At 42.4% G+C, this 72,089-nt stretch overlaps 1 non-coding gene and 1 pseudogene across 1 annotated transcript; one reads left to right on the top strand and one right to left on the bottom strand.

The window, feature by feature from the left end:
* Positions 1–13,615: 13,615 nt before the first annotated feature.
* On the top strand, positions 13,616–13,696 carry TRNAL-AAG (transfer RNA leucine (anticodon AAG)). Its single transcript has one exon. It is a non-coding gene; the product is annotated as a tRNA-Leu (tRNA).
* A 7,437-nt stretch (positions 13,697–21,133) lies between these two features.
* Positions 21,134–38,812, bottom strand: LOC147901747 (pumilio homolog 2-like; annotated as a pseudogene).
* Between the last annotated feature and the right edge of the window lie 33,277 nt (positions 38,813–72,089).

Raw genomic sequence — 72,089 nt, 5'->3', positions numbered from 1 at the left:
AGAGGCAGGTAGAATGCAACCCATCTATTATGCTAGCCGATAGCTTACACAGGTGGAAACGAAGTATGAAGAAATGGAGCAGCAAGCCCTCTCTTTGGTGTTTTCAATCCAAAAATTTCGTTCCTATTTATTACCTCGGCCATTTTTCTTCCTTACCTCTCAGTCTGTATTAGCATATCTAGTTCGCAAGCCTAATCCTGGGGGGAGATTTGCAAAATGGTTGCCAGAGCTTCAAGAGTTCTCTTTCTCTTTTGTCACTGAAAATACCACTAGGTCCACTATGGCAGATTTGCTCACAGGACGGAAGGATCTAGGAGAAGAAAAGAAACGTAAGGAGAACATTAAAGATGAAAGGGATACACCACCAACAGCTTTTGTTTTGTATTTTGATGGGGCTTTTAGTCCTTCACGCCAACAAGGAGCCAGGGGGATAGTCTTGATGAATTCTAAAGGTCAAGAGGTGTGGGCAAGAGGATAAGAGCTTCCAGGTATCACAACTAATAATGCAGCTGAGTATAATGCTTTGATTCTTGGTTTGGAGGGTTGTCTTCAAAGTCAAGTTAAAGAATTGGAAGTAAGAGGAGATTCTCAGCTCATTATAAAGCAAATGCAAGGGCATTACAAGATAAGAAGTCCTCATTTGGAGGAGCTTAATCAAAAGGCTATGGCACTATGTAGTCAGTTTGATTTTTGCAAGTTTGTTCATATAAACAGAAAAGAAAATCAAAAGGCAGATGAGTTGGCTACTCAAGCCATTGTAGTACAAGACAGGGGAGTGGTTTCTTAGGTAGACACTGGATGGCCAGAACTGCAAGATGTTCAGCAATATGTGAAAGAAGGCATGTTTCCTCGAGGGTTAACTCCACAATAGAAGCAAAGATTGGTTACTTTTGGCCACGCCTCCATAAGGATGTATATGAATGTCACGAATGGAACCTATCAGCTTGAGGATGTTGATGGTATGGTGATACTTGGACGCACCAATGAGTATCGCCTTAAATTTTTCCGTGATCGACCACCTTGAGGGCCAGCAGACCCTCTCTGTTACTAGAGAGGATCTGCTGGGGGGGGAAAGATGTGACGCCAAAAATTGATATTTTTTATTTGGCATTGGTATTGTTTTCTTCTATGTTTGATAAGAGTTTGAGTAGCAAGTGATCACCTAGCGGCTCTCTCTTATTTCTATTTTCTAAGATATTGTATGGGATTGAGAGGATGAGTGGAATGGATCATTGTAAATACCATAGGTATGAATTATAAATACCTTGGTATGGGGTGAGAGTTATTTGTGTATGGGATATTATGGGGTTTTTAGAAAATAGGAAGAGTGAGTCATATAAAGAGGTGGGCTCATGTCCACGTGTTTCAATAATATAAGAGAGGCCACATGCCAAGCATGTGGAAGGCATGTGGAGGAGTGTGGAGTCAAGAGGAAACCTTCTAAAATTCCTATGTGGAATAAGGAGGATGTGGACATATGGAAAAGAGAGGGTCCCTATGGGCTCCATGTGGGAAGACTCTTGACTTTCTCAATATTTTAAGAGTTTTGAGCCTCTTTTGATGGGACACATGGCAAGAGTAGCCAAAAAGGACATGGATGGTGACATACGGGCTTATGTGATTGATGGGGAAAGGAATCTACATGCAGCAATTGTAAATGGGTGAAGGAGGGTGAGAAAATCTCTATAAAAGGAGCCCTCCTCTCCCTTGTTCATCAATCTCTTCCACCATTAGGCCTCATGTTGCTATAGCTCTAGTCTCCTCAAGCCTCTTCCATGAGCCTTCTCTCCCTCTTGTAGATATTCTCTTATGTAGACTCTTGAGTCCATCTCTCTCTAGTTCGTTCTCTCTCTATGAGTAGTCTTGGACCCTCTTGTACGTATGAAACCTCTTCTTCTCCCTTGTGTTTATAGTGTTTTGAGTTGCATTAGAGTGGAGTCTCACTCTATTGGTAATGAAGGTCACTTCAGGTTCTCCCTCATGAGTGTCTCTTCCCTTTTCTTTCTTTCAAAGCCTTAAAAGTTCTTTCTATTCAGCCGCTCATTGCACACACATGGTCCATACATTTCCTGAGCCACCAACTTCTAGGAGAAATCTATGAGTGGTGGATCGTTAATGAAGGTGGAGTCTTGAGGGAGCATCCTGCTCAGGCGAAATTAGCATGGGTGGAGGGCAATTTTTATGACAGTTTGATCCCCTGTTAGTATTTTGCTCATAACTTTCTACTCCGCAGTTGAATTTTGATGAAACTTATATCAACGCGAAGCTCTCTTCAAGACGCATGTCTTTTTATTCTTAGATCTTGAATCAGATACTGCTCCAAAAAGTTATGAGTGTCTGTGTTTGACAGTCTATTTTCATGACAGTTTTTACCCCCGTCTAGTAAACTGCCCATAACTTTCTGGCCAGTTCTTTGTTTCTTATGAAACATATATCAACGCAAAGCTCTCTTCAAGGCACATGTTTGTATGTTCTTAGATCTTGAATCAAATACTGCTGTAAAAAGTTATGAGTCTCTGTGTTTGACAGTCTATTTTCATGACAGTTTTTACCCCCGTCTAGTAAACTACCCATAACTTTTTAGCCGCTTCTTTGTTTCTTACGAAATGTATATCAGCGCAAAGCCTATCTCAAGGCGCATCTCTTTATGTGTTTGAATCTTTGTTATCATGTCTCTACTAAAAGTTATAGGCCTCTATGTCTAATGACAGTTTGTAGAGTGTTTTGAGCTGTGTGTAAAGGTGTCTATGAAGGAGGTGCAATGTTTCCTCAGAACCTACCCATCTGACCCAATCAACCCCTTCAAACTCCTCGATATATATTAGTTCATGTCATGTTGAGCCGCAAGATCTTCTTTCAACAACGTATCACTCCTCTTTGGCGCAGACCGGCTCGCTGAGATTATGGCCTCTACTGAAAGTTATAGGCCTCTGTGTCTAATGACAGTTTGTAGAGTGTTTTGAGGTAAGTGTAAAGGTGTCTATAAAGGAGGTGCAATGTTTCCTCAGAACCTACCCATCTGACCCAATCAGCCCCTTCAAACTCCTCGATATATATTAGTTCATGTCATGTTGAGCCGCAAGATCTTCTTTCAACAACGTATCACTCTTCTCTTTGGTGCAGACCGGCTCGCTGAGATTATGGCCTCTGCTGATCCTTTCCTTCTCCCTATGCTTGAGTACAACATCACTTGGGATGTTACCATCTTCATTCTCATCTGAGGGAGGAAAGTATGGTGTGGTATCTTGGCATAAAAGCTTCCTTTTAATGTCCCTTTCTCAATGATAAATATCTTTGTCAGTCAGTTCGAAAGCAGCAGAAAGTGAAGAGCTGCGTGAAGTTTATTACCCCCAACTTCATGTCACAGTGTCAACCACCAAGAACCATGCACGTTTTTCAAAACTTGGTGAGGAAGGGGAGAGGGATGAGCAAGGGCACATGTTTTAAACGTTTCAAAAAGGGGGTCTTCTTGAAAACTCTTTGCCATCCTTAAAACTTGCACTCTCCTCATCCCTGTCCTAAAATTTTGAGGAGGGATATAATTCCATTGTCCTATTTTTCCCCACCGGATAGAGTTTTGGAAGAGCAAAGATGGCAACAGGGAACTATCATTAGGCAAGTTGCTAAGATCTCTACCTTTCCCTTCTTAATTCTTTAAGAAGCTAAATCTACTTAATCAAGTTACAAGGTGATGACTTTGATTTTGCAAGTATGAGGTTCCTTATAGTGAACAATACAGCTGCTTTCACGAACTACCAGTATGAGATTTCGCTCGCAAATATCCCATATTCTAGGCTAATTATGACAATTAATCATCACATTCGTGCGAGCTTGTAATTAAAACGAGCATGGTGGCCTACATCCTCCATTGCTCGTGGTGGGGATATTCCTTGGACAAGGTAGACCAAGTCCTCCACCACCTCAACCACAATGATATTCCATCTCAGTTGGCCATCTTCCAAGTCTTGCTTTTTCAATTGTGCCTAGCTATAGTTTTCATCATCACATTAGTGTAAGCATGCAATTATAATCAGCATCATGCGCTCTCAAGTCCTTCGTGAATAGAATTTCTCCAAGCCAATTGCTAATTAATTAATGTTTGATTCATCATCAAATTCATGTGAGCATGTAATTAAAACTAGCACAGTCTCAGCACAGTGGCCCAATCAGGCATCGTGGTGGTTGGAATTTTATTCCAATATGGCAAGCTAAATAATTGGAGTTTGATTTTCATGATTTTCAAACAACACATTGTCCGCATCCTCCACTGTAGTGGTTAGTCCTCCACTATGGTGATTGGTGGTCCTCCACCAAATCCTCCATTACAATGGCCCACCTTATATATTGCCGTGTCCAAAATGAGATTTGATCATGGCATGCCCACATCCTCCATTGTGGTGGCTAGTCCTCCACCAAATCCTCCACCATAGTGGTTGGTCCTCTACCATGATGGCCCACCTCAACCACCACGGTGTCTAAAATTGGATGGTTTAATCGTTATCTTCCTTGCAAGCTATGCAGGTATGCATAGTGGTTGATTTCCTAAACCTCTGCTGCTGCGACCTGTTATTAGAGCTTGTTCTCGCTAGACGCTGTGGAAGGATAGCGTAGCGTTTGTCAGCATTTTTTGGCATTTAAGAAAACATATTTCCACGAACTGCAAAGCTCCACCCAGTCAGAAAAACTTGCAATTGACAAAACTTGCAGCGAAAAACTTGGGTTGGCCGCAAGACATTAGAAGCTTGGCCCCGAAACGCTCGGGTGGAGATCCCTTTTCTTTGTCTGCCCTGAGGCGTAAAGATGCCAAGGTTTGGCCCCTACATTTACGAGACAGCGAGTCAGAAGAAGGCCAACCTTGGCCTTTCATGGCATTCCCGCTCAGCAAAAGCGCTGAGCGAGAACGACCTCTAAGACCCCCTAGGGCGTCATATCCTTTGCATGTTGCATTTGTTGTAGCCCTTAGCCTATGTTGCGATGGTGTTTTGTGTTGTGCCTATCTTATCAGGCTCTCTTTCTTCCCTTTTTTCCTATGCTTACCTTTCCCTTTAATCTCGCTTGTCATAAACCTCTTTTACTTGTTGTTTTTGCATCCCTCGTCTCTTGTTCATAAAGCCTTTTTGCTTCTAGCTATGACTACAAAATTTCAAAGTGTTCGTCTCAAGATGGTTGACCGTGAGTTTGACAAGACTTACAAACAGAGATAGAACTCCACAAAAGAAAAAGCAAGCACTGCTTGTTTTTGGTGTGATGCATGAGGGTTTTGAAGACACAAAAAAAGAATGTAAGGTGAGAATCATGGTTAAGGCTGATGAAATAGTGCATCGAGTCAGAGAATATGCTAAGAATGCCGCTATTTTTTTCTCGAGTAAGATTGTTGCAAGAAATGGAGGCAATGGGTTGGGACATGGATGTCCTTGCCCCATAATCTTATTCTGTAACAATTAATAATGTTGATGTGGGGATTGCCTTTTATAAGTTGAATATAGAAAATTTGGGCATTCTGGGCTCACAATGCCCCTTGGTTTGCATAAGCTGCTTTTGGATGCTATGCCTTCCCTAGTGTGAAATAAGGATGCCCAAGGGGTTGAAAATAAAAGCAATAAACCAGCTATTGCAATTCAAGATAAAGGAATGGCCAAGGTCATTTCTACTACTAATCATAGTGGCTCAATGCCTTCTGCAGCTCAAAGCCAAGGAAATAAATTCCAATGAAGTTTGGCAAACTCCGACGGAATAGTCTCGGCTAGGAGAGCCCTTTCACGTTGCACGTGGATTGGTGCATCCTCTAATGAGCATACGCCTCCAAAAAATTCAAGAATTGGCATCACTTGGGCCATAGTGACTGTGAGCCGCACACTTTTTCAGAAGATGAAGTTTCCTTCTCAACAAGCTATAGTGTCACCTCAGGCTTGGGTCCCAAACCTTGAGGTGGATATGCACTCTTCATGTACTACTTTGCGTGATTGAGTGTGTAAATAGCAGTAAAAACAATGCCACAAATAAAATGTTTGACCTACAATGAGGGGTTATGTGGCATGCACAAATGAAAAATACTATGGGCATATATCAACGATTGCAACCTCATATAATGGCCTTACAGGAGCATAATCGTCATTGATATGCAAGTTAGTTAGGTCATTTTGCTAAATCTAATTTTATGGATGTGGATGACTCTCTGGTGTGGTAGTGCTTGTGAAGCATTCAGCCAATTGTATTGTGATCTATAATGACTAAGAAGGTCTATCAATTGTTGTGCAATGTCTTCTTCAAGGAGAGAGATATGATTTTGCTTTAGTCTATGTCCCACCATCGTCAGATTGTAAAGCATTAATCTTGCAGGCTATGCTGCAATACCCATGGAGGGAAAATTGTTCTTTGTATGGAGACTTCAATACTGCTTCGTAGCTTGGAGATAATACTTCTGGTCATATGCACATCTTGCTTTGGAGTGGATGCATTGGGCTCAACTTCTCCAATTTGGTCTTAGAACATGGGCTTTGGTTCTTAGGTGGACTTTTCATAATGCATGCTCATCGTATCAGACTTGTTTGGATCCTTTCTCTATGTGCGCTGATTGTGCTTTCCTAAATTCAGATCATGCCCCTCTCTGGTTGAAGCTCTCCTTTTATGAAATGCAAACCGACAGGCTGTTGAATAACAGGCTACTTATTATAAACAATAGTTATTGCAGCATCAGGCATTCGAGAACTTAGCGCATGATGCCATTGCTCCTCTTTGGGCACATTGTTGCATAGATGTTGATTATGCATGGTCTACTTTTGTCACCCATATGCAGCATATTATATGTGACTAGGGTTAGAAATATATGCATATGCTTAGGGAGGATGTTGCAAAGGCTAAATGCAATTGTCAAGACTTGACATAACTCAGCCAAATTCAGGAAATGGTTGATGTTGAGGCTTATTGTTTATGTCGGGCTAGATTTCTCCTTTAAGACTTGCATTATAAGAGGCAAAGTGATAATATCCATCGGGTCAAATATGTGGATGGTAGTTGGACATCCTCATGTGCACAACTTGCTCAGGCTTGGTTTAGCCACTTTGCTACGCAAGTTGGGAATGTCCTTTCTCCGTCACAAACTCTGATGCCGGCATGATAGATAGTTCTTCAACATATCAGCCCCCTATCTCGACTCCTCATCAAACCATCCAAATTGTGGACCCCCCTTTGATGATAAAGAATTGGAAGAGGCTATTAAATATTATAGCAAATGGAAATCTCTAGGATGGAATGGCCTTGTTATGGAGTTTTCTTGCAATACTGGGATGCCATTTCACCTGCACTATTATATATAATGAATCATGCTTGCAAATTCCATCATATGCTAGCCACTTGGAAAAAGGGACTCATGAAATTATTTCCTAAGAAGCACTTATGTGAATCCTTTGGAGATTGGAGGGTCATTTATAAGTTGGTTGCTAAATTGACAATGAGTCGTATTAAAGGTATCTTGCATTAGGGTTTACAACTTGCTCAGTATGGGCTTATTCCTCGTAGACATATTACAGATAATATTGCCAATGCATACATTGAGTAGAATGTATTGTTGTTGCAAGCGGATATTGCTAAGGCCTTTGATACCATACAATGTGACTTCATTTCACAAACTATACAGGCATTTAGATTTGGCAAAAAAATGCAGCTTATCATTTATCGGTTTTATCAAGATAGTAAAGATGTGGGCATTCAAACTAGTGATATTACAAATGAATGGACTCTCTCTTGTTCAGTTCGTCAAGGTTTCCCTCTCAGTGGATTGCTATGTGTGATAGCTTCCGATGCAATGCTTCTATATATGGATTATTTAGTAACTATTGGTGCATTGCATGGGTTAGAGATATGTGGAAGAAGGTAACTAAGGTTAGAGATATGTGGAAGAAGGTAACTAATTGCACAAGCTTATGTTGACGGCTCCTCCTTCAGTCCTCAGAACATTGAAAGAGAGATTTCATGCCTCATGTGTGCTCTATCCTTATAACATCTGGTAGTTGGGTTACATGATGTTAATTTCCAAAAGTCCAAGCTTCTTTCCTTGCATGAAAAAGATTGGCCTCACATCTTGTGGCCAGGGGAAATATTCTTACTTGCGCATCTTGTGCGTCATCCTAGTTACCCTTTGGGGTCAACGGTTACACACCGTCAGCAAATAGATTGGGTGCTTGCTAAGCTAAACAAGAAATTAGAATATTTTAAGTTGGCTACTTAGCCTTTATGTCATGTCCATTTTCACACTTTTTCGCATTATCCAATCGATTTTGGTTGCCTACATGTAGTTTCTTTTGCCTTGATGATGTTCACTAAGTAAGATATTGCTTCTTTCATGTCCATTATCATAGAGCTTTTTTGGCAATCTCATCATGGGATGTGACTACTCTACTCACTATGAGAGGTGGTGGTTATAGTACTGCTTTGGTGAGAGACTCGGTGACGCATGATGCAAATACCTTGGCCATTATTATTGGCACCACTATGCATGCAGTATCATATGGTAGACACTACCTTTGCCACGTGGACCACACTGAGGGATATTCATGACGTGAACAATGACGTGAGGATTCCCGACCTCAAGACGGTGCTATACAACATGACCATGGATGAGGAGATCCAGCAGACGCACATCACTAAGATGAAGGTTGTGCAGGATCAACTCGCAGTAGTTGGCTAGAGGATGGATTCGGCAAGCATGGCTAGGCTTTTGCTTTCGAGGAGCTGGTGCCGTTGCTTCTGCAATAAGAGGCTGGGGAAAATAAGTACAATGGATCCGGTGATGGTAAGGCCTTCTATGCCTAGGAAATTTAAAGGCAAAGGCGAGGGCAAGCTTGACGATGGCAAGCACAAAAATAAGGATGATGAGTCTTAGAATGACGGGGATGATTCTGATGTAGAGAATAAGAAGCAGTGAATACACCAGAAGAAGTGCTTCTGTTGTGATTTTCTAGGACACTTTGTGAAGGATTGCAGAAAGAAAAAGGCACGGACCAATAGGAGTCCAATTAGGGCTCAGATCAATCACCTCCAAAAGCAAATGTGGTAATCTCAGAAGAGCTTTTCTTGGTGACATCTCTATGTCTTATTGAGGTAAGGTATGCAGAGATTGATGTTATAATTAGGATATCTGACATTGAGATGTGATCTAGAGAGAATTCAGAAACCTTTGTGAAGGTGAAGGACAACAATAAGTGCTTAGATTGTTTTGGGTGCTTGGCTGGCATCACTGACATGAGGGAGGTCTTTGGAAGGACTTGGGTCAGATGGGAGTTGTGAGATTGGAGGAGCCAGTACAGGACTACACACGGAAGTTGAGTGTGCCTCCATGAGGTGCATGGTTTGCTTTTAGAGTAAGCAAACAAGCAGATGGATAATCTGGTATCTGCATTCATTGCTTACTCAACCTTGATAGCATGTATTGGGCAGATTCTGTGTTTTGCATTTCTACATGTTGAGAGACTGGGAGGAGCATGCCTTCTTGGAAGTCAGAGGGGGAAGTTATGCAGAGTGCTGGAAGGTGGAAAGTGTGGACTTGCTGAAACCCTAGTGGTGGAGGCAAGGAGAATTAGGAGGACAGTGTTTGTTTAAGAGCTTATTGGGAGCTCATGGTCCATATATTTTGGACTGTTACTTAGGTTGGACCTGTGTACCAGACTGGTTCTCTTGTGTAGGACTGGACCGGGTGGAGCAAGAGCCACTAGTTGAAAGACCAAAGGATTCCAGAGGGCTTCATCATGGGGGCCGATGGAGCATTTGCATCGTCTTGTTGGGATTGGCCCACGATGTGTTGGTGAGAGGGGTGTTGTAGTATAGATGGTCACCTCCCCATCTATGAGCCCCCAAATGACAAGTGCAAGGGGGATATGGACCAGGGTAGGTTGGTTGACATGTGGGCAATGTTATGAGACTGTCATCGGTATTACTGACAGAGAATGCAATGCTGCCACATGGACGGCACATGGGATGACATGTGGGCAGCCAGTAAACTAAGAATACAAGATGGACAAAAATCTGCCTGCCTAGACAAATCTCGGACAGAATCAGAGGTGCAACGAGGCATGGAGATCCACCTGGAATAGGTGTGATGCCATGTGACAAGCTCTGGAGAATGCTCAGCAGGTGTATGGCCTAGAACAGGAGCTAGAACTGACTCGGAATGCATATGACAGTCTCCTTGGACCTTTTGGAGCAGTTGAGAATGAGTTGGCAGCACGGGGTGACCAAAAGAAGGCCGAGAGAGGTTGCGCCTGTATGGATAGTTGTACAAATGCTTGGACAAGAGCCTTAGCAGGTGCAGTAAGGCTGGAATTGAGCCACAGTGGCAGATAGCAGACAGTCTAGAGCAAAAAGATGATTGGCTAAAGTAAAGAAAAGACAAGGAACAGACATAGAAAATAGCCGAGGCAAAGTAACAAATGCCTAGGCTAGTGGCAGGCTACCATGTCGCTAGGTGGGTCAACAAATGGCCGACCAGGTGGGGTTTTACAAATCTGAGGATTGGCTGGTAGGTGGGCCGACTAGGTTGGCTAGTAGGATAGATCATCAGGCTAGTTTTGAGTCCCATTGTGGCCTATAAAAGGGAGCCATTTTAGGGCTCCCTTTATCTATTCAGTGAACACTTTGTGGAGCAGGGTTGCCTGAAAGGTCCAATCGAGGAGGTTCTAGTGCAGCAAGGAAGGTGGCTGACTACAGGAGACAAAGAGCTCAAGAGTCTTTACCATTGACAGCCCTTCACAACAGCAAGTAACACAGGTCAAGAGAGGACCTTGTGTCTCATCATTGGCTGTCAACGGAGCAGCCAGGAGGTCAAGCATTCACAGCAAAGCAATGCCTTAGAGAGGCTGCCCTGGAGGATTATTCACAAAGCGTGAATGCGGGACACACATACCAGGACCACACAAGTCGGAACTGGTCCACGGGTGTTGGAGTATAGAATGGCACCTCCCCGTGTGTGACCCCCAAATGGGGAGTGCAAGGGGGAGGGCAGGCCAGGGTAGGTTGGTTGCCATGTGGGCAGAGTTTGAGCCTGCCACCTGGGTAGGACTAACAGAGAATGCAAGGCTGCCACATGGACAGCACATCGGCTGCCATGACAGCAAGCAAACAAAATACAAGGTGGAGAAGTGTGTGGCGACCTAGACAGATCTAGGACAGAATTAGAGGTGCAACAAGGCATGGAGATACACCTGGAATAGGCGCAACGCCCTTTGGTAAGATCTGGAAAATGCTAAGCAGGTGTAAGGCCTGGAACAGGAGCTGGAACAGACCTGGATGCATATGACAGTGTTCTAGAGCAGATGAGCATGAGTTGGCATGGCAGCACGGGTGACCAGAAGAAGGTCGACACAAGTGGCGCCTATATGGGGAGCTGTACAAATGCCTTGATCAGAGCCTTAGCAGGTGCAGCAAGCTAGAACACAACCACCAGACAGGTGGACAGTTTGGAGCAAAAAGGCGAATGGTTGGAGTAAAGAAAAGACCAAGGATAGACCTAGAAAACAGCCAAGCCCAGGTGAGCAAATGGTTGACCAAGGCGGGTTTTACAAACCTAAGGGTTGGCTGGTAGGTGGGCCAACCAGGTCGGACATATCAGTCAGCTAGTTTTGGGTCCCATTGGGGCATATAAAAGGGATCCCATTCAAGGCACTCACTAGCCATTTAGTGAGCAATTTGTGGAGTATCTCAGCCAACCTCAAAGGTCCAATCTATGAGATTGTGGTGCAGCAAGGGAAGAAGTCGACTGCAGGAGACAAAGAGCTCAAATATTTTGACCATTGGCAGCCCTTCATAGCAGGAAGGAAGACGGGATCAAGGGAGGAACTTATGCCTCGCCATTGACTATCCACAGAGCAGAAAGGAGGTCAACATCCACAGCAAGCACCTCCTTACGAGAGGCTTCCTAGGAGGATCAGTCGGAAGGTGTGATACACATATGAGGCCCACATAAGCTCTAGGAGAGCACTGCAGGCCAAGTGTTTTGGAATTGCCAAGGAGGTAGGAGAATAGCCTTTTCTATGTACAGGGGTCCACATCTTGTCAGCACTCAGCTAATAAGGCAGGCACATTAGACCGTATGGTGTCCAAATTGGTCGGAAATATATAATGCTAGTTCTATATCTCGTGTATTGTCTATCAACTTCCTGCAATTACAGATTAAGGAAATGACTTTGAGATTCCAAGTATACCACTGTGTGAGTTCTTGGGTTCTATAACCTTAAATCTGGGTTTAGCTTTTACTGTACGTGCCCTCTATTGTTCTTCTGACAAATGCCCAGTACTTGCCATTTGGTTTTTCTTTGGTTGTGCCATCTGTCCCACAAGGGACGCTTCCATAAAAGCCCTCTCATGGGCTTCCCTTTGCACCTCTTCATTAATGCCTAAGCCTAGGAATAACCTTAGACCCCAACCCTCTAAGCCCCAATAATGCAACCACTGGCAAGCCCTCATGGTTCCCCACGTTACCATAGCTGATCGTTAGGAGTCCATCATTATGGTCGACATAAGTAGACATCTCCACAAACACAAGAGCTTGCCTTTGTTTATCCATATTTAGGATCTGATGGAGACGTTTTTTGTGTTTTCTTTAGTACTATAAAAAAGCCCTTGCTTGGTTGAAGTTAGTATAGTCATTCCTTCAAGGCGACCTCAATGCATGAGTCCTCTCGAATTTCAAGTACTAAACTATGTTTACTTAGTATTACTTCCTTTGGAATCTTCTTCTCCCTACTTTTAGAGGTGGGCATAGTGTTTTTCAATAGTGCTTGATTGACAATTCTATTATTCTACATCAGAAGGAGGCGAAGGAGTTGGCCCAGGCTTGTTTTATTGGATCATCCACCCTCATGTTGAAACGCTTCCTCAACTGTCCTTCCTCTCATCTATGTATTTTGTCTTCTTCATTTTCGTCCGAGTGATGTAGAGAGACCTTGTCCATGAACTTATCATCGAGGGAGTCAAATACTCTCCCATTGGCCTTCTCAATAACCTTTTCTCCAAGCATCCCTAAATTTCACATTCATTGTCACCCAACAAGTCTTCTTCTCTTTTCCTGCACGCTTTTCAAGGAGCTTGCCAGGCAAGTCAATCCAACTACATTCCATTGGAAAACAAGTTGAGCACTTTATTGCTAGCTCGTTGCTAGAGGCTTTGAGTGACCCCTTGTCTTTCAATTACCTTTCTTAGAAGCCCTAAACGTGGGACTTGCTGTTTCTGCATCGTCGCTCGCCCTTGCTATTATTGCCAGGCAGCAATCCTTTGTTTGCATCATCATGCAATGCTTAAGCAAGTCATACCATTTCGAAAGGGAGGAAGGGCTTGATAAATCTTCAAAAGCCCACGAAAAGAGTTACTGAGCAAAGCAAGTACCTAGATCGTTGGACCACCATCTAGATGAAAGATATCGATTCGACCACGTGGCTTCATGAGAGAAATGTTAAACAGTTGGCCGCTCCTTGACTGCATAACTGCATTTCTCAGGGAAATCTTTTCGGTTTTATCACTAGAGTGTGGCATTATCGCACGAGTGGACGTAGAAATTTGAAATAGACATACAGAATCCTTCTTAGAATAACAATATAATTTAAAAAACATGAAGTAAATCCATGAAGTCGGGATGGCCGAGTTGGTCTAAGGCGCCAGATTAAGGTTCTGGTCCGAAAGGGCGTGGGTTCAAATCCCACTCCCGACAATCTCTACAATACTTATATGAGAGTGAATGATTCTTCTCTTTCTTTTGCGAGTTGGCTTACGCTCTATCAATTAAGGTTCTATCAAAAAGAAATTTAAGGATAATTTTTGCATCCATGTAGTTCAACAAATGCAAGTTTAACCTTGAGAGAGCCGCTTATTGTCACTATAGCTCTCCATATTTCAAAGTAAAATACTTATTTGAGAGTAAAGGATTTCTCTTTTCTTTCTTTTGCGAGTGAAATAGTTCTCCTTTCCTTTTTATGTTAGCACTTGCCTCCGAGGCTACTTACACTTTCATAAAAAAAGAGTGCATGTATGCACTAAAGCACTGGCTTCGGCTTATGAGGCTCTATCAATTAAGGTTCTATCAAAAAGAAATTTAAGGATAATTTTTGCATCCATGTAGTTCAAAAAATGCAAGGTTAATTTTGAGAGAGCCGCTTATTGTCACTGATAGCTCTCCATATTTCAAAGTTCCTTTTATTGTCATGGAGCACATAACTACAATCTTAAACTAAAACTTGGACCTACCTTTTAATGAAAATATCATAAAGAGGAAAAAAAACTCAAGGGGTCCATCTGGGAAATATAAGTATACTATGAGAGTTCAAAATGAGGGGTATTTTAATTCTCAAGACTTACAGAAATATAATTATAGTAGGGGGTAATTTTATACACCGTTTTTAAATTAACAGGTAGGGTGTGTTTATTCTCATATCTAAATTAAAAGTTATTTTTTAAATATTGTCTCATCTAGAATGATGTGTAAGAGCAGTCACAATTTGTTGATGGGTAGCTCAAAGTTTTAATGTGTTGACCAGCCCTCGCAGTCATGATAAGTAGATATTGGTGTTGGATTTAGCCACCTGTGGTCTCTCAAGTTCTCCTCAAGTTCTAGACATCCACGGATCGTCTTGCATGGTGATCAAGATCTTACTGACACCAACCATAAGAAATTCCTCGACCAAAAATATCAACCAAACCCACATGAAGATCATCATGAAGTCATTGGTAGTGTGGAAGGTGGGGCCCTCCATGCCACCCCATCGGCTAAAAACTTCATGAAGAGAATCAAAGAAGTTGCTAGGTCCATTGGGTCAAGGATGGAGAAAAGATTTAATTTTTTTAGATTTTCCTATAAAGTCTTTGCTCACTAATCGAGGTGAAGAGAGGAGCAAGGGTTTCAGTAGGAAAACACAAAGGTTTTATCATTGTAGTGAAGAATCAGAGACCTTAAGCTCTGTGGCTTCAAGAATTGAATTATAGCCCCGATGAGAATTCCTACATGCATCGTGAATAAGCTATTTCTACTCATATCAGAATACTCTTGGATCGATAGACAATTCGATGTTATTGTTAATATTACATGGAAAGTTGATATAGGTAGAAAGACCTAGTAGGCTATTTCTACGGTTGGACCTAGCAGGCACCAGGTTGCTTTATGTAAATCTCATGTAAATACTTTAAGCTATATTCCTATGTTTATGTATGCCTATGTGAATTCCTATGTCTATGCTTCTATGTTTCTCTATGCCTCTACATATATATGCCTATGTCCATGCTTCTGCGTTTCTATATGCATTATGATGTATGTTTATGCTATATGTGAATGCTAGCATATGCTTTATGCCGATTTAATGAATGCCTATCCTTCTATGTGCCTATGTGAATGCATCTCCTTCACATCTGTGACCTATAGAGTTTAGATAAATAATTATTATTCTGTAATATGGTCATCTTGCAACAATCCATCATCCTTCTATGGACCATATCATACGACTTCACACAAATGCAAATATATCTTGTCATCCATGGTTTGATCATGTAGACAATGCAACTCATGCAAAGGTCTCATTAAACCCATCATGGATTTTTTTTTTTTTGCAAAAGAGAAAAAAAATTATTAAAAGAAAATATTTACATTGCAAAAGTTTTGATCATGTAGGCATTGGATAGGCATTGCAACTCATGCAAAGGTCTCAATAATTGCTCAATAATTGTAAATCAAATTTAATAATTTGATAATAAAGCATTACATATTGTATTATCAATACCACTTGTACGTAATTTAATCTTTAATATATGTAAACTAAAAAACATGAGCTATATGACTAAAATTTCTTAGTTCCTTTTTAAGCAACGTGCATAAGCTATCCCACTACCTTGCATATAAGAAATATCCTATGTTGAATTAATTCATGAAGAATGAAATACAATAGAAGATGAAATGAATGCCATGCCACTATAAAATCAAGCATTTAGTTGCAATTCATCACATTAATCTCTTGGCAGTCATCACATTAATCTCTTGCAACGACAATCAATCAATTCAGTGTGAGTTAAGAGGGTGAAAATTAAAGAAGGGAGGTTAAGGGGAGGGGGGGCACAAAAATGGGCAGCCAAAGCGATCATCGAATAGTGGCTGTAGGTCTCGTTGAAGTCTGACTGAGCATAGCCTTTCATAGGCATTTGGGGAAAAAATATCCCCCCCTGCTTCTCAAATGGCAGCTAAGAATGTTGAGTGGAATGGTCAAGCTTTTGGAGTACGTGAGAATGCTATGGGAGATCCTCCACAAAGGGAGATACTTCATGATGTTGATCTTGAGGGAAGGTATTAAGAAACCATGCTTAACATCATGTGAACACTGAAGGACGATGGTCTATTTCACAAGTTTTCTTCTTTTTGTTTAACCCTACGAGTAAAGGAGTCACGAAGATTTTACGCATATGGAGTTTTGTGTATTGTTGATAAGTGTATTAAAGCATTATTGTAGGGTGCTTTGAGTCCTACATGGCCCCCTCAGTGTGAGCAGGGTGATTGAACTTGCTAGCTCATTTGGTGATTAACTAGTTGTCGTGATGGGGTTCTTAACATCCTCCCTCCTTAAGCTATTGTGAAGATAACAAGTTGCACTAGGAGTGAGGCTTGTTGTACCTATTGATGGTAGCTCAAAATCTTGTGATTTAGATTACTTCTGATCATTGCTATAAGGATGGTGACTCAATTTCCCAAGAAGACCAAAACTAAGGTAGACTTGTTCTTGGAATCAACAATGAAGGTGGCCAAGACTCCTTGTGTGGTGGTCGGATTCATTTCAATTAGCATGCATTACAGATAAGCATGCACTTGAAAATTTGTTAACAAACCTTCTATAGTGAAATTTTGTATTCTTTTAATAAGTCAATTTCTTCATCCAATTGTACCCTATCTAGGTGTTCTCTTAAATTAGTATTTTCAAAAGTTTTCTTAATCTAACTATTGTCAACAACATGCGAATTTGAAATGAGACTGACCCCAATAGAGGAGGGCATAAATGACACATACATGACTTAGTGAGGTGGACAAAGTGGTGCTGAGGTGGCAAGGAATACCTCAATCAGGTATCCACATGGGGTTGCCACAATGTAAACAAGAGGCACGGGGTGCCGAGAGCACTGCCCCTAGAGGAAAGAGCAGAACCTAAGTTTTTATAAACTTTTTAAGACTGTCTCCTATTTTTGCAAGATCGGTTCATGGTTCTTGGGGTTTAATACTTGTCCACCTTTTTGCCGAGCAATATGAAAATTTTCAAATACTTGCCCTTGCATTTTATCTAGCAAATGTTTGGTAGCTGTAATAGCTCTAAGCTCCTCATTGCTTAGCTTTACAACATGTTGGATTGAAAACTCATGGATCAGCATTTGAATTTCTAACTTCAGCTCTCTTCTTTCTCTCTGTTGAGTTTCCATGATGAACGATTGTATGGTGATCTAAACATATCAACAATCATTATATGAGTACTCGAGCAAATAATATGAACAATAAAATATTATAGCTGCGCAATGATGGAAGAAAGAGTATGCACAACAAAACCATTGGAGTTAAAAATAATATATAAGGTCAGTATTAACACCATTCAACAAAATTGATACCCTTGAACATGAAATTAGTAGAAGCTTATAATTTCGTAGTATAATGGCAGATCCTACTGGTTGTCCTTGGCATGGACTGGCTACCTTGAACCAATCCTGCAAGATGCTTTGGGCAAACAACCCTAGTTGCTGCCTTAGAATGCCGTCAATAGCATGCTTAGAGAACGTTCCTGCTCATCACTATGTGAGCGGGAATGCTACACATTGAGTGGGCATGGGCATTGGGTGGGAATGTCCAAGGCATTGGCATGCCAGGAAATCGTCAACAACAATGTGATGCACATCGTGTGAGCAGAAGATCTCATTCGCCCTGCAAGGGCAATCCCCGTAATGCCTGCTAGGAGAGTGAAATTTTCACTCTCTCACCAGGCGGTGCAGTGCCAAGTTTTGGCCTGACAGGGAAAGTAGCTGTTAGTGGGAATATGTACGACGTTCAGCTTTTCTGGCATTTATGTTGGCATGGTATCCTGGGGGAACGTCCTCTTAGACCTTCCTAGATCCGTTGCCTGGAACCGTATTAGACAACCCCTATAAGCCACCTAGGAGAACTGTTGTAATCATCCTCAAACAAGCTACTCGAATTGCACCTCAGTGGAGGCCACCTATAGGAACTAATAGCCGACCCTGTTGTGCTAGCTATAGATCACCCTAGTGCTCGGAACTGCAGCCTCAAGTCAGGTTGGGCATACTACTCCAAATCACTGAGGATGTGGGCATTAGCTTGGTGTGAACTAGCCCCACTAGTAGCAAGCAGCCCTTTGAGGAATATCGAATCCGGAGATTTTACAAGATTGCAACGGCAAGCATTTGAGAGCAAATCCTTTGCATCAGGAAGCTCAATTGAAGAAGCTATTGGAGTAGTGGCACTTTCATGGATTCTGCTAGTGGATCCGGGATGTGCATGATTGTACTGAACCAGAAGCCGTGGAAATGATGTACAAGGTAAGTCATTCACTAATAGTCAAGCATACAAAGTTTTTGAATAGGAATTGGCATTGTATCTAGCTAGCAATCTTGACTACATGAGACCATTTGCATGAAATCTTGAATAGATCTTTGAGCTTGGTGAGGGGATTAATGATGATACATGGCTAACATATAAGAAAAGGTCATAATCCAGCCAAAAGTCATCATATAATGCGATTTAGGCAGCAACAAGAAAAAAACTGGAACTACCACAAACACGAATAGCGAAAGAACACACAGTACAAATCAATCAACAAAAGGAACTCTTTGGAAAACTTGGAAATGCACTAGCTAGTTGCTTGTTCTTGCTCCCTCGCTCTCGTGCTTCCTCTGTGTTGGTATTATGTCTCTAGAAATTGTTTTCTTAGGGCAACATCATGATCGTTATCCTTTCAGAAGTTTCCATCTTATCTATTGGACTAACGATTTCTCTGTTGGGAGATAGGCGAATTTTGTTAAAGGAAGTTCTAAAAATATATTGCTGTAGTTTTTTTAACTCTTTGTCTTCGACCCGATGCATCTTGTCTGAAATGTGATGTAAAATATGCATGTGTACGATTACATAACTGTATCTTGATTTATATTTCGTTTTAGTAGTGGTGTCGAATTAATTACAGCAATCATTGAAATGAATCTATAGATTTTGGAAAGCAATCCACCTCCTCAAGAGTTTTACAACTATGTTGACGGCATCGGAGTGTCGAAGCCAAGCTTTGCGCCAGATACATTTTTACTCGTGCTGAGAGTGAGAAGCAAACTCTCGTACTCAAAAGAGGACTATGCTCACATACTCAAAGTATGATAAGAGAGAGGGATTTATCCTAGCTAAGGGAAGAAACTCAAAGATGATGCGTTCGCGACTCCTGTGAGCTGCGGCGGGCCGAGAATATGTATCGACAATTGCAAACTATATTTATTCATAAAGTTGAAGAGAAGACAAGAAACTGTGTGACTTCAACACAAGTAATCTGTAAGCCAAATGATGCTTTTATTTGCAAAGATGCGTTAAATGCAAAATCTATGAGCCCAATGAAGCTAGTCTGGAGCATTTCAAAAGCATAGTCAAAGCCAAATCTGGTGCTGTAATCACAAAATCACAGATTACATTGCTACAGAAGCTGCAATCACAAAACTCGTAGCCCACATGGCTATAGAAGCTGATGAAGCTCTGCAAAAGTTGAAAATACAATTGGAATTCATATAAATTCATGGCAAAGGTGGGCAATTCATGTGAAGCTGGGTGAAATTCCAAAAAGCCAAATGGAAGTCCGTGAGGATGCAAATATTCCACAAGAAAAGAGTAGGAAGAATCGATCGATCCTTTAGCCGAAAACCAAAAAATGAACGTTAAAATTTCTCCACAGCGGCAAACAAACACCTGTAAGGGGTTGAACGGTCAAACGTCTTAGAGACGATAGATGCTTACACCAGTTTGGCCATCACTCTCGAAGATAGGAAGCCTATTGCAAAAAAGTTTGTGAATAGGGCTGTTTGGCTCCTCACAGCAGCGACCTTGACATTATGGTCAATGAAGATTGTTGTATAGGAACTATGAATAAAGACGAAAAACCTGCAATAACGTAAATCAAGATTCCTTTCTTCCACAATCGCAGTACACCGAGATTTCTTTACAAATCTATCGATCTGTTCTCATAGAAAAAGTACGCTAAAAGAGGGAAAGGCTCATAGAAATAGGTGATCGCATCTCACCCATACAGTGTGCATATATGAAAGTATTCGCAGCCTGATCAGTGGACAACCTGTGTGGAACAAGAGGCCGCGTTCTTGGTACTACCTCTAGCAAGCTAGATGCCTCGATAATAAACATGCCCTCTTCAGCTTGAAAAACTCATCAACAGTTCTCTAGAGCATATACTGCTTCTTGAGATGGAAACCTCGACGAATGCAGATACCACCACAACGACTTACACCAACCCAGCATCCACACATAGGCAAACAGAGAGAGAAAGAGAGAGAGAGTGAGAGAGAGAAACTCTATACACAAGCCGAAAATCCACAAGCAAAGCTCTTCAAATCCGCCATAAAACAAACTTCAAAAACGCTATTGGAGAATGAAAAAGAACGATGAAGAAGGTAGAAATTAGAAATTTCTTTAATGAAATAAAGAGGGGAGATGGTATCCCCACTTTAGACTGGAAGGATTCCCTTTGCTATGGGCAGTGCTAACAAACCAACCAACAAAAAAGAAATATTTTGAAAAAAAAAACAATTTTTTTGAAGACTAGATTTTCCCTCCTCTTTCCACCTTGAGCTTGTGCCATCTCCCCTCCTTGTCTATTATGTAGGGCAATGCTGGCAATGGTCCTTCCAGCAGCTCCTCAAGATGTTCTTCTCCACTTCCTGCAAGTTTTTTGCATAGACGGATGTTCCAGATATCCTATCGAATCTGCAAGTTTTTTGCATAGATCTAGATATCCTGTCGAATGTTGCTCAGCTCCTCCTGCGTCCTCTGGAACCTCTCCTCGTTTCTTGCATCCAACCATCTGATTAGTTCTTTTGTTCGGAGCCGCCCCAAGTCTCTCCCATCAGCTGGCTCCTACCCAAAGAAGGTAGGAGAAATCTCTTCGGGAGTCGAAGATGAGGATGCACCATCGACACCAACTTGGAATTCCTTCGCTACTTCTTGCACCGCGAGCAGATCCTGCTTCGCCAGCTGCTGCAGTTCCGACGCTAGAAGCAGATCCACCACTGGGGTGCTACTGCCATCTATCCAAGGATAGGCATCGGACTTGATTCTGTACTCCTTCCCCATCGCCATCTCTCCCTCCCTCCTAGTGCTTCTACCCTGAGATCGCTAGCAACAAGCTCCCAATATATGTGAGATCTTGCACTCTCCCTTCTCCCGCTCTCTTCCACAACCATGGAACCTTGGAACTCGAGCTCATTTGCAAGCCAAAAGGAAGAGAAAAACCAAAGAAGACAAACATAAGGGACTAGGGAGTTGATAGTAAGGAAAAGAGGCAAAGAAGGGCGATAGAGACAATGCCATGAAAGAACACGTCTGCGAGCGTTGCCATGAGAGGCACTTCTTTCAGCAAGATCCATTTTGATCCAAGCCACGGGCGGAGAAGAAAACGGCGAGCAAAGCTACGACATATTCTCTTATCTCTCTTATATGTAATCAGCTGTGAATCCCAAGCTCTACCACTATGGATCGCCTACACTGCCGAGGTCTAGCAAAACCATGGGCTACAGGAAAAGGGAGTGCAAATTGATGAGATAAAAGAAGATCAAGATCGCCGACGTGTATGCATTTCCTTACCTTCCTTCAGCTGAGGCATTCTCTTATGGATAGCATCTCTATCATTGCGAGCACCGAAGACTGCAACCAATTTCAACTACACAAAGATACAGTGTCAGACGAATCTTCAATCTTTGGACATAGAGAAGCTGTGAAGGCATGGACACAAGGTAGAGTGGGCGACAAAATGTCAGTCGTAGAAAGTAAGCATGAGCTTGTGCTTGAGTTTCCAAGAAATGGAGATAAGGAAAAGTACCAGAATCCAGAGGTGCCAAAGCAATGAGCTGCACCAAAGGTAGAAGCAAAGAATTCACGCACGACCTCAAGGATGTCAAAGTTTCTGGTAGCGCTTCTCCTCCTCCATTTGTGCCTTCCTTCTGATCTAGCCTTGGATTCCCTTCTAAAAGCGTCTTTGCTATGCTTTTTGCTTGCAGGAAAGTAATACTCCTTTTCCATCATCTCGATTTCTTACAAAAAACTGTAGAACTGGACTATCCATGTTAAGATATAGATTATAAGAATGTAGGCTTGTCACTTTGTGCCTTTGCGTCAATCTTGCCTTTGTATATCTAGATGGAGGGAAGAGTTTGTCTAGAATCAGAGCTTCCTGTTTGAGATTCCATAGCTCAAAGTCACTATTTTCATCAAGGAGAAGCACGGTGCAGATGAGGCAATTGGGACCGTTATGTAAGTATTTCCATTCTTTGATCTTAGTCTTCATGGAAGTGATGGTTTTGAGACGTAGATAAATATCCTGCACAGCTATGAATTTTGGGCCTCCTATCAATTGTAGAGTGAACCCTTGTCGTTCGCTACACATAGGACTCACTAGTTTCCTATTGAGATAGCATACGCTCATGCCCTCGCCACTGGTGAGCTCTCCAAGTAGGGGCTTGTTAGCTCTGTGCAGAGCAACTATGAGACCCAACTCTAAAGTTATTCTCGGTCCCCAGGTCAAGATAGATATATTGGGTTTGTCGATTGTCAAGGAGGCTAGGTAGGATGATGGGGTGGAGCAATTGTAGATTTGCCGGGGCATGGGTGGGAGAATCTCTAACAATAAATGAAGGTAGAGCCAGAGCGATAGGAATGAGACTCGAGAGGGAGAGAGGAGCATCAAAGAGAGAGACAGGATTGAGACTCGAGAGGGACAGTGAGACGAGCTACTGGAGAGCAAGAGAACAAAGAGAGAGAGAGAGAGAGAGAGAGAGAGAGAGAGAGAGGGAGAGATTCTCTCTCTAAGAGTACTTCTAATGCTTAAGCTCTACCCTTGCTTCTATTGGCACATAAACGATTGCATAAGTTGACAACAATTCACAACTTATATATGTTGTTACATAATTCCTTGTCTGTGTATACTGTAGTGCTCATATAATTGAATGGTGGAGAAATTTCTTACTACAAGAAGAGGTTTTCTATAACTCTGATGTGAACAAAAGGTTTACCCTCCACTGCCATTGAACCTTGTGTATGCATGATGCCGTTGATGTTTCTAAGTTGAGCATGTGACAATCATCGAACTAAGTGTTGAAGGTTATTTTTGGCATATTATGAGATTAATTTAGACATGAATATTTTATTTTATTTTAGTTTATGGATAGAAAATGAATATATAAGGATACGCTTTAACATCTTTGTAATTTTGTTGATTAATCTAGAATCTTTTAATCATACTTTGTATTAATCTAGGCACCATAAAAGATGTCAACTTTGATCATCTAGCTCCATGTGCTCATAGAAACTTGATTGAATCAGACTCTGGGGTTTTAAGTTATTATGCAAGAAGATTTAAATGCATGTAAATTTTTACAAACCTTCGATTTTCTAACATGGATGGGGAAGGGGAATTGAATGCAAAAGATTTGGGGAGTTTGTTAGGTTGTTTTGACAAGTACAACCTGATTGGAGTTATACTTTCAGTGTGGAGTTTTAATGTTATTATGCAAGGAGATTTAAATGTATGTATGCATTCACTTGAAGAGTATCCCTAATCTTGCTTAGTATGTATTTGGCATTACCAAATTATAAATATTGTAGAAAAAATTTATCAATTGGGGGAAAATTTTATCAATTGGGACTACGTCTAACTTGGAAAGAAACATAGTTATGCTAACTTTGGCCAAAGGGCATCCCGAGTGGTGCAGTTACTAGTCTTACTTCTCTATGGAAATTAGTTTTGGTCTCGTTGACTTTTCATAACTAATTGATTAGGATATTATCATGTCCAATGGTGTCCATATGTATGTCTATGTTTATGATTCATGCCTATATATGCCTATATGCCTATAATTTATGTTTATGATTCTATGTTTATGCCTATAAATACACCTATTTATACTTATGATTCTATGTTTATGCCTATATATGTATTCTAGTTTGTGATAGCATGGCTTTTTGTAGTCTCTCTCCCTCTCTCTCTCTCTCTCTCTCTCTCTCTCACACACACACACACACACACACACACACACACAACATTAAAATTTTAATTTATGATTCTATGTCATTATGCTTATGTTAATGCTATGTTTGCCTATGTTTATTCTTCTATGCCATTATGCTTCTACATTTTTGTATCTCTATGCCTATCTTTTTATATGCTTCTATGTCATTATGCTTCTTCTATATTCTTCTTTATGTTTTGCTACATGGACATGTAGCTAGCATGTTCCTTCCCATCATTAATTATTCTATTTGAGTCTTTCGGTTTTATTCTTGGGTGTGATGTGTGTTGCTTTTCATGAGAATGACTTGGATGTCTCTTCTCTAGAGGTGTTTTCCCAGTGCTTTTGGCTTTTTAGAATAGTCTTTTCTTGAGACTATTCTCATTTTAAAAACTTTTTTCTAATCTAAATTTTGTGGTTTCACTTTTAAAAAAATGTGTGTGTGTATACACACACACACATACACCCAAATATAATATTTTTATTGTTTAAGAGGATTTGACCTTTCTATTGAAAATGATAAGTTTGGCCTTATAGATCAAAATTTAAGAGTTAAGTTGAGTCGGTTTAAGTCCTCGAAGGTCTTTCTAGTCAAATATTTATTGAATGATATAACTTGTTTGTGGAGTGTTTTGGTTTTTAATTGGAAAGTCATTATTTAAATGAGAAGGCCTTAGTTTATATTTACTTTATGATTATGCATATTCATTATGTTTGAAATTGTATTTGAATTTAAATCCTTTGTTGTCTTAGCTCATAACTTTGAAATCCATTAGTTTGAGAATCCAGTCTTAGTAGCTAAGCAATCTAGCCTTAGGAGCATTCTAGTCTCTTAACACGGTCTATAATTCCGCTCGCAAAATGCTTAGACAATCAAGTTATGTATGTAACAAATTTAACCTCAGGAGCACTCTGATCTCTTGATACGGTCTGCAATTCCCTTAACAGAATGCTTAGAGAGTCAGGTCATGCAATGTATAGTACGTAAGTAATCTAGTCTCGGGAGCACTTCAGTCTCTTGACACGATCTGCAATTCCCCTCGTAGAATGCTTAGAGAATCAAGTCATGCAATGTATAGTATGTAAGCAATCTAGCCTCGGGAGCACTCCGGTCTCATGACATGGTCTACAATTCCCTTGACAGAATGCTAACAGAATCAAGTTGTGCAATGTATAATATGGAAGCAATCTAGCCTCGGGAGCACTCGAGTCTCTTGACACGGTCTGCAATTCCCTTAGCAAAATGCTTACAACATCAAGTCGTGCAATGTATATTATGTAAGCCATCTAGCCTCGAGAGCACTCTGGTTTCTTGATATGGTCTGTAATTCCCCTAGTAGAATGCTTACATAATCAAGTCATGCAATGTATAGTATGTAAGCAATTTAGCCTCAGGAGCACTCTGGTCTCTTGACATGGTTTGCAATTCCCTTGGCAGAATGCTTAGAGAATCAAGTCATTCAATGCATAGTATGTAAGCAATCTAGCCTCGGGAGCACTCCGGTTTCTTGACATAATTTGCACTTCCCTTGGTAGAATGCTTATAGAATCAAGTTGTGTGATTTAAGTATATCTATTTCTATTTCTTCAATAAATTTCAAGCTCACTAATGTGTGTATATCTAATGTATATGTGCTCAATAGATTTTTAGTAATGATAATGGCTTTGTATTGTCTGGTGTGAATCCAAGAAGTGTCCAATGGGAGATTAATTAAACCACCTCTATGCTATCCTTATTGGTGTGCATGTCTCTCATGATGATCGAACAAAAATTTAGATCTAGGGATTTGCCTTCATTCCTCTAATCTTGCACGTTAGTCAATGATTGGAAACACATCTACATGCTCATAAGAATCAAATCATATAGTTGAGAGAGAGAGAGAGAGAGAGAGACAAAATCTTACAAAAGCAACTAATTTTGTTTAATGTGCAAAAGGTAACATGGAACCTTTATGATGAGATGATAAACACTACCTTTTCCTAATAGGAAAAGTGGCATATAAGCAACATGGTGCTAGTGCATGCATCATATTGAATATAAACACTTGCACTAAATCAATATAATGCTACTACATGCATCATATTTAATATAAAAACTCCTATTAGATCAACATAAGGTTAAAGTTTGGGCCAGCCATCTTCTTATAAGTTTGTTCTATTTTATTCATGATTCAATTCAAGTTACTTCATGCAAAACTCTAGTAGCTAGTGACAATTTGGGAGCATGCAAGGGAAACAAAATTAGAAAAGGTGGAGCAAATACATGAGATTCTGGGAATTGAAAAGATCAAAAGTTGGAAATGCGTTCTATTAGGTACTAGTATGGGTGTAAAGCATGCATCTCCGTGACATACAAATTAAAGTGTTTTATTTAATTATACAATACAATTTCTCATAAGCAGCGTCTGTCTCAGCTTACGCTGAGATGTACAAGAGGAGGGCAAAAAATATAGGCTTCTCAAATTTCACATTTATTGAAGGGATATAATTATTGATCAAAAAATTCATAATAGGGGTATATAAATTAGATAAAAAGTGGTTACAGAGGAGTTTTTTAAATAACTTTCGAACACACATTGTATAGCTAGCTTATATAAGGTGGACCCTCTGAGTTTAAAAAAATGAAAAAAATTATAAACACGAGACAAAACACAGGGTCCATCAAGACCTGATCCTCCCTGCAAATGTCAAGGGTAGTGTTTTAATATTGCCTTAGTGATGTGCAAAGATGTGTGCCTTTTAGAAATTGAAGCCCAACGAATACATGAATAAGACCGCTCACAAGAGCTCATAACACATCCTTGGTTGCAACCTAAATAATATTGTGTCATGAACTACAACCATATGAAATATCATCCTTTGATCTTGCATCCATTGATTTCGAAACTTATTTGCATCGAGAACATGCATCAAAGGAGACAAATGTTGTAAGAATTCAGGTTGAAGCAACATCGATAATATTAGAGTCCAATAGTATTGACTAAGTACTTTATTGTATTGAATAAAAAATCACCGGGGCTATGTTGATAATGCAAGACATCGTGAATTGAGTGCTGGTTTTCAACACTAGGTGCAAGATCTGGGTCTATAGTTACTACAAGAATTACAACTTCATCATCAGATCTAGGTCTGTAGTTAGTGCGAGATCTGGGTTTGTAGTTACTACGAGAATTACAACTTCATCATCAAATTAATTGAGTTGTCGTTTCGATAAGGGTGTATAGAATTGTCATCATACAATATCCATATTGGGGTCGATACGTTTTCATACCCACACTACATACATATCTTTCTGGTAGCAGATGACCACACTTGAATTGGTCTTTGAAAGGACTTTGAAAGCCATGCAATGGAAAATCTATCTCCCCACAGACCACCATGTTATTTCGGAACACTGATTCATGTAAGCTATTCGTCGTGCATTTTAAAATCCAAATATGTGTTGAAATAGTTTACTACGTGCTGATCATTATTGTGCACATTCAAAACAAAATTTTGGATTGTTATAGTTTATAGTTGTTCAGGGGTCATCCCGTTTTTCCTTTAGAGCAAACGGCTTTTTTTTTCAGGCGAACCAACTTTTCTAATGATTAGTTTTTTGGATTGCAATTTTTTTTCTTTTTTCCAGGCAACGGCTTCAGTAGCATACTTGTCCTTCTCTCTGGTACACAAAGCCCTAAAATTTTCTTCAGTTGGAGGAACTACATCGGCAAATAGCTCAACAACTAGCCTTCCTTCCAACTTGACACCAACGCTAATGTCCAAAAAGCACCTAGGATTCACAATCTTGTAGAGACACTCCAAGCCTACTATCAATTTAATATGATAGTAAATAAAGTACTGTTGTTAAACTTCATCCACAAATAGCACAGACCACTGCAGTAAGATTGTATAACCAAGCAACACAGTGCACACATCGTTATAGTGAGCTTCTTGTAGTCCACCAAAAACTCCAGTCGAAATCCCAAGACAAAACAACTGAGCAACAACATACCAAATTGAACATCTTTCTTGGAAACTTCAGCCTGCAGATTAAAAGAAGGTAAGAAAGGCACACAATCTTAATAATATTTCCCAAGGGACATTATGCAAGAAGCTTTTGAACAAAGATAATGACACAACTAAAAAATGTAAAAGAATGAAAGTGCAGAAGTGAGGTTAGCAACCAAAGATAATGAATACTAGTGTGAATACAAAATTTGCACCAACCCACCCACCAGACAAACAAAAGGAAGAACAACCTAAAACATAGAAAGAATCTGCTTGTATGTGAGTGCAAGTGTTATTAACTAGAAAAGAATTTGAGGCATGATGCTAGACGCAAGGCATGGCGACGCTCGAGAGCCATAGAGGAAAAGGGAACGTGAGGGAAGAAGCATTAACATAGGTGGGGAAAAAGGATTAAGAGGGGTGGGAATGAAGAGAGAGACTATGCCACAAGGGGGAAGGAAGAGGGGGAAGAGGAGCATGTACATGATGGGAGGTGGAATGTAGAGATGGAGACATCAAGGGAAGAGAGTCATGCTTTATTTGAAAGGAAGGATTGGGGGGGGGAAATCAAAGTACTAGCTAGGTGGCTTTACAAGAATGAGGATGTTACATCAAGGAATAGCCCCCTCTTTTTATAGCCAAGAGAGAGGGTCTCTCCCAATGCATCCTCCCACATGCATGGTGTGTGTGTGAAAAGTCTCCCATGTAGGTTAGGTGGGTACTCACTCTCAATTGTGTGCAATAACCCTTTGTCTCATTTTTCCACATAAATCAAACCCCATATCCCAAGTCTGAGATACTCCCTTGGTCTCCTCCCAATTTTATAATTCGTTCAAACATCTACGAGGACAAGTGGAGGGTTGGCACAAGAAGTCTTGCCACCTCATCCTACTTTCCCAATTATTTAACTTGCATTATGACTATCTACACCCCCCCCACATGGGCCTGTCCTACATGGAGGGAATAATCCAATATAATATCCATCTCCACCTATTTTATATTATTTCTCCCATGGTCCTTGGGCCATGGCTCACTAAATGCAGGCATGGGGCCACCTAGGTTGAGGGGTGGCACATGGAGGAACCATGCCACCTTACCATTTTATAATATAACTACCATGGATTATGTATAAGACACCTTATGGGTCCTCTTACATGGAAGGGTGGCACATGGTCATGCCGTGCCACCTCAACACTGGGCCCTATGCACACCATATTTTATTATATTATTTCCACACATACAAGCACACACATGTATTTATGCCTTTTACCTTGGTTAAATTTATCCATAATAGTTCCCCCCCCAGGCAGGGAATGCATAGCATTTCCATGCCTAGGACCATCACGAACAAAGAGGGACTTGAGATAACACTTGTTGATCACGTTCTTGCCATATGGCTCATGCAGCTTCTATACTTGTACAGATCCCATTGCTACGTTCCTTGATGACTTTGTATGGACCGGATCCACAGTGGAAGGAACTTTTTATCCATCTGGTGGTCCAATCTATTATCAAAGCATAGCACAACATCCCCCTTAGCAAAGTGTCTTTCCCATCCCTTGCGAATCTTAGCATCCATGCGGGCCTTTTGTCGGTTCTTTTGGATCTCTGTTTGATGGAGTCCAAGGCATCGGGTTTCATCTAGCTTTTCAAGTTGTACCAACTTGGCCTCTACATGTTCATCTTCTGTCATCCTCTATTCTTGCGCCAATCTCAAGGCCGGAATTTCTATCTCTAGTGGTAAAATTGCCTCAGTACCGTATACCAACTCAAAAGGAGTGTGACCTATAAAGGTTTTATGGGTGATGTTGTAAGCCCACATGGCTTCGGTGACCTTTTGATCCCACTGGCTCCTGTTTCCTGTGGCCATTTTCCCAATGGTTTTATAAAGGAGGCCGTTGGTCCACTCCGTTTGTCCCATGGACACTAGATGATAGATGCTAGAAGTGTGGTAATTAATACCCATGCGATCCATGAGCAATTCCACTGCTTCATTTAAGAATGGACTCCCATGGTCAGATACTATTCCATGGGTGTTCCAAACCTTATGCAGATACGTTCAAATATGAAATTTGAAACTGCCTTACCATTTGCAATGGGGAGGGCGATAGCTTCAGCCCACTTAGTGACAACTGAGTGGCTACCAAAAGATACTTCTTTTTGCAGGCAGTCATGGACAGGAGCCCAACAAAATCTATTCCCCACTTTTGAAATTGATGGATGGACATCACTGGGTGATGTTGCCCAGGACACAAATCCTTCCTACCAAAGAATTGGCATGGTTCACAAGTTTTGCAATACATAGTGACATCCTTGAACAAGGTCGGCCAATAGTACCCAGCATGTAAAATCTTCTTAGCTGTATAGTCACTGGCATAGTGGCCTCCACAAAATCCATCATGATAATGCTTCAATACCTTAGGTACATCTGCATTAATGGCCCGTCTTAGTACCCCATTCATGCCTTGATGGAACAACACCCCATCAAAGAGAGTGTAGCGCCTAGTATCTCTGTGGATCTTCTTTCTCTCATAGCTAGTACTTTCTAGAGAAAAGGAGAAAGTGGTCAGAAATCTATAGATTCCACCATACCATGGATCCCCAACTTCTATGGCCGCTACAAGGGTTACATCGAGGCACTCCTCTAGATCAATCAAAGCATTCTTCAAGTTGGAACAACCCCCCTTTACAATTTTGAAAGAAAAATCATATTCTTGTAGAATTGCCAACCATTTCACCAACCGGCCCATGGGATTTGGTGATTGAAGAACTTGCTTTGCAAGACCATTGCTAGAGATTATAATGAAGGACTTTCCAACCACATAATGCTTAAATTTCTCAATGCAGAAAGGCATGCTTGTCAGCCTCAGAGTAGCGATGTTTAGTTTCGAGCAATTGTCAAGAAGCAAATCAAACGGGTTACATGAATCGATCCTCCCCTTGCTGGAGAAGAAGACCCACCAGATTGTGCTCACTAAACCCAGGATTGATATAGAAAGTCTTTGACCAATCAGGATTGCATAGAATGGGTTCTGAAGCCAGAGCACTCTTGATTTGTACAAACCCGTGATCACAATCCTCATCCCAAGAGAAATCAACTCCATCTTTTAATAGCATAGTCATGGGTCGCATCAAAGCAGCATATTGATCAATGAAGTGGCGATAGTATCCTGCTAGATTGACAAATGAGCGTACCTAACAATTGGTTGTTGGCAGGGAGAGCTTAAGGATAGCTTCTACCTTCTCGGGGTTAGGCTTGATGCCCTCAGACGAGAAATATGTCCCAGTAACCTCCCTTGAGTGGCTCCAATGATGCATTTATCAGGGTTGAGGCTGCCATTCGCATCATTGACCCTTTGGAAGGCCAACCTGACCTTCATGACGTGCTCCTTACGTGCCGAGAATATACATAAATCATCTAAAAACACCTCCAAGAAAACCCCCAAATATGGAGCAAACACCATCTCAGCATAAATCTTTGAAAGGTAGCAGGAGCATTGGTGAGGCCAAATAGCATTACTTTGAATGCAAATGTCCCCCAAGGTGTGGCAAATGTGGTTTTAAGCACATCCTCCTCAGCAATTCTGATTTGATAAAACCCGGAGTAACCATCACAGAAAGTACACATCTCATGACCACTTACCTTCTCAAGAATGAGGTCTGGAAAGGGAAGAGGATGATGGTCCCTCTTGGTGGCTGCATTGAGTTTCTTATAGTTGATGCAGACCCGCCACTTGTTGTTTTTATTTGGGGTGACTACCACTAGTGAAACCAATTTAGTATTGTGAGCCGAAACAATAAACCCAACTTTTACAAGTTTCTACAACTCTAAGCGCAAAGCATCGGTTTGTAGGGGCCCTAATCTCTGATACTTCTGAGCCACTGGCTTCGCATCAGAGGCTTCATCTCTATCTTGTGCTCTATGGCAGTCACATGATGAAGGTGGTGGTAGCTAGTTGCGAAGAGGTCAGGGAAATCTTTGAACATTTCTAGGAACTCATCTTTCTCACTTGGAGTGAGGTCTGGGGAAAGCATAGATTAAAGCTGTTGAGGACTAGCTGTTACCTTTTCTGTAGGTGGCGGGGTCGGAGACACCCCCATCATGTAAACTTTTTCCTCTGAGAACTCCTCCCCCTGTCTAATTTGTCCATTGATTCAGACACCGAGGATGAGAGAGTATCACTATCTTGCTCCTCTTCTTCTTCTGGTTCAATGGCACCTAGTTGCACCAAGATCTTCTCCTTAGAAGTACCAAAAGACATGTCCTGTCTTCCAATAGCTGACTGCATCACTCTTTCTCAACCATGGTCTCCCGAGTATGACTGGGTAACTCCTGCCTGTATCTTCGATGTCCACTACATAGAAATTGACGGTGGTGGTCAACCCATTGACAATGATAGGCAAATCCTCAATGACTCCCAGGGTGGCGAGTCGTTGACCATCTGCTACATTAATTCGAGTGGAGGAACGCCTTGTGCATTTCAATTTCAATTTCTTCATGATACGGGACACCATGATATTACATGCAGCTCCCCCATCGACACACACACTTTTGACACGGTAATTATCTATGATGACATCTACTATATGCGGGTGCCGATCAATTTCTTCAGAGATAGAAGAAACCTCTCGTACCTTTCCCTTTTTCTTACTCCTCCTTGTTGAGAGCCCTTGTTGCAGCTCATGTCTCACCTTAGGGCTTAATGCTATTAGTTGAGGAAGCATGATGCTCAAAGATTGATGAGCAAGGTCTTGAATGACCGAATAGTCCTCTTGCTCTGAGCCAATGGAAAAATCCGAGGGTGGCCACTTACTCCTACGAGATCTTTTAGTCTTCTCTGTTGGTGGGTCTGCCATCTCAACATTTGAGGGCTTTGAGAAGGACACCTTCTTCCTAGGGCGGCCCAGTCCACAGTTTGGAGAGGGGTTCGAGGTGGTACGACTTTTTTTCTCGAGGTCAAGTATCTCTATGTCGGAATCCTCAGTGCCTGATTCACTTAGAAGATTCACCCTTGGAATATTGGGACATTCCGTGCGATAATGACCCTTCTGGTGGCACTTGTAGCACACAACATTGGCATGTTCTCTTGGAGGGCAATTCACTTGATTTTTGATGCCCACCATCTCAAGCCGAAGATCATTCAGGGCCTTGGCTAGGTCATTGACTCCGGGTTCTTTAGCAGGAGGGGCCGAGGGAGTAGGAAGGAGAGGGGCTCGTGGGCGAGACTGGAAAAATCTTCCAGGCGGAGATTGAGGATATACTCCTTGTTGAGGGTAAGCATCTAAGGGAGGACCATACATTTGAGGTGGAGGCGGTGGATACATCCCTGTGGGGGGTGGGGGTATGCTCCTGAGTTGAACCCCCCAGGTTGTTGTTGAATTGAGAGGGTTGTAGAAGGACAATCTCTTCTTTGAAGCGGGGTTAGATTGAACTTTATTAAACTTTTGAGCAATCTCATGTGCTAGCACCATGGTTTGTGGATTCTCCCATTTAAGCTTGAGGCAGAATTCATCACTTGCTCCTGCTACAAGGTAACCCAACACATGCTGAGTCATTACAGGTCGAAATCCAGCGTTATCCTCCTGTGTGGCAATTAAATGGTCTAAGAGCATGGCCGCTCAATCCACATATCGACGTGCCGTCTCACCTTATGACTGCTTCAGGTTTGCCACCTGCAAGTACACATTCTCCGGCTCCTCTTCTTTGCCAAAATACTCGATCATAGCTGCTGTCAACCTCGGCCAACTTTGGCAAACGTCTTTGGCCTGCTTCTCGTACCACACTTGAGCCAAACTCTCTAGAAATGTGGGAAGAACCAACAGCCATCTATCTTCAGTAAGAAAGTTGAGAGAAACACAACGGCGCTTGAAGGCCACAAGATACTCATTTGGATTTTCTTCAACCCGACCACAGAACACAGGAATGTTAGCCATGCTTGGCAGATGGAAAAGAGAGAGGCAAAATGAGACTTATCTATTGATAAACAATGGAAAGAGGTAGCCTGAACTAAAAATCAGGTGAAGATATATCTATAAAGCACACATAGGGAGGGTAGGGTGTGATTGGTGTATTGTGAAATATTATACGGGAAGAATCTTCAACATAGAATAGCTCATAGACAATCTTAAAAGGACCAACCCTCATGATATTGCATCCATCTTTACAAGCGAGGGTTAGAGACGTGGTGCTACATGAGGTTGTTCATCAAGGCATACAAGAATGCCATGACAAATGTCAATAGTTGGAGAGCTTGCACATCACCTTCAACTTCTTTCAGTTCTTGTAGTCACCATGTTATTTCTTCAAGGGGTGTGCGGTTTGACATCCTTCTTTTGAGCAATGTCCTTAAGGACCTTTCTAATGATCTTCTGAAGTCAATAAACTCATATCAAATATGCCCAGTACTTAGTTTCATGATTACCACAACCTTTGCATTCCTTACAAATGATCACGCTCATTTGTGGCTTGCCACTTTGTTGGGACAGTGCTTCCACTCGCTTCATGCGTGATTGAAGTACAAGCTTCTCGTGCTAAGAAATCAGCAACTAAATTTTAAGCTCGAGGAATATGCTGAATTTTTACCTCTTCAAATTGTTGGCAAAGTTCCAATGCTTTTTGATGTCGTGGAACCAAGCCTTCACTTTGCATCTTCCATCTTCCACTAACTTGTTCACACAAGTTGAGAATCTCCTTACACCTCAAGTTGCTTGATGCGATGTTCTTGCACCTTTTGTAGCTCAAAAATGAGTACCGAGTACTCAGCTTGGTTGCAAGTACTTGCTGGTGCAGACTTGCCATAACAATACACCTCATCCCCTGGTAAAGTGAGCTTTACATCCACACCAGCAGCCTTGGTCGAAGGTTTGTATGTGCCGTCAAATTGGAGGAGCCAAGATATCATCACACCAAGACTAAAATCCGAACATCCCAAGTTTCTCGATAGTCCAAGATAAGTAGAAGGAGAGGGTGGGGAGAATTCAATACTTGAGCAAGACATTCAGCACCAAATAAACTTGCAATACTTTGTTGATAGTTTATCTTTAGACAAAAAAGAATTACAACTTGAATCTCAAAATGAGATACAAAGGGTTGATTAGATACAAAGGGATTTCTTGGTCGAAACATTACCAACCATAGCCAAGCCCTAGAAACCTTTGTAGTGAGATCGAGAAGAAATCATTCAAGACGAGCTTATCCAGAGGAATTAATAAGCAGATGTGTCAAATCTCCCCCCCAAGCTTGGGAAGCATTCCACCCTTCAAAGAATGTCACCCTTTTAATTATCTCCGATGCAACAAGTAGCTTGATTACCGCACAATGAGTACAATTGAAATCAAAGTCCTCCCAGTGTATCACTAGTTCTTCACCTTGAATCATCCACAGTGTATCATCCCACCTATCATCTCTTTGAACAATGCATTGTACAATCAGTTATTGAAGATCGACATGAAAATCAAGAAAAAGATCTCACCACCTGGTAGCCGTAATGAGCGGAGGACCATGCACCAAATCCTTAAACTCTTCAAGAAGTGACATAAATATCCACTCTCCTCATGTGACGTGCGTCCAAGAAGTGAAGTTGAAAAAGTTCAGAATCTATGATCTAGTATGAGATATGAATAGATCACATGAAATGAAGTATTTTTGCTTTTTACAACAAGAGGAAACTCCCTACGGTTAGAGAGTTACAGTTCATGAGATTTCACCATATAAGCAATAGCATTACACTTTCATCACTTCCTAGGAGCGGTTTTGCGTGGCACCGCACAGAAGATACAGAGGAGTGATTTTGCAAGCGCAGTTGACCAAAAGATGTGTGGCGTCGCACAGGAGATGCGCAAGAACCACAGGTTGAAGGCACAAGAACCGAGTAGAAGACACGCAAATTACAGGCACAGAAGAAAAGAACCGCACACGAAAGGTGTTGTAGAACTACACCCAATCGTAGGAGTAACAAATTTTACATCACTAGTCATGGAGATTTTGATCACAGTAGCCACATCAATTCTATTAACTAGAAAAGAATTTGAGACATGATGCTAGACGCGAGGCATGGCGATGCTCGAGGACCATAGAGAAAAAGAGAACGTGACGGAAGAAGCACTAACATAGGTGGAAAAAAAGGATTAAGAGGGATGGGAATGAAGAGAGAGACTATGCCACAAGGAGGAAGGGAGAGGGGGAAGAGGAGCATGTACATGATGGGAGGTGGAATGTAGAGATGGAGACATTAAGAGAAGAGAGTCATGCTTTATTTGAAAGGAAGGATGGGGGGGGGGGAAATCAAAGTACTAGCTAGGTGGCTTTACAAGAATGAGCGTGTTACATTAAGAAATAGCCCCCTCCTTTTATAGCCAAGAGAGAGGATCTCTCCCAATAAATGCATCCTCCAACATGCATGGTGTGTGTGAAAAAGTCTCCCATATGGGCTAGGTGGGTACACACTCTCAATTGTGTGCGATAACCCTTTGCCTCATTTTTCCACATAAATCAAACCCCATATCCCAAGTCTGAGATACTCCCTTGGTCTTCTCCCAATTTTATAATTAATTCAAACATATAGGAGGACAAGTGGAGGGTTGGCACAAGAAGTCTTGCCACCTCATCCTACTTTCCCAATTATTTAACTTGCATTATTTGACTATCTACACCCCCCCACATGGGCCTATCCTACATGGAGGGAATAATCCAATATAATATCCATCTCCACCTATTTTATATTACTTCTCCCATGGTCCTTGGGCCATGGCTCACTAAATGCAGGCATGGGACCGCCTAGGTGGAGGGGTGGCACATGGAGCAACCATGCCACCTTACCATTTTATAATATAACTACCATGGATTATGTACAACACACCTTATGGGTCCTCTTACGTGGAAGGGTGGCACATGGTCATGTCCTGCCACCTCAACCCTGGACACTATGCACACCATATTTTATTATACTATTGCCACACATACAAGCACACACATATATTGATGCCTTTTACCTTGGTCAAATTTATCCATAATAATATGCATGCATGTGTGTGTGTGTGTGTGTGTATTACCCAAAAAAAAAGTGTGTGTGTGTGTGAGAGAGAGAGAGAGTTCGACAAGTAAATAATTACCAACTAGTGCAACATTTCATGAGTTTGATAAGGAGATACCTTTTGTATGACTCAACAACCATACATTTGAAGGCTCAAATTCAAAACACGACCAACACGGTGATCTGCAAGCTCTGACCTTTGCTCGTGAGTTCCATGCTCAAAAAATTACCATAAAACATCCAAACAAAATCAACAATATTACAGCCGTGTATAAGTAAATATAATCACTTGTAAATCTACTGACAAACTAGTGATCTTGTAATACTGAGAGCATGAGAGGGAGTGTTTAAACAGTTAGAAATAGCTCATAACTCCTAGCCATCTAGTAACATATGACAAATGTCACAAAGGTAAAATAAGGATTAGAAATTTAGTAGATGAAGGCTACAACTCCTAGGCATCTAATTACATACGACAAATGCCACAAAACTTCAAACGAGAATTGTACCACAAGCACCTGTAGAAAGTTGAAACAGAACGAAATTGGTATAATTTGTTACCTTTTGGATGACATAATTGCCAAAAACATCGGTCATGAGTGTAAATGCTTGAGGCAAGACCGCCTGAAACACCATTGCTTTCTCCTCTAAAGACACAGTCTCCAGCTTCTACTGAATAAATATGCTTGCCATGTTGATCGGCACTAAAGAAAGACACAAAAAACATGTAACATGTCCCATGAATCTGACAGTTTTGCCTCAAAAAAAACACATAACATGTAGAAGTTTACCTAAACTCTACCACATGGCCAGTAATAACTGCCAGTTCAAACCTCTGAGTTTTGTTGTTCTCTTCAATTCTTCCAATAGAGAGAATCCTTGCAGAAGCTGTCCTACCAGCCCTCGAAGAAAGCCAATAGTTCCGCTCTGTCTGTCTAGTGAAAGGGCTCCAAGAACTACTAGTGAACTGGGCAATAAAGGAATTGAAATTGGAGAGCTAGAGTATGGCATGAAGAACACAACTCCAGGAGGACTGCCATAGTAAAATGGGCTAATGGAACCACTTTTGCTACCCATAAGAACACCAAGGGAGCCGCTCCTTGGAAACTGACCCTTATGTTCGGCATGGTACTCAAGCATTGAGCTTAGTTGGTTTTTTGCAATTCTAGAGGATCGATGTGGCTGTCAGGTACATATCCTCAATGCAAAGAGGGGTCACATAAATTTGCAGCATCACGTGCATCCTCAGTAGAAAGCTACTACAAAGAATGATAATGCAAAGGATGTGGTAAATGAGATTGCAGGGAGGTCCCTAATTGGCCTGTATATTTATACGATTGCTGCATGTCAAAACCTAGCCCACTAGAGGACCTTGATATAGGTCCTCGTGCACGCATCCCAGCCACTACTGCTGCATCATAGGCTACTAGGGAAGGATAGTTTGCCATCGTTCTTGGTATGAGGATAGGGTTCAGGGCATACACCCCTAGTCCATACTGAGGGGCATACATGTTAGCTACCTACAAATTTTGGTAGTCGAGTTGCCATGTATGACATGGCTGTACAGCAATAGCAGGTGCTGTCTACGGCATACATATTACTTGCAGCCCCAAGTTGCAGGCTTGCGTTTTGGGACTGACAGTTTGGCGCAGACTATATTTTCCCTATGCTTTAAGTATGTTCCATCCCAGAAAACTGCTATTGCTGTTGCTGAAGAGCTTGGGTGACAACCTGAGAATGTGGCATTTGTGATTGGGCTTGAGAGCTCTGCGAGCGTTGATTATGCCGCTGTTGTGACCACAACTACTGTTGCTGTGCTGGAAAGTTCAGTTGCTCCTACTGTTTTGAGCCAATACCTTCATTGTTAGAGAGGCTTAAACCCTGCAAAGAAGCTACCAACTTAGCAGCTCCAACTGCACTCTAGAGCTGGGCACTAGAGCTGGCAGCCAATGAGCCAGTTCTTGACAGGCTATTTCCAGCGTTTGAACCACTATTCAATCCAGCAAGGTGTTGTTGAGCGTGAGGCTGATATACCACTAGGCATTGCTACATGTGTGCCTAATAAAGAAGCACTTAGTTTTGCCATAGCTATAGCAAATATAGAAAAATCACGCAAATGAGCTAGCTGTAAATCTAGTCCAGAGGCTCCATCAATATTATCTTCATTAACATGACCCGTCTACGATGGGTTACAGACCCGCTTCGCTGGGTCTCAAAGTTGAGACCATAAGTTGCCTTTAAGAGGAATTAAATTTAAGGTTTTATTTATAACTTTAAGAAATTTTCAAATTGTATCTCCATTCTCTCTCTCTCTCTCTCTCTCTCACACACACACACACACACATACAAATCTCAACATTTGTAAGCTTTTTATTAAATTTTCTAATCAAATCCAAATGAATCCCTAGGAGAGCCTTTATTAATAATATGATCTAAATTAATTGAATTAAATTGACCGACTATAAACAATCATCACATTAATTATTATATATTGATTTTTCATTTGAAGGTATAAATAAAATATATATTATTTATTTCGCACACACACACACATGAAGAATTTTTATTTGAACATTAAAATGACGTTAATTAAAGTCAAGTCCTAAAATTGAAGAAATGCAATTTTGGAGAAGCTTGTTTTTAAAGAAGAGGTGTGTGTATGATGATAATGTTTGTATGTTTGCTTAGGAGTGTGTGGGTTTTTTTGTGCATTGTGGATGATTGCATGTGTGTCTATGTGTAGGCCAATGCAAGTGGATGTATGCATCTATATGTCCATGTGCAATCCAATATGATTGTGTACTCATGTACATGTGTGCTTGTGTCCCTATAAGTGTCTGTATATGTTCATGTGATGTATGTGCACCTTTGAATGCACGTGGCTAGAATATCTACACCCATGCACATAAGTGTGTCAATTCCATCGATCTTACACCATGTCTCTATCTGTATAAACATACATATATACACACGTACGTACATACATACGTATGTACGTATAAATGTACATACGTGTGTGTGTGCACGTGCACGTGTGCAGGTATGGCTAGAGGCTTGAAGGTGGTAGCTTGTTGCACAAAGGCCACATGTGTCATTTCATGGCAATAACTCACCGCATGCCCACTCCACACACATGGTTGTCAAGCTTGTGTCTTAGCCTCTCTTGTTACATGTGGAGTCGTTTGAGCCTATCTTCTAGAGCCCTCACAATGTGCCACATATTTGAAAATAAAGCAGAAACCCACCATATTGCCTTGTTACCCACGTGTGTGTGTGTGTGTGTGTGTGTTTGTGTGCGCGTATGTTTACTCTCTCTCTCTCTCTCTCTCTCTCTCTAAACATAAAATGTATAAATATAAATAAATATCATATATATAATATTCTCTCTCTCTCTCTCTCTCTCTCTCTCTCTCTCTCTCTCTCTCTCTCTCATGCCTCCAAAAAGCGATAAAAATTAAATGAAAAGCATTTAAAAAAGGATTAATTTAAAAGGCCATTTATATATGTGTATATATATATAAATTAAACATGAAAAAATGAAAAGCATTTGACAAAGGATTATTAAAAGGTTTTAAAAATGTTGTGTGTGTGTGTGTGTGTGTGAATATATAAACTAAGCACAAAATTTTGAAAAAAAAATATTTCATTTAAACTGCTCACTACCGTGGCATCGCACATCAGCAACTCGCCTCGTGTCTGTTTGACAGACAATGTTCATCCATGTGGACCGACACGTGCCTACCTTGCAACCCCTCATCCAGACTATGCTTCCCCTTCTACTGTTGATAAAATAGCAAAAGAGGTCAATCACTGTGCTCTGTCTGTTGCGTTGCCAACCATGCTCTTCTGCGTTGCCATCCACTCTACCAATGTGTAGCCAATCCTTCAGCTCGACTGTTCCAATCTACGCGATTGTTCTTTGCTATGCACACTCTCCACTCCACTCCATCACTCGTTAGCTGTGAAGACCAGTCACCGTGACACCAATCTATTCTCACATCTCTGGTCAGTCCCATTGCCAAAGTTCCCAACTTATATCTGCTTGCTGTCTACAGTCATGACTTGCCGCCTCTGAGTCCTCACTCGTGTTAGTAGATGGCTTCTCTCTTCTACCTTGCTCCTACACAGTGATGCCCAAGTGCCTCTGCTATGGCGTGTCAAGATCTCGTCAAGATAGAAAGGGCACCATAACAACACGTGGCAAATCTCCTAGCTCTCCCTACACTCCACCTCTTATTGCCAAAGATATTTCTGTCCAACCACAGAAGGACACAATACAAAAGAGAGGCTTAGAGTCCCACAAATACATGGTCCTCTGACCTTACCAAAATGTTGTACTACTATCTTGCTGTCACCTCTAGATCCCTAATACTGCATGCTCCACTGAGCTTATATAGACTCTCTGTCAGTGATCCCTTCCACCTTGCTATCCGGGTAGCCAGCCTAGGTGGGCAGCACTTTGAGCTAAGACTACAGCCCTTGTACGTCTCCTTGAGCTCCTATGTATAGGCCCAAGGATGGACCTATTGCTGTTGCTCCTTGCTATTGCATTGCCACTCCTTCCTACTCCTGGATTGCTGCTCCAAGTGATGCCTTATGAGCCCTAGAAGGGGCCCTTTTATAAGGCCCAAAACCAACCGACCCAGTAGGGGGAAATGGGCCGACCCAGCAGCCCCCCCTATTGGCCCACCTGCCTACTGGGCTGAGCCAGTAGGGCTCTATTTAAGGCCCCATGGCCAGCCCTTTTATTGCTACTCCCGGCCACCTGGGTGCCTAGCATATCTGCCCTATCCCAGGGCCTATTGCAGGCCTGCCACCTGCCCTATCCTAGCGCCTATTGCAGGCCTTCCTACTCTTGGATTGCTGCTCCAAGTGATGCCTTATGAGCCCCAGAAGGGGCCCTTTTATAAGGCCCAAAACCAACCGATCTAGTAGGGGGAAATGGGCCAACCCAGCAGCCCCCCCTATTGGCTGACCTGCCTACTGAGCCGACCCAGTAGGGCTCTATCTAAGGCCCTATGGCCAGCCCTTTTACTGCTGCTCCTGGCCACCTGGGTGCCTAGCATATCTGCCCTATCCCAGGGCCTATTGCAGGCCTGACACCTGCCCATAACCCTCGCCTATCTGCTCCATCTTCCCTGCCATCTATCTAGGGCCTTTCTTGCCCCAAACTGTGGTCCAATGCAAGCCCTAAGGGTTTGCCAGACACCTATAGATCTGCACCACAGCTGCACCTCCTTCCTGCCTTGGATCCGCCTTTTGTCAGGCCACGTGGACCTCTGTATAGTCAGCTCCAAGCATTGGCACCAAGCTGTACCCATGCTGACAACATCGTGGTCTTTCTCAGTCTCTTTACGCAGCCTGTTATTGTCCATCTTGGTGCTAGGTACTCATTTCTTGTGTTGCACACATGGCTACCCATGTGCTGCCCATGTGGTAGTCCCCTTGCTGTGCTGTGAGGTGCTTGCCCATGTGGCAACCCCCTCTCTTTCTTTTTCCCTCGGGGCATGCTGCCCACAAAAGCATCTAATCAAATGCTCATGTGGTAGCCCTGGCCCTAGGTCCACCTCCCCCACGCTCTCCTCATTTGGGAACTTACAGATGGGGAGGTGACCTGCCCATTGCCAACATAAATGTATTCCCAATAGGGCTGAATACAACTCAAAGAATAAGTACTGTATGGAGGGATGAACCCTTAGTGTAGATAAGCAGAAGAGGGATGCTTTGATGCAGACCCTAATGCTGTTGCTGATGTCCAAAATGAAGGGGCCTGGAAGATGTCCTATAGACGCCAAGGATGAACCAGATTCGCTGCTCCTAATCCTAGCCTGACCTCAGCTGCAAAATACTACTATTAGCTGCACTCTTCAACCCTGCGACTGAATCCGGTGGCTTCAAAAAACATTGCCGCCACACTCAAAGTTCCGAGCCCTATGTGGCCTGTGAAGTAAAGCCAGTCATCTCTCAGATCTGAGTACTTCAAACCCTTGGTGGCCACTTGGGTTCTAAACATAGAGATCCAACTTCATATGGAGGCTGTTGAGAGCATGGCCGAGGCCAGATGCTGAAGCAGTGGTAAATTGTTGAGAGCATGGTCGAGGCCAGATGCTTAAGAAGTGGTAAAGCCCAACAACTTAGGTGTTTGCTGTCCAACAACTCCTTGCAACCGGCCATCTTGAAGTCCATCCATGCATAGCCTCTCACGATGCTTCCCTACCTCTACAGATCTAGAAATTGGATACCTGCCCAAAAAGGACTCTTTCGGTGGTAGATGAATTACAAAGCCCTTTCTCTCCATCGCTCTTTCACTCAATTCCAAAGTTCACTCACTTCAAAATGGTAGATGAATTATCTCTCCCTCCACAAAGAATCACTCACAATTTAGTAAAGGTTCAACAACACTCGACACATCGGTTGAAAACTTGCTCATCCGTGCCTTCGGTTGCAAACTTGCAGCTTGCTCAAGTGCAAAACACAGAAAAATCTATGAAGTACCTGATTCGTGGAGGTTGGCTGCAGGTTTTTGATGATCGGCAAGTCGTCAATACGTTGGTTGATCAGAAAGACTATTCCTAGACTTCTCTAATCACAGATTATATAGGCATGTAACTCCCACATTCAATATCTCCGAAGCTTCCTACATAGGCATGTTTTGGGACGGTGTGCAAAAATACCCAAAAAATTTAGATTCAAAAAATCTCTCTAATCATTGGCCATCACTACAAAATACACCCACAAAGCAACATCTTTCCTATAGAGAAACATCCCGAACGGCAAGGGAGCCTCAGGGAGACTCTTTCACATTACACATAGAAATTACAACCGATTCCATAAAAGAACACGGAGTTGTGCGAGGTCAGAGAAATAAAGACAAACAAAGAAGCCCGATGTAGTGATGACGACCCACATTGTAATGCTTGGGATGGCTGTCCATACTCTAGAGCCTAGCCTGACTGGAGGAGGACGTATGAGGAGCCTGAGCGCACGGGTGCTTGGAGGATTCAAATGAGCAAAAAGGCCGAAGAGATGTTTGCCGAGAGATGACCGGCAAACACAGGGAAGTGCAGGAGTTGACAGGCAGGGGAGAGGAGGATTCAAATTTCACGCGCTGGAGTATAATCGCCTGGGGAAGAGCAGTGCTCAGCAGATGCACCCCGCTTGCATCCTAGATACACGACATGTGGCAATCTTTTGCCTCCCTCCACATGACACGTGGCTTATTAGAACCTCCCTCCCTCCTTAATATATAGTAAGATAAGAAGCAATGTTGCAATTGGTTAAGGCTCCATCGTTGGCCTGTGAGCTCTATACTCTCGAGCACCATTGCATTGTGCAGGCTTTCATGAAACCAAGTCTTACAGTATGGACCCGGAACACCTCTAGGAGCTAAAGGAAACCCATAATGTTGTTCTCCTCGATGTGAAAAACCATACTGTGGCAATCTTTTGATTATCCTGGCCCTATGCTTCTGGCTGGTCAATAGCTCTGTTTGGGAATATTTAAGCTTAAGGAAAACCATTCCCCACATGTCCGATCGAAAAGAAACCAATAAGTTTATGTCAAAAGCAAAGCAATTGTTTGGAGGCTCAAATCCAATTCATAGGTGCCGAGGAAGCTTTGAACTCTATCAGTGCGGCAAGATCCAAGTAGCAACCTGTGGCCTCCCTCCACACGACACGTGGCTTATTAGAACCTCCCTCCCTCCTTAATATATAGTAAGAAGCAATGTTGCAATTGGTTGAGGCTCCATCGTTGGCCTGTGAGCTCTATACTCTCGAGCACCATTGCATTGTGCAGGCTTTCATGAAACCAAGTCTTGCAGTATGGACCCGGAACACCTCTAGGAGCTAAAGGAAACCCATAATGTTGTTCTCCTCGATGTGAAAAACCATACTGTGGCAATCTTTTGATTATCCTGGCCCTATGCTTCTAGCTGGTCAATAGCTCTGTCTGGGAATATTTAAGCTTAAGGAAAACCATTCCCCACATGTCCGATCGAAAAGAAACCAATAAGTTTATGTCAAAAGCAAAGAAATTGTTTGGAGGCTCAAATCCAATTCATAGGTGCCGAGGAAGCTTTGAACTCTATCAGTGCGGCAAGATCCAAGTAGCAACCTGTTATTGTTCTATTCGACCAGAATTATACACAGCACTCCTAGCACGGGCTTGCTAAAATGTTTTGGAAAATGTCCTAATTCGATGAACCATGTTAGAGGAAACCTTTACCAATGAAACTCATCTACGAATGAAGTAGAAATCAAAGCTGCATGTGATGTAAAAATCCTCATAAAGGTTTAGCTTGGTTTCACAAATGCGAAAGGAATTCATCCACTTACATGATAGCTTTCTTATGATTTGCAACTCTTGCTTTCTTCAACGCAATTGGATACTCTGCCCATTGCCCATCCTTAAATAATTGTAGGCCTCTCACCTCCTATGTCTCTCGCATGATCGTAAACATTGTGATGTCTTGAGCTTGGCTTTGGCCATGTCAAATATGTGTACACTAAGCCCCATCTTTGAAATATTGGCTATCTTCATATCCCACTCCTAGCATCTCCATCATCGCCTCATGAGCTTCTGTGCCAGTGCTTTCATTTCCTGCAAAAATACCTCCATTGGAGCTCTGCAAGTAGCAACATGTTATTGTTTATGCAGGAAGATGATTGCTGCAAAATGGAGCAGCAAAACAAAGCTGAATTTGTGTGGATCACTAACCTACAAACGTTTTGCAAACCATTTGACAAATCCCATATATTGCCTCCGTCCACGTTTGGTGCTTAAAAGTAGAGGCAAGGGGCACCTTCAATAGCTCCAAAAATCAACTTCCTTCAGTTTGGGTGATTTTGTTCATCCCCATTTTGCTGAGCCGTGGACAAAGTTTTCCTTCAACCATGCAAATGAGCCTCTCGTGGCATTGATCGAGGAACCCCTACGTCATTGATTGATGCAATGGAATTCTGACACGATGCATGTGGGAAGCCTAATACAACAACATACAAAATGCCACTTGAATTCGAAACATAGCATGACGCAGGGCACATTACATAGAGAAAAGAGGCTTTCAATAGAGGGTCTCTAGTGTTTAGATTCAAGTTTTGGCTCAGAGTTTGGAAGCCCCGCTTTGTTTTAAAGCTATCAATGACCTTTTTCAAGTGGAAATATGTATTGAAAAGTTTCCCGAACCCATGAAGTATTGAAAGAATGCACTCGTGACTTGCACCATTTCCATCGGCAAAGGATTAATACTTTGATTCAGAATGTGCAACGAAATAGAACGGGAACTTGCAGGCACTTGCAAAATAGAAAAACATAGATGCTTGCAAAAAAGAAAACAATGATCGCAATAGGACTCACCAGGGTGTGCCCTATAGCTTTGGATTCCTTACTTTGCTTTGTGGGAACTTTTGCTTTTTACTTCCTTGCCCAATATCTCTTCTATGCTGTTCCTCAACCTCTTAAAGCTAGCTGCTGTAAGCAATATACTGCCCTGGAGCTCGTATCGCTATGTAAACTAAAGATTGTTGCCTTCCTTCGTCTCCCAGACTAACTCTAGAAGCTCTTGCTGCGCGTATAGACCTTTTCCTATTGGAGATGATTGCCGAATATGCTTAGTCGAGCACTTTATTGCAATCGGAGATCCGTTCATGAATAGTCTCCTCGAGACTTCATACTTCCGATAGGAGAGCCTTGCCGTATCGTGTTGCTTAGAGATTGGTGTGTTTTCTCCATTCTACACTCTTTTCATGACTCACGAGCTTGTGACCAATACCCAGCTTTGCTTTCACCTAAGACTAAAAGAGGGAGGAAGGGACAGAGGGAGAGAAAGAGAGAGAGAGAGAGAGGGAGCGCGCCTCGATTCCCCCATAGTTGGTTCTTGATAGATTGGGACTGACAGAGAGAGCTTTGACTCTGCCATAGCCAACCCCTTGACACGGAGACAGAGAGCTCTTGATTGAGGTAGAGAGCTTTGATTCTGCCATAGCAAGCTCCTAATCGACTTAGAGAGCTTTGATTTTGCATAGCTAGCGTTTTAATAGCAAGAAACAAAGACAGAGCTTCCTTGAGGGAATGATAATGGAGATGTGTTTGCCCAGATTCTTTCTTTCCTCATTCAAGCCACACTCTTTTTCATCTTGGGAGGCTGCTTGGAACATAGCTACACGATCCACATTCGTCCACCAAACAAGAGCATGCCACCCATCTTTCCATCTTCCAGCTGCCTTGGCTCACTTACTCCTTCTCGATCACACCTTCACCCTCCACTTCCTTGTCACCGCCACAAATATATGCACTGCCCTCATGACCAAAGTGTTTTTCTTGCAAAAACCAAGAATGCCAAAGCTCGCACCCTCATGGTCAACTAATACCCCAACTTCCACTTGCCTTGAACATTGTTAGAGAAGAAGAGCCACGTGAAGAAATAGCCACGATGCCAGTGAGACTGGCAGGGAGAGCTCGAGCAGGAGTCAAAAAATAGCCTAGAGGAGCGCAAAGGACAGAGGAAGTGAGGAGCATTGATGCTTGGAGGCGGCTAGGAGCAGTGAGGAGATGGTGGGAGGAGATTTCGAGAGCTCTTTTCTTCCAACACCCTCTCCCTCCATCCACCACGTGGCACACATCTGTTTCTCTCACGATGCCACGTGGCTTGACGACTGCAGTGGCTGCATCGCTGCTGCAGTCTCCGTTTCGCACCACCTCACAGTATCTGCATCTGCGTCTGCTAGCAACAGTCGTTGACAAAGATGAGGCGCTGCTGGTTGGGGGAAATCCCTCCTTATGCCTTCACATTGTTGATAGGATGAAAGCTTTTAACTTTGAGCATGATAGTATTTTTGTTGAGAGTCTTGACAAAGATTTACATACCACCTCTCAAGCGCAGTGCCAAGTGAAGCATGGACTCCTTCAATTGGCCAAGGTGTGGCCATCTTCAAGCAGCTTTCCAACAGATTAGGTGCTCCTTATTAAGGTCTCTTCTCAGCTACGGCACACCTGAAGAGTCCACGGAGCCTTGTCATTGTCATCTACTTTTAGGATTGGATACAAAGCATAGATTCTCAGATCCAAAGTAATCTCAGATGCAAGTTTGTGAGAAGTGCTCATGTGGAAGCCAACGGTCCTTGTCCGGCATGTATATACTTCGGTGCATGAAACTCCCTTCTCCTATGAAACTCCTTCTGGCAACCACATATATGATCCTTTGGTGTGAATCCTGCTGCCCACTACATATAGCTTGTCATCTAGAGCAATAGAAGCAAAACCCTTGAGAAATTGAACCTCTAATAGTTTAGGAAAAGAGCCGAGGTGGTGCCAAAGTTCAATATCAAAAGCTGGCCAACTCCCTTAAGGGCTTTGTGCACCAGGCTGAATACCTGTAGGCTCTGGACTTCAACTTCCTCACCGTTCATGTTTGGGCAATACGTTCTGCACTTCAACTTCCTCACGCTCATGTTTGGGCAATACGTCCCTCTTTTCTATGCTTGTAAATCTCCACACTACGGCAAACACAGGCATTGTTTAGTATAGAGTGGAGACTGAACCATGCCCCTCTTTCTACTTTGTCCCTACAGTAGGCAAAACATTGGAATCTAAGGATTCACAGGGGTTACTTACTTGTGCAAGAGAAACTGTTTCAGAAGAAGTAAAAGTTCCTTCTACTTGTCATTGATGGCCAGCATGATGGGAATAGACATATTGTCAATGGAGCCATCTTCCACGTCCTTGGATAGAAGGCAAGATATATCCAAGCTTCAAGAATACCCAATTCTTTACACAGCCTGGATGGGAGAAGAATCCACACCATAAAGAGAGGGGAGGGTCTTGCAGCTAGGTCTCCCTGATTTTTGAGCACATGGGAGAGGGCCTCACAATTGGCTGAGGGGGCTTGAGGAGGTCTTGGGCAAGGAGGTCCAGCTTCATGGTTGAGGAGAGGAGGAGAGGAGAGAGGAGGAGGGGCAAAGAAGTGGTAAAGAGAGGGGGAGGGGCAAAGCAGAGAGGGGGAGGGGCGAAGCAGAGTCGGGGTGGAGGTAGAGAGGGGAGGGCGAGGAGAGGGAGAAAGGGGATGGAGGAAGGAGAGATTGAAAGAGCAGGTTGCACTGTTGGGCAAGCAACCTTTCCCTGCAAGCCTCTCCCCAGCTTCGCAAGAGCTGTGTCAGAGCACAGGAGATTCAAATTGGCTCGATGCTTCCCTCTTCCCTCTCTCCTCCTATGTAGCTCGTAGTCACACGACATGTGGCATCTTCCAGGCTCTCTCCCTCGATGACACATGGCACAGTATGGCCTCCCACCATCCTTAATATATAGTATAGAAGCACTTAGTTTTGCCATAGCTACAGCAGATATAGAAAAATCACGCAAATGAGCTAGCTGTAAATCTAGTCCAGAGGCTCCATCAATATTATCTTCATTAACTGCACGGCTCGAAGATCGTGAAAGGTTGTAAACAGGAGACCGGTGTTCTTGGGAAATCCTCTGTAAGCAATATATGTAAACAAAAGTTTTAGAACCATATATTGATAAGGGAAGGTAATGATAGTCTCTAGCGCAATGGAACTTGGCAATGAAACAACCCTAAATTTCTCAATAAACTTAAAAGCCCTTGAAGAGGCACAATTACTACTACCATGGCAACCTTGCAAATCATTTCAATCCCAAACTGCATAGACAAGTTCAAAGGGAAAAGAAGAAACTACACATCTAAGACCCAAAAGTTGATAATAATAATGATATTATGAAATATGCTTTCAAAACCAGCTGAATGGGCAAAGTGAACCCAACGTAGCCTATAGACTAGAGATTTTGACAATTATGATGACAGGGGAAAGCATCATAAGAACAACTTATCTCCAACAATAGCTTATTGATTAACCTCCAAATACCGCAGCCCATATTTCTTTTACATAGAGAAAGTAAAAGGGTGCATTCTTTTCTTTATCAACTATGTCTAGAATGACTGGGGCCCATTGGAGAAGGAAGGAAGAAAATATGTTTTGGCCGGTTTAGGTGTGGGGGAGAGGGGGGGAGTATCGATAAAACTTAGGGTCTAGTCCCTTAATATCAGTGTAATGCCAAGCAAAGGGACAAAGCATGTTTGCCATGTTAGAGAGATGATAGACCACTTGATAGTGATAGGATGCCCCATCAACCAATTCTCCCCTTGGGACCTTTTCACAAATGGGGACTAGATTTTATTGAACCCATCAAACCTCCAGCAAAGTTTTCAAGCAATCAATATATTTTGGGTGCCACTAACTATTGTACAAAATGGGTTGAAGCTGTGCCACTCAAAACATGCAAGGCTAGAACTATGGCACATTTCCTTTATCACAACATTGTCACTAGATTTGGTGTTCCTATTAAAATAGTGTCTGACAGAGGGACCCATTTCCTCAATAAAACAATCAGGAAGATGACTAAAATGCACATGATGTTGCATAAAAATTCTACAACCTATTACCCACAAGACAATGGGCTGAGAGCTCCAACAAACTGATGAAAAAAGTATATAGAAGAACAGTAGCTGATCACCCAGAGGATTGGGATCAACGCTTGGATTTGGTACTATGGGCACTTAGAACAACACACAAGGTTGCAACTAGATTAACACCTTTCAGGTTGGTGTATGGATGTGAGGCAATAGTACCTATGGAATTTCTTGCAGGTAGCCTAAGAGTGGCAATAGATAATAGACTATCACCAGAAGATTCTAATGAAACTGGAGTGCCTTAGGATCTATGGAGCGCTCTAAGGTGGATGGAACCTAGTATGTGGAAACATAATGAGGAAAGTGATCTCATGACATGTACCTCAAGTCAATTAGGTTACAAGATAGATTAGCTTGGACTCATAAATAGAATCTTGAGTGTATGTGCATTTCTCTTATTCAACAATACATGATAGGCCTCTTATATAGAGAGTGCCCTTGAAATAGTCAACACTTGTGGGATCCTCTGATCCACATCTCTCCTTGTGGATATCCTTGATCCACATCTCCACATCATGTAGTCCACATCCTAGGGTGGCTACTTTAATTCTTTCCTATACCATACCTTAGCCTTTAATATATGTGCTCATGGCACCATATCACAACACCTCCCCTTGGTGCCATGATCCATTTGGCTACCACAAGGTGGTCACATGTGAGTTTACATTCCATCACCTCCCCTTAGTGCATACATTGCTACTTAAGGTGGTCAAGTGTGGGTATTACAAGATCAAATCCTCCCCTAGATGCTTCCATGGCCATTCTTAGGTGGTCAGGTTTGATCTACAAACATGTGGGCTAAAGGTGGCAAGGCTTTTGCTTCTCAATACATGTTGTCGATGGCGTTCTCTTCTTTGCCTGATGTAGCTTGATGCATGATGCTTTGTTCTTCCTGTGCCGTTAATGTTTTGTGTGGATGCCATGTTTTGTGCTCTGGTCATCTCATGCACTTGTGCTTTTGGCATGCATTGTGCATTCATGCATTGATTTGTCATTTGTTGCAAAGGTCTTACCAATTGATTTCTTTTAATATTGGCAGTGTCTAATTGCTACTAATAATTTTGACTTGTTAGGCATGTAGAGCTCAAAAAGGCGATCACTTTTTCTTTCTGGAGCACATGCCAATTCTTCCTGAATTGGAAGTTACGGCTTGTCGAAGTTTTTGCGAAGAAGAGGCCTTTTGATGATGTGGCATATGGAGTCACATGCTGCTAAGAGGCTGTGCTTGGCAAGGAATTACTATGCTGAGGTGGCCCTATGCCATGTGGCAATCTTTTAACCCCAATTGAGTTAACCAAAGGTTTAAACAAAGTTAACCATGGTAAATCTAATCTTGCCATGTGTCAATTTGTTGACCACTGAGCAAGTGAGAATTGCAACCCTTAGTCTACCATAGTCCTAACCCAAGGTGAGTGTGGCTTATCTGCCACGTGTCTTTTTCTAAGGTCCAAAAGACCTTGCAAAGGCTCATTGGAGGCATGCAACATCGCTGATGTAGAGATGGAGGAGCCGCTGAAGACGACGGAGCGGCTGCTAGCATGAGCCAGGACTGAAGTTACAGATCATTGGCGAAGGAGATGCAGCAACCAGATTATAGTAGAGAGGTCGATGAATGCGGGTCGCTGCTCGTTGGAGCTGTTTGGTCGTCGGATGCTCTTCGCCTACATAACTTGCCCTTCTCTCTTGCTCTTCCTACGATTTCAACCCACACAACAGCTCAATTCTCGCCGACTATGGCGAGCAACTTCCTTGCCATATCTTACCACCGTTTCAGATGCTCACTTGCCATTTCAGATGAATGCCAACTTCAACTTTGGCATGGCTACTGCTTTCGTTTTCGATTTCCCATAGCTATATAGCTAGGCAAGGCTTGCTGGGGTCGAGGATCACATAGCTCACACCTCTTCTTCAGCTGCCGCCCAACGTGAAACAGGAAGATGGATGAAGCATTTCTATAGCAATATCGAGACCGTCGTGGTTGCCCTTTGTGGCATGCTTTACAAAGTCCCATCTGAAGGATTGCCTAGTTGCAACAAGATGACCACTCGTAGCGCCTTGACCCTTTATGTGAACAAGGAACTGATTATTGTCAATGATCCGTATCCAAAACCTTACTTCTCAGAGACTTCTTACATGATCAATTGGGCTTGAAAGGCTTGCAATTTCCCTATAGGGAGGGAAGGAGGATGCAAGGCTTTCCTACTCATGCAAATGAAGTCGCAGGGCTTGTTGTAGCACAGCTGAGGAGTCAACTAGGCTATGCCGTAGTTGCCGGTCGCTTGACTCGTTGGTGTGTCTTTTGGAGCTCAAGTTGAGGGATCAATGGCCAGAGGCAACGATCTTAGAAGCCATGTGAGTTGGGAGGCCTCCATGAAGGATGTAGCTAGATGTCTTTACCTCAAAATTCTCTGTAGGAAGGAGAGTTCTCTCTCTCTCTCTCAAAACAAGTATCTTGCTCTCCAAATAGCTGAATCTCTCTATGAATGAACAGGTTTCTTTCACATGCAATGATCAAAATCTCTCAAAGAATGCTCTCAAATCTGAATGAACATTCAATAGAAATCACTCATGAATCTCTCATGAAATGGATGGATGGAAATTTTCTCTCTTAAGTGACGAAAATTTTCTCTCTCAAAGAATGGATGAAGATCTCTCACGGAAGTGGACTCTCATGGAGAACACTCAAGAACTCTCAATCTATCAAGAATCATAATGCCTCAACGGAAGGCAAGGGAGCTCTAATACCATGACAAAACTGGAGTGCCTTAGGATCTATGGAGTACTCTAAGGTAGATGGAACCTATGTGGAAACATAATGAAGAGAGTGCTCATGACATGTACCTCAAGTCAATTAGGTTCCAAGATAGATTAGCTTAGACTCATAAACAGAATCTTGAGTGTTTGTGCATTTCTCTTATTCAACAATACATGATAGGCCTCTTATGTAGAGAGTTCCCTTGGAATAGCCAACACTTGTGGGATCCTTTGATCCACATCTCTCCTTGTGGATATCCTTGATCCACATCTCCACATCATGTAGTCCACATCCTAGGGTGGCTACTTTATGCCCACATGACTGAGCACTCCGAGTACGATCCAAGTCTGACCAGTGTTTCTAACTCTGACCCCAATCTGACGAGCGCGTGCGAGTGGATAAATGACTCCGACTCCAATTCACCGACTCTAATTTGCCCGACATGTGCAACATGAATCCTACAGTCCGACTCACATCCCTTGAGTCTTTCCAAGTTTGCTCTGACAACATAGTTCGATTACGATCATCCAACTATGACATCTGATTTCAATCCGCTTCATGCAAAAGAAAATAATGAGCGTCCGATCCAACCACTGCTTTGGGATCCGACTCAGCTTCTACGTACAAACGAGTCTCTGACAGTGCCCTGACTCTGCACCAAAAACAACACAATTTGTGCCATGCGTGGTGGATTCTCCATACCGATCGGACCTCCCAATGACATATAAGGTATGAACCCGATTCTTGTCGACAAGCCTGTTCACTCGGATAAGGCTCTCACTCCCACAATAGCCGTCCTCGCCGACCCCTGTCGGCGGATGAACTCCATAATGGAGTATAAGACCCACAATGCCAAACAAAAAATAAACACTAGTCCCTCCCAATCGCCGAAAAGCACTACCTCCTTGCATGCCACACTAACGGACCGTCCATCACAATGACACATCGACACAAGCCTCTCCCATGCGATATACATATGGCACCCAAAAGAAGCCATCAACTCACTCTTACCAGCCCATCAGAATAGCTAGAGCCAAACCTCAAGCTCTTAAGTGCTACAGTGCTCCTCAACATAGCCATGGGTCCTAAGAAATCTCTCACCCCTGCTCGCAAAAGCCCACACCAAAGAACAGCCACAGAAAAGGCTATACACATATCAGATCTGGCGGAGATGAAATTGGATGGAGAACTACTCCTTCCACTGCAAAAGAAGTAGATGCTCACTGCCAGCTTTGCGAACTTCAAGGTATCGTTGGACCTCTCCAAGAATCAGAAGTGGCTAAATAAATTGGCTTATTGCAGTATGCAAGCTTACCTTGGGCATCATGGAAGGCTTCCCCACATGCATTGGCACAATACGAGAGTTTCCAACAAAGCAAAGGTATGCTTGCTGAGAATGTCATGATTTTCCTTAAAATTATAGCGTAGGTCTTTCAGCTTCCTATCATCAATGAGAGGAGGTTGTGTGAAAAAAGGATGTCGATTATGACATGCAAAAAAATTCGGGCCACCAGAGACACAAAAGAATTATTTTTTCATCAATAACGTTCAGGATTTGAGAAGGCACCAGCAACTTGTTTGCTATCTCAAAAGGATGCAGTTGCTAGTAAAGGCAAATACTATGAGTAGAGATTCTTATGCTATGCTGAGTGCAGCCAAGAAGGGAACAAAGATATCATGGGCACATTTGCTCCACTCACGCCTTATGAGCGAGATAGCCAAAAAGGATTTGAGCACTTCAAATTCTCATTCCAAGATAGGACCATTTATTTTGCTGCATTATTTGAATTTGTCGGCTAGATGGGTACGAAGACCCCGAAGATAACCCCTTAGTATGGAGAAGAGTGCACCAAAGCAATGCATGAAATCCAGCATGAGGAGGAAAAGACAAAGCAAGACATGCTACAAGCATTGGAAGATGCTCAATACTCCAAAGAGGAAGCTACTATGGCTGTGTATGGCCAAAATCTTTGGCAAAATGCCTGTGGGATACACCATTAGCAGGAGAAGAGCTGCTAGCTACCCATGCAGATCTTCCAAGAAGATAAAATTAAATCTTCAGGAAAAATCTATGTTTCAAAAGACAAAGACTTGGAAAAGACCTGGAAAAAACTATAGGAGAACATTGCTAGTATATTGCTTTACAATGCCTCCCAGAAGCTCCTTCAAAGCCTTCTCCCCTATCCACAACATGGCAAACATACAACAATCATGAAAACAAGATATGACCAATACGCTTTTAGCAGGAATAGACTCTGGCATGGAGCTAGATCATGCAATCATAGTCTCATAGCTCTATGTTGATAAGTAGAGAAAGGTACAGATGCAGCTACAATAGCAAGTGCAGGAATTGACTAAAGATAAGAAGGTCGGACACGAATATATGCCTAAGCAATTGGATATGCATAAAAAGCTCCACGCCACTCAGTTGGAACTAGAGGAAATCAAGAGGAAAAATGCCCAATATAGAGCTATGCAAGAGAAGCAAGTCTCCAAACTCACTGCCCAAGTGAGAGTACAAAAGGAATGCCTGCCAACTGTGACAACTTGGCTAGAGGAAATGAAAGCAAAATTTCTTCTACAATTAGATAGAATGGGGGTAGCCCACACAAACTTGAATATTGAGAATATTATACTGAAGGAAAGGATCCATGCATTGGAAGTATTTGAACAATAGTTCAAGGAAATGGTAGAAGAGGTTTCCTCAACTCCTCCAAAATCACAGATATGAAGAATCAGCTAGTAAAGACATCCCAAGACCTATGGTCCAATCTCAAAAATGCATGTTCGTAAGTGCTCAAAGACCTTCTGAGGCCTTTGCATCTACAACATATGCATATGATATCATGGCACATGAATTGGAGACACTCGGAGCTACATCACAAGGTGCAAAACAGAGGCAGATGCCCATGCATGATGACATAGCATTGTTTAATGTGAAAGTAGAGTTGGCTGCCACACACCAACAGAATCAATCGACAAAATTGTGTACAAAGCACACCACATTCATGGATGCAACAGATGAGGACACAGAATCATAGAGACCCCGAGCTATGCCTTAGCCCCCGGTGCAGATATTGCAAAAGAACAGACAACATTTGAGGAGGAACCAAAACTGAATGAGACCTGCAAACAAGATGCAGATGAGGCAGACCCAATTGCTACCAAGGGAGAAGTCATAGACCTGAACTCCACCCACACCATCAAAGTTCAGCTGATGGATTACTTCTAGTGAAGGGTTCGAGTCCTCCACTTTGTTGCAAAAAAATTTACCACCGGGTTGCCAGGTGTTGAGGATGACCTCTCCACCCACGTGGACCTCAACCAAGGAGGGATAATAGACCTCTAGTAAAGGGGGGGCTACAATAGCAAGTAGTGGATACTTTTGTAACTGTAGGGACAGTTATAACTGTCCCTAACAGCCAATAGTAGTGGCCTTATTCACCTCTTCATTTCTAGGACTATGTTTGTTTCTGACTATTATCCGACTGAGGTCGGAATACCATTGGATGTTGTTATAAGCTGATCATCATTTCCTGCATCAAGGTTGTTCCTATCTGCTTAAATACAAACTATACACAATATATTTCTACTCTACAAACGATTGTCTTGACTATTTGTATGTGTTGTACTGTCTCTTCTTTTTCAGACACTAGTCTGATTTAAGTTCGACCCTCGCATTCCCATTGCCAAGAGTGGATATGTGTAGGTGAGACACCACCAAGAAATATCAAGAGAGATAAAATTCAAGGATGTGGAGACAATAAACAACTTGATAAGGATATGTGAGAGTGAATATTGGTGGCCAAAAGGAAACCATAGTAAATATATGATTGGAGGAGCATTGATTGACCTTTCCTACAAAAGAGTGGTGACACTGTGAAATGTCATAGCCATCCACATTACTTTTTGGAATTTCTAAATTATAAAAAATCAATAATTTAGTCACACTACTACTCTTTTGATAAAAATGATAAACTAAAGGCCATTACGATATTTTAACTTCCATTCTGAGTGAGGAAGTGCATCCAAAATGGGATCCTATACAAGAAATCATTGATAAATATTTGGATGAAATAGATGGCTTAATATCTTTTATTGTATATAAAGAGGGAATGATGCTATGATATCTTTCTTGGTGGAAACATAATGCATTTGTAATTCAAAGGACACATGAATTAATAGATCACCTTGAGAAAATACAGATTCAACAAAATTTTGAGGAAGAATGCAGTATAGTCTGCTGGCTAGATGTTGGTACTGATTTATGCCCAAATTTAGACTTTGGAAATGAACTCAAATCACTACTTACACGTATATTTTGTGGATAAAGTGGAGAAAAGAGAGATTTCATGCTAGACGTAGATATACATCTCAAAGATTTTGTTGTAATTTGGGCATTAGATGATGAATATGAGAATCTGAAGTTCTTGATTGCAAAAGTGTTGGACGTAAATAGGGACTCATCATGGAAGAGCTATGACATTTACAATGGTATGGTATCAGCCAATTGATAGGATGAAGAACATGACCAAGAGTTTTTTTATTGTCAGTTAAGCAAGTTTTTTATTTTGGAAGCAAGGTCACCCCCTTTTTATTCCTTTTTGTGGCTGAGGCTATGAGCTATTACATTAGAGCTCAAGCTGGAATCGTAGGGCTCAGGATCCCTCTGAGGCAAGAGGATGAGCTCTTAGATAGTGAGTTGGCAAATGACACAACTGTTTTTTTGGATGCCACTCCACAAACACTGAATTCATTTAGGACATCATTGGATTTGTTTTGCATTGTGGCAAGTGCACACATTAATTGGAACAAATCCAATGGCTTTTGGATCAATGATGAGGACACTCAAGTTTGGTGGATTGGCATAGGGTTCACTTGGATTCAGAGGGGAGTCTCGGTCAGATATCTGGGATGCCAGGTTGGGTTGGGCATCTCTACGGCATAGCAATTCACTCTTGTGTTGGAGAGTATCCGAAGGAAACTCATCTTTTGGAGTTTAGCCAGACTTGACCTTGCATCCAGAGTTGTGGTTGTGAACTAGGTATTATTGGTCACTGCTTGGTTTTTTTGCTCATGTTGGTGCAGATCTAGAGGTTGTATTGCTTGGCTCATGAGACCTATCAGGAACTTCCTATGGAGAAGTTTAGATGGCACCTCAGATGTTGTAGCCAGGGTAGCTTGGGAGACCCTCATTCTCCCCACAGGAGAAGGGGGTCTCAATATTATTGACCCGAGCTTGCAATGTATGGCCTTGCTGTGCAAGTTTTTAGTATGTGGCCTTAAAAGGATTTTTTCTCACGCAGCATTCAATCTTGCACCCCTTCTCATGGGGGAGATTGGTTGGACAGCAGCAGATGGAGCTTTACTTTAGCCCATCTCAAATCTCCCCCTTCCCCTCTCATGGCTCCTATTCTGAAAGCTTGGGGCTGCTTCAAAAATACACTTTGCAAAGTTCCACCCACCTCTCATGAAGAGATTCAAAGGTAGCCAGTCATGTGGAATGACTCGATTTTGGATCATCATGGTAGGCCACTTGGAGTGTCACATTATATGCAGTGGTCTAGATGGGAGAGGGGACCTATCTCTACTGTAGGCGCTTGGCAGGCCTTTATGAGACTTCCAGAGGATCAAAGACTTTTAGCAATTGGCCACCTCAGAGGGAGTGCACTCAGGATACAGCAGATATAGGCAGCCATTCCACCAGAGTGGATTGACACAAATGACATGCCGCTTGCACAGTCCACTTGGTGGGGAGTGTTCTCAAGGATGGGCATTCCATTATAGATCATTGCATTGTAGGATGCACATGAGGATACCCTTGCCTTTGATGTTCAGTTGGGAGGACTTATCAGATCTTTTGATGATATTCTTTTGGAGGTTGCATTTCAACCTGTCAGGATTGCAGGATTCATGGAGTGGGGTAGGGATTCACAGTGGTATCTTGACCCTGATCCTATTCTCCTTGTGCTGGGGTCTTGAAGACTCTAGCTATATGGTGGTTCCCCTATTAGGTTTTTGCAGTTGGACCCAGGGAAGTGGAAATGGATTGACGAGGAGCATCGAGAGAAGAGCTTTCCCTTCTTTCGCTACACAATTAGAAATGTCCTAAGGTTTCAGCTCAGCAGTAGAGAATGGAGGCCCTCCAGAGCACCACATTGGGATAGTTTTCAGATTTATGCACTTGTGTGGAAGAACTTTTGGCGTAGGCTCTGGAAATCCCTCAGGAATAGAAAGATCACTCTTTTCTTTTGGCTTTCTATTCATGGAGGGATTGCAGTGAACCTATGGAGATTTAGGTTTGGGGCTGGACCCTACTTGTCCTCATTGTCACATGGGAGTTGAGTTAGTACATCATTGCCTTTGGGAGTGCAGATAGGCAAGGATGATTTGGAAAGGTGTTACTAGGATTTTTAGCATCTTTCATACAGCACCTTTCTATATGACCTGGGGTTCAATGGCTTGTTGGTCCTCTCTTACTGGCCCACAGGTGTTTTTCAAGGGACATGATCCAGATCCAACTTTCATTGTATGGTAACACTCAGTGGAGTCTTGTTCCCTCCAGGATGTTCCCCTCACTCCTTTCAGAGCTACTCATGCCTCAGTAGACACGTCTTGGGAGATTTTGGCTAGCATTGTAGCTTGGCATATTTGGAGATCCAGGTGTATAGAGGCAATGGAGGGTATCCAGTTTCACCCTTCCCAGACTGTGGCCGGTATTGACACAGTACACACTTTTATGGCCATTTGGGTGAGCATGCAGGGATCCTCTAGAGCAGCCCACTGCTAGGAGAGTCACTTATTTTAGAGTTTGGAGGAGATCTCCTTTCTTCTCTGAGTTTCCTTCAGGGTTGAGATGGCAATTTCAGCCTCTGCCTTGGTTATTTATTAGCTCACTTTGAGCTATTTTTTCCTCATGCATTGCATGATGTACTCCCGCATTTGAGCTTGCTCTCACAGCTTTCATTCATACTTAATGAAGTAATTTTCTTGAAAAAAAAAAAAACAAAAGTTCCAAATAGAGATAGGTACTCGATTGTTTTGGTTTCAACTCTTGATGATGTTTAGGTGAGAAAACATGCATGCCTCAAGATCTATGGAGTGCTCTAAGGTGGATGGAACCTATGTGTAAACATGATGAAAAGAGTGCTCATGACATGTACCTCGAGTCAATTAGGTTCCAAGATAGATTAGCTTGGACTCATAAAGAGAATCTTGAGTGAGTGTACATTTCTTTTTTCAAGAATACATGATAAGCCTCTTATATAGAGAGTGCCCTTAGAATAGTCAACACTTGTGGGATCCTCTCATCCATATCTCTCCTTGTGGATATCCTCAATCCACATCTCCATATCATGTAGTCCACATTCTAGGGTGACTACTTTAATTCTTTCTTATACCATACCTTAGCCTTTAATCTATGTGGTCATGGCACCATATCTCAACACCTCCCCTTGGTGCCATGATCATTTGGCTACTGCAAGGTGGTCAGATGTGAGTTACAAGATCAAATCCTCCCCTGGGTGCTTACATGGCTACTCTCAGGTGGTCAGGTTTGATTTACAAGCATATGGGCTAAAGGTGGCATGGTTATTGCTTCTCAATGCTTGATGTCGATGGTGTTCTCTTCTTTTCTTGATGTAGCTTGATGCATGATGCTTTGTTCTTCCATGTGCCTTAATTCTTCATGTGTGGATACGAGCTTTGTGATATGGTCATCTCATATACTTGTGCTTTTGGCATGCTTTTTGCATTCATGCATCACTTTAGCATTTGTTGCAAAGGTCTTACCATGAGCTTCGTTTTGCTTCAATGGCAATGTCTAATTGTTGCTAACAATGATTATGACTTGGTAGACGCATAGAGCTTAAAAAGGCAATCACTTTTTCTTTTTAGAGCGTGTGCAAATTCTTCCTGGATTGGAAGTTACGGCTTGTTGAAGTTTTGATCGAGAAATGGCCCTTGATGAAGTGGCACAGGGATTCCCATGCAGAATTCAAACTATGCTTAACAAGGGGGGTGGGTTATATGCTTAGGTGTCACATGGCAATCTTTTAACCCAACTTAGTTAATGCAAGGTAGAAATTTTAATCATGGTCATCTTTGATCTAACCATAGAGTTAACCCAAGGTCAATCTTGACCTAGGCTTATCTGCCATGTGTCATTTGTGGAGAAACCTTAGGAGACTTTGTGGATGGAGCTTCATTTTGTAGTGTTCAGGATGATGCTGAGCCTGTTGCTTCTTTTGCGTGATGGTGCCGAGGACCCTTTGGTTTCATTGACCCTTGCCCCTACTTCATCCAAGCCCTCCCCCTCAGCCTTGACCACCTCGATGGGCTTCCCATGTTCTGTCAGTGCGTCTCTGTTGATGGGTGTGTAATTCTATTGGGTGGATAATGCTTGCACTGTGTCGGCTTCTGTTGGATGAGTGCTTGAGAGTTTTGTGAAAGGGTCGTTGATGCAAATAGCAGAGGCTCATTCCTTCAATGGATGGCCCGTGAGCCTCATTGGTAGTGCCGAGATACTCAGGTCACATGTGCTGCTGCTGCTACCTGGTTTGCTCTGTGTTGGACATTGGAGGCGGTTGGGTTGCAGTCATTGGCATGGAGAGGTCATCTTGTTGAGGCTATCTTTGATAGAGCTAAGCATTGTAGAATCTATGAAACTTGCTCATCGCAAGCAATGGAGTTGGTTAGTCTCTTGTTGATGGTGTCACCTCTGGTCATAGCTCTGCTTTCATTGCTAGGAATAGCCTCTCGTATCTAGTCGCTAAGCCAAGGGTTGGAGTGTGTTAATAGCCACCTTGCAATGGGGTTGTAGAAGCGTGGTGCTTCTTCTTGTTACAGGCCAAAGTTGTTTCTTGTTTTTGGCATAAGTCATACATGCTCGCCTATGTTTGCTTTGGTTGCCTGACTTGGCTACTTTAGAACCCTTCTTTGTTGCTACATTTGCTGGTGTAGTCTGCTTCTTGTGTCGCCTTGGTGATTGAGTTGCTGTAGGAGTTGATGGTATGTAGCTTAGAGTAGCCACATCGCCAAGCTCTGTGACTCCAAGTCCTTCACCGACTCCTGTTCAAAGGTGGCTCCTTCGAGTGGCTCCCTCTACTACAACCGCAACCCCACGCTCTACTGGGAGCAAATGGTGCTCAACACGACTCACCAAGTCCCCAGCGCCTCGCCATAGCCATCTCCTCTGTCACCTTCAAGTCTCAGAGCTCTCCACAAGCTCTACATCTCTCTCCTACCATCCATTTGACATGTGGGAGATAGGCTCTAACCATGGCTAGGTTTAGATAAGCTTGAGGTAATACTTGGTCAGGTTCAGTTAAGCTAACCGTGGTTAGCCAGGGTTTAGTCAGTGGTCATATTTAACCATGGTTCAGTTAACCATGTGTTAGGAGAGTTGGTCAATTTATGCCACGTGGCAATTGTGCACAGATGATACCTCAACATGTGCCTTCTAAGCACAGTGTGACATAGGCAAATTGCATGTGACCTCCACAGCCACCATCATCATTTTGGCCCTTCTTGGGGTCAAAATCTGCCTATCCTCCTTCCAAGGTCCGTATCTTTTGATCCAGAGGGAATTTTGAGGCACTCCAAAAAGCAAAATTGCTCACCAATACGACATCAAATTTTACATCTAATATTTCCATAGGCCATCATCATTAAAACCTCATCATCGAAACCACCACCTGATCCATTGTAGTGCATCCAACACATTAAATGAACGAGCTAAAACTCATTTTGCTGCATTTGATGCTTTGATGTGTAGTCTAGTTGTAGACTAGCATTGCCATAGAGGAGATCCAACTAACTCCACCAAGCCAAGTAAGCCATTTTCACATTACCCGATTAGTTCCCACTGGCGTCAGTCCCTTCGGATCTATGATTGGACACACATTCACACACTGACACCAGCTCAGTCTCTTGGCATTTGGCACTTCAGCACCTCAGTGTGACACTTGGCAGAGTGATCTTCATCTGAGATTTAGGATTGTTGTGCCTTTGTAGGCACTGATGCCACCCATGTACAGTCACATTTGTTGACTATTTTTGGCATTGGTTCCTACACATACATCATCCTTGTATAGCCTCTTGGCTATGCCTGACACTCAGTTGTCATCTTGATTTTACAAGCTTGATCCTTGGCACACATACATTCTCACATGACGTGGTCTTGACTGTTCAGTGTAAGCCCCCCAGTGGCAGCTCTCTCATAGTGTTCTCATGGTTAGACACTCTCACCGATACATGGGTAAGCCTCTTGCACAAAGTGCAAGACCACCTCCAGCATTGAGTTCTTCACATCATGCTGTTGATGGTACACCAATCATGACTCCGAATGAGATCTGTGAGTGGAAAGATAACCTTCTTCGACCATTTATTGCCACAGGGTATATACTAGTGTATGATGCTGACTTGAGCCTCATTGGCCTTGACAGATCAAATGCAGATGCATATGCTTTAGATGTTAGCATGGATCAACCTGTAGTTTCTGATCATGCACATTCCTTGGTAAGACCTCAGCATGAGGCACACTTCTCGGTAAGCCCTCAACATGAGGCACACTCCTCGATAAGCCCTCATCATGAGGCACATTTGACAGTAAGTCCTCAGTATGAGGTAGTCCCATTGACATCAACACAGACTGATTCTTGTGATGCACTCTCATGCATGGATTTGACTCCATTTACTGCCACAGATGCAGATACTCAGCAAGAGTTCCCCAGTGATCATGTAGTTATTTAGCAAGAGTTCTTTAGTGATCATGCAGTTATTCAGTAGGTAAGTCCTCAGTAGTAGGCATTCACATCTTCTGCCTCATGCAGAGATACATGCCACAGTGCATCCAGCTCTTCAGGTGATTCCATTCCAGCATTTCACCTCTGATACAGAGCATATCACATCTTTGGACATAGTTTCCATGAGCAGTATAGATCAACAAATTAATCTACAGGACATTCTAGCATCGGCTCAGTCATGCCGCATTGCACCACCCTTGGATCCAGTTATCACCACACTTTCGATCAGCAGATCATTCCTCAGCATGATGATACCTATGCATCAGTGCTTTCTTGCCCCAGTGCAGTGGACATCATCAGGTTCAGCCATAGCACAACCTGGGGAGACTCAGTGTTGCATCATGCACTTATGGTCATTGTCGTATATAGTACATACTTGATGCAAATCAGTGATTGGATCCAGGATTACAGATGAGTCCCTACATCAGCATTCAGCACCGCATATGCTTCATGGACATTTTATGCATTCACAATTGTACTTCAGGCTTCTAGGCCTTTTTATTGTCAGCTCCTTCTCAATGAGCCTTTGATAGATGCTACATCCCATGCCAATGGATGTTTAGCCATGCACACATCATACGACCTTCAGCTCATGACAGTTGAGCATACAGGTTTGACAAGTTCCTATACCTTGTCATTTGTATGGGCCTCTTCTTCAGTAGAGAAGCCTATCATACCTACACCTGTGGCCCCATATTTTCAGCCCTTGGATGACTCTCCACACCGACTATGTCTTTGACCTTGCATCATTCGACAAAGATTACATTACTGCAGCATACCTCTTCTTCAGTAGAGAAGCCTATCATACCTACACCTGTGGCCCCATATTTTCAGCCCTTGGATGACTCTCCACACTGACTATGTCTTTGACCTTGCATCATTCGACAAAGATTACATTACTGCAGCATACCTCGCACATTGTTGGCAGTTCTTTTGGGTTAGTGACACCCTCGTATGTCACAACTTACCGGATTCTTTCCCCATCGCTACATCGACTAGCCTCACATCCGGATGCCTCTTCTACAGGAGCAGCTAGAGTCCATGACGACTTATGACATGTTTAGCATGCAATTCTCCATGTAGTCATCTTTTGATCCACCAATTTTTTATCTAGGTGGACTTGACTTTCTGCATATTTCCTTCCTCTTCCCTTTGGCCTATTTTTTGGGTTTCGTTCCCGAAGGTGAAGGATGACCCACAACTTAAGAGGGGGAAATGCACATCTTGTACAAGACCACATAAGTGGTACTCATTGTACATGCTTCCACTACGTAGTCATTGTGCTCACATATGCACATACTACTTTGATTTCTTTTTAGTTTTGGATGCTAGCATATGCACCAAACAAAATCCACAAAACGGTCTTGTACATGCACCCTCTGCTGACCCAGTGCAATTTAAGAGGGGGTGTTAAAGATAGTGTAAATTGCACTATCCACATAGGGCATAGGGGCAAGCCCTAACCCTAAACCTAAGGGGTTCACATGTATATCTTCATGTTCATTGTCAATACACTTAGTGTACACGTAGCTATATCGTGTGTACTCCTCTCTCTCTCCCTCTCTCACTTCTGTTATCACAAAGAATTTATGTATATAGGTATCTTGCATGACCCATAACTTATGCATTGAGAGATCGTTAAAGCATTACAAGTGCTATGTTGCATGTGAAGCATGCATTTTGAAGAATATAGGATATAGAAATTTATTCAAAACCATCAAAATTTTATTTTGTACATACATGCAACCAAGTAATCATTCAAAAGTACACTACGTGAGCTTCTTCTCAACCCAAGGACACACATAAATGAGAACATTAGGTATCATTTAATGGGCTTTTAATTTTGTGCTACAGTGATGCACACCCATTTGAGGGCATGCTTCATAATTTTTCTTGATTTGTTGGAAACCAAAACATACTGAAAATTTGGAATCAAAACTAGTGGGACTACTACATGGTGGTCTTTAAATATTGATAGTTGTTGATATTGGTATCTAGATTCACCCTAAAATGGAAGAAGTTGAAAATGTGCATAGAAGATGGTGGGGAAGATGCCTAGCACATATATGGTACAAATCTGGAGGATGACATAGCCATTGCACCATAAGTGAATGTTATAACTTGATCAGGTAGAGTGACAATAAACAAAGTGGGGAAGAAACTGGCATTACTTTAGTGGCCTACTATCCAAGAGGCGGTGTGATGGTAGGAGCTCAATTGGGTCCAACGGCGGCTCCAATGGAAGATGAGTAGACATCTACCTTGAGAGCAAGGAAAGTAAGTCCAGTTTGAGGAGGCACCGCATCACGTGGTCATGCAAGAACCAAGCCAATCAGGAGGTCGTAGCAAAAGTTACAAGACGATTCTGGAACCAAGCTCCAGAGGAATGATTATGGCAGACACATAGCCAAAATGGGTTTTGTCCCAGATGAACAAAGACGATGTGGAAGACCTTCAAGAGGTGCCCATTCAAAAATCGTTGGGATGATTGGTGCAATTGGTGCCACAATTTCATAAGAAACTCCTGGAGATGCAGACCGGAGTGCCACCGGTACCGAAGGTGGATGCCTTTTATTTTAGATCAGTGCCAGTTGCGGCAATACCTCTCATTGACATGCGGATACTATTATCTCTGCGAGCATAAATAGACAAATTTTTTCACAGGTAATGGTCGATGGCAGATCTAGGGTTAACATCATCACCCTACAATGTGCAAAGAATTGGGCTAGACTCAAAGGCAGCCAACACCATTTTTGGTGCGTATGATCGATCAGTGGTGGTTGGACAGTACATCCTCTAGGCATGCTATGAGATGTATGCATTGAGGTTACCAGAATTGATTTTATAGTTTCACTCATCATGCTCAATATAAAGGTCCCTTAGACAAAGTACAAATTTTGGTATAAAGGCGCTCGGTATAAAGATGCCTCGGTTGGAGTAGAGCCAGAGTACAACTTCCTTTTGGGATGACCTTGGTTGCAATAGGCAGAGGTCAAGCAACATTGGGCTCTCAATACACTGTCGGTGCAACGGGGTAGAAACAAGGTCTACATGCCAATGGGGGTGGTCAATTTCTTAAGGGGAAAGTGCAACCACTCATGGCAAAAATAGTGAATATGGTAGATGGCCTAGAGGACGATGAAGAAGAGAAGTTTATACGCAGAAATGTGGACTTGGTGCCAATGTTTATGGTCGATGTCATGGAAATTTTGGCATAATACCACTTGCTAGAACCAGGGACCGCCGCCGCCAATCTGGTGTCACCACAACCACAGCTGCAAAACCAATGGAGGAAGCTAATTTTTTTCTCCCCTCTTCCAAAATGAAGGATTATGGAACTTTCATCTAATCCAATCACCTTGGAGCACACTCTAGCCCTATATGCACAAGAGTTGGCCCCTCCATCCACCATTAGCTAGATCATTCAAATATATCCCATGCTGCCCCAAACCTCAGTGTTTGTTGGAAGTCCCCATCGGCACTCAGATGCTTCTCACTAAGCATTGCTCTAGCACTGTCTGCTAAAGTACCATTCTTCCTATCAGCTCTTGCATTCTGCTAAGGAGTATCTACACAAGTGAATTGTCTTCGAATGTTGTGACTTCTGCAAAATTTCATGAATGCTGAAGACATGTATTCACCTCCTCTATTTGATCTCATGGATTTAATCTTTCTGCCTGCCTATTTTTCTACCATGACTTTGAATTTTTGAAATCTAGAAAATGTCTTCCTTTCTCCTAATTTTTAATTCTAAAATTTTCCCCTGTATTATTCACTTTATTTATCCCTAAACCACCTTAAAAAATGGGTTTAGAGGTTATAGAGAGAGGAAAATTGATCCTTTGTAGAAGGGGGGTAGATGAGAAGATTGTGGAAGGGGAGGATTTTTTGGAAGAAGTGTGGGTGAGGGATAGTGATGCTAGAAGATATATTTATTAAAAAACCAAGCAACTTTCTCTTTCAAAAAGTAGACCCAACAATATCTGCTATAGTCATCGATGAAAGTTAAGTAGTAAAGTGAATCATTGATGCTACGGGTCTGGGCATAACCCCATACATCTGTGTGAATCAAATCAAGAATACCTTGTGCTCAAGAGGTGCTTCTGCCGAAGTTGGTTTGCTTTTGTTTGTCGAAGCAGCATGCTTCGCAAACTTTTCCAAAGAAACTGTAGCTTAGGAATCCCAATTGCCATATTCTGATTCCTAAGATCTATCAAGCTCTTGAAATTGACATGACCATATCTCTTGTGCCATTTTGCGGATAGTGGCATCTGTTGCAATTGAGCTGACATGGCATGTAAATCTAGTACTATGGCTAGCATTCGGAACAAGCGTCCTTCATTGACTCGTTTTCCTACTAGCTGAAATCCTCTGGATTTGTCTCTAATAGTGCATTCATCTCCATTGAAGCTGACTTGGTAGTTGTGTTTCGTCATTTGACCTACTCCACAAGAGGTTCTTGCTGAGCTTCGGAACATAGAGTGCATCTTTCACCAATCCTTTCTTACCAGTGAAATTGTTCATAGGGATAATGCTTGTCCCTTGAACTTGATTTGGTGTATTATCTGCCGTGTAGATGACATTTTTTTGATCTTCTAATGGTTTCATCTCTGTGAACCATTCTTGATGCTTTGTCATATGAGATGATGCACCGCTGTTGATATACTAAGGATCTTGATCTGCTTGGTTGACTTGATAGGCTAAAATCATCTTTTGGATTGCAATCAATGTCTAAATACACTGTATCAGGCTTCTGCTTTTTCCTCGTTTGCAAGAAACATATTCCCATGTTCATTTGCAAAATGAATGTGACTAGAATGTCCACCACAATGATTTTCTTTTCCATAGACATCCCCTCGATTGCTATTGGATTGACTACCTTGGTCGTACTGCTTCTTGCGGCAATCTCTTTCATAGTGTCCAAACTTATGATAGTAGTTGCACTGGGATGTTTGACATGTTGGTGGATGCATTCCCTCATCCTTTGAATCTTCCTCGATTGGAATGATTTCCTCTATGTTGATTCTGATGTTGTTGAGGATGATGCTAATGCTAATTCTGACTTTGATGCTGATTTTGTTACTAATGATGACCACTTCATTGAAATGATCTACCTCTACCTCTACCTCTACCTCTGCTTCTATCTGAAGCTGTGAGTGCTTGATTATTGGAATGACCTTTGTGAGCATGGATGGCTTGAGTCCTGAGTTCTTGCGTGTAAGCATGATTGAGTGGACCAAAAAGCAGTGTCCATGGACACTGCTATGAGGGACTGATTTAGGGTGCCCAAAGCATAGGTGGACAAATATATTGTGCTATCCTTCTTATATTTAAAAAGCACTATAAGCACTATTGTTTTTGCCAATAGAATTTCTAAAAGCAGTATTATAGGTGCCTTTTGGCTACTAGCAAAGCAGTAAAAGCATACCAACCAATCATGCTTATAGCCTCTTCACCAAGTAAGACCGATTGAAGTTCTTCTAGTGTCAGAATTTGCCGTTGGATGGCAATACTCTGGACTAGATTCTTGTATCCTCTCCTAGTCCATTCAAGATGGCTTGAACCATTTCTATGGGATTCATGATCTCTTCTACTCCTGCAAGTTGATTGTTATAATATTTGATCCTTAGTACATAAGCATGACCGGTTTTGCCACTCTTGCAGAAACTCTGGTTGATTTGGTTTCTTAATGTGATAATCTTGGAAGTGTTCTTGGACTCGTAGAGAGATGTGAACATATCCCATGCTTCTTTTGATGTCTTGATGGTGTGGAGCTGTCCTAGCATGACATCTTGCACATTATGCTTGATCAGATGATATGCATACTTGTCTTTCTTGTTACATTCTGCCTATGCTCGGGCAATGGCAGGATCTATTACAAGTGCAAAAACTATTGGTGTAGCTAGAGATCCCGCTATGGATCTCGTTGATAGTGCTGTGACAACAGGTGGAGTAGAGCTACTGCTAGTTGGATCGTCCAATGCTCTAGGTGTAGATCCATTGATAGACTCCCATTTGTCCTGAAGTACAAGAATGGTCTCCATTCGGTATTTCCATGTGTTGTAGTTGGAGTTGTCTAGCTTAGCAGATGCCTCCAAATTGAGGTTGCTAGATGTAGACATGGTGCAAGAAATGTACTCAAAGTGTCGTGAAAATCACTGTTTGAGTCAACTACAAAACACTGACTGGATCAACTAAAATATGAACTGTTGGTGAAGATAGAACTGCAATATGTAATCCAATCTGTTACAAGGCTTGTGGCAAATGATGCTGGGAATAGCCAAGAGTCTTCACAAGGCTGGAATAAAGTGCACAATACTGTAAAATAGCCAAATAGGCTTTACAATGATGGCATGTGTGTGTGAAATCAAATCATGTACTATCTGCCCACTGATCAATCAGTCAATGCCTTTGAACACTCTGAAGTTTGCTCACTGATCTGATGAACATCAGGTTTCAGGTAATGTGATGATGTGAAATCATATGTGAGCGAAGGGACTCACTTCGAGTAGGAACTAGTCGGGAATTTTGGGCATGACACAGATTGGCAACTTGGAGAGGCTGTTGTGCATGTAGGAAGTGGATTTGTCAGCGAGGCTCAAAAGTGAGTGATACTTGCACCAAAATGTGTGTGTGATGTGACGAGTGCGTAGAGATACAACTTCATCTAAGTGGAGGGGCAAAAAGGGTGAAAATGTGCAGTGACTGTGCTTGTGAAGGGGTGTGCCTCTGGAGCACTGTGTGATGAGGTGGCATAGGGATTCACATGTAGTGCCTCTGTGTGCCTTGCAAGAGATAACTGTGACTGACAAGGGACTACCACATGGCAATGATGAGGTGGCAAGTGATCGATCTAACCCAGGGTCATGTTGACCTAACCAGAGTCAAGTTGACCTAACCAGGGTTTGATTGGTCAACGCTGATGTGGGAGATGATATGGATGCTAACATGGTAGATGACGTGGATGCTCACTTGGCACACTGACAACTGGCAGATGAGTCAGCACAATGACATGGCAACTGGCTAATGTGGCAATTGGCTAACATGGTTGACGTGTCAATTAGCTGATGTGGCAGGCGATTGCCACATGGATGATGATGTGGAGGATAGGCTTGCTCAGATGATGCAGCAGATAATGTGCCATGTGGCAAGCGAATAAGGCCACGTGTCAGAGAGGTGGCCATCAAAAATTTTGATAGAATCTTCATATCGGACGGAATCTTCGCTGCCTGAATGGAATCTTCATTGTCGAACGGAATCTTCAAGATTTTGCTGCCTAGCCTTTGTTTTTATTGCAAGGAGTCGTGGAGGAGCTACATTGCTAGCCGAGGCAGTTTGAGACATAGAAGCTTGAGCGCTTAGATAGAGGCGACTGGAGCTTTGAGCTCTTGGATGCGGGTTGCTACTCGTTGGAGATGTGTGCAAGACGGGTCATTGGAGCTGTGTGCAAGGTAGGCTAGTGATGGTCGTTGTGTGGGTGACTAGCTGACTGTTGGGAGCCTGGCTTCTGTTGTCATCACAACAGAGCTCATTTTTTATATGCCAAAGGTCCTGCTTGGAGGGTCTAGAAGTGTGCCTGTCAGTTGATCGTCAAGGCGAAGTTTGCAAGACATTTGTTGTCGGTGCTGCAGGCCAGAGCAGAAGCGTAACCTCCGTCTATGCAGAGATGGAGAGGCGGCTACATTGAGTCGAACTAGAGCTATGGAGCTAGGTGCTCAAAAGCAGGCATTGAAGAGGCCTGTAAA

Source organism: Dipteris shenzhenensis, chromosome 5, assembly GCF_047967505.1.
Source record: "Dipteris shenzhenensis isolate YYH24624 ecotype China chromosome 5, Dip_SZ_1.0, whole genome shotgun sequence".
Lineage (NCBI taxonomy): Eukaryota > Viridiplantae > Streptophyta > Polypodiopsida > Gleicheniales > Dipteridaceae > Dipteris > Dipteris shenzhenensis.
The sequence above is the reverse complement of the archived record's forward strand: the minus strand, read 5'-3'. Positions and strand labels throughout refer to the sequence as shown.